The sequence below is a fragment of the Coffea arabica genome, chromosome 11e (assembly GCF_036785885.1).
Source record: "Coffea arabica cultivar ET-39 chromosome 11e, Coffea Arabica ET-39 HiFi, whole genome shotgun sequence".
Taxonomy (NCBI): Eukaryota; Viridiplantae; Streptophyta; class Magnoliopsida; order Gentianales; family Rubiaceae; genus Coffea; species Coffea arabica.
This window is the reverse complement of record NC_092331.1, coordinates 48445942-48518030: the sequence shown is the minus strand read 5'-3', so window position 1 is coordinate 48518030 and position 72089 is coordinate 48445942. Positions and strand designations below refer to the sequence as shown.

At 34.9% G+C, this 72089-nt stretch overlaps 3 protein-coding genes, 2 long non-coding RNA genes, 2 other non-coding genes and 1 pseudogene across 7 annotated transcripts in view; 4 read left to right on the top strand and 4 right to left on the bottom strand.

Moving 5' to 3' along the window:
* The window catches only part of LOC113718310 (disease resistance protein RPM1), a 3154-nt gene extending 967 nt beyond the window's left edge, over positions 1-2187 (top strand). Inside the window, exon 1 of the mRNA XM_027243224.2 lies at positions 1-2187. This exon is cut by the window's left edge and continues 967 nt beyond it. Coding sequence (XP_027099025.1) covers positions 1-2020 — 2020 coding nt within the window. The 3' untranslated portion in view covers positions 2021-2187.
* An 11028-nt stretch (positions 2188-13215) lies between these two features.
* On the top strand, positions 13216-14875 carry LOC113718311 (phenylcoumaran benzylic ether reductase POP1-like). The gene is made up of 5 exons (XM_027243225.2): positions 13216-13557; positions 13651-13785; positions 13897-14143; positions 14247-14450; positions 14572-14875. Exons 1-5 carry the CDS (start codon positions 13375-13377, stop codon positions 14742-14744), a joined length of 942 nt encoding a protein of 313 aa, XP_027099026.1. The 5' UTR covers positions 13216-13374; the 3' UTR covers positions 14745-14875.
* Positions 13648-19860, bottom strand: LOC113718315 (uncharacterized). The gene is made up of 3 exons (XR_003454594.2): positions 19568-19860; positions 16196-16324; positions 13648-15735 (listed from the first exon to the last, which is right to left on the bottom strand). It is a non-coding gene; the product is annotated as an uncharacterized lncRNA (long non-coding RNA).
* A 4272-nt stretch (positions 19861-24132) lies between these two features.
* Positions 24133-26746, bottom strand: LOC140020984 (uncharacterized). The gene is made up of 2 exons (XR_011824944.1): positions 26630-26746; positions 24133-24403 (listed from the first exon to the last, which is right to left on the bottom strand). It is a non-coding gene; the product is annotated as an uncharacterized lncRNA (long non-coding RNA).
* Positions 26747-35760: 9014 nt separating this feature from the next.
* On the top strand, positions 35761-36288 carry LOC113718356 (abscisic acid receptor PYL4-like). Its single transcript, XM_027243266.1, has one exon. The coding sequence runs from the start codon at positions 35761-35763 to the stop codon at positions 36286-36288; it is 528 nt and encodes a 175-aa protein (XP_027099067.1).
* Positions 36289-46641: 10353 nt separating this feature from the next.
* LOC140026280 (small nucleolar RNA R71) lies at positions 46642-46748 on the bottom strand. The gene has a single exon (XR_011830226.1). It is a non-coding gene; the product is annotated as a small nucleolar RNA R71 (small nucleolar RNA).
* Positions 46749-58313: 11565 nt separating this feature from the next.
* LOC140026281 (small nucleolar RNA R71) lies at positions 58314-58420 on the bottom strand. Its single transcript, XR_011830227.1, has one exon. It is a non-coding gene; the product is annotated as a small nucleolar RNA R71 (small nucleolar RNA).
* Positions 58421-58620: 200 nt separating this feature from the next.
* On the top strand, positions 58621-63129 carry LOC113693099 (uncharacterized; annotated as a pseudogene).
* The last annotated feature ends 8960 nt before the right edge of the window (positions 63130-72089 follow it).

Sequence of the window (72089 nt, the reverse complement as noted above, 5' to 3'; positions counted from 1 at the left end):
AGTGGAATCCATGGATGATATTATGCTGAGTGAATTTGTCAGAGACTTCCTCCGAGACAGAAGGTACATTCTTGTCCTTGATGATGTGTGGAGTATAGATGCCTGGGAAGCTATCAAATGTGTATTGCCTGACTGCAATACTGCTAGTCGTGTTGTATTGACAACACGAATAGCTGATGTAGCTTCTGCGCCCTGTTTAGGATCACTTGGCTTCATCTATAAGATGGAGCCTCTTTCTGATAAAGAGTCTTGGATTCTGTTTTGCAATAGAACATTTCAGAGCAATGACTGTCCTCCAAATCTAGAAGAAGTTGCTAAAAAAATACTGAAAAAATGTGAGGGCCTACCGCTTGCAATTGTTGCAATAGGTGGTGTTTTGGCTCTGAAGGACAAGGAAAAGACAGATGAATGGGAGATGATTCTTCATGGTTTTGGTGGCGAGGCAGATGGCAGTGGTAAGCTTGACAGAATCAAAAGGGTACTCTTACTTAGCTACAATGATTTGCCTCACTATCTTAAAAGCTGCCTATTATATCTAAGCATCTACCCTGAAGATTATCCAATTGATGTGGATGATATACTTTTGAAATGGATTGCACTTGGATTTGTAGAAGAGAAAGAAGGAATCACGTCCACTGATATTGCTATGAGTTATATGAAAGAACTCATCAACAGAAGCTTAATCCAAGTTAAATCCACATTGGCCAGTGGCAGATTGGATAAATGTGGTCTCCACGATTTTGTGCGTGAACTCATTGTTTCAAAATCCAAAGAGCAGGACTTCATGACTGTAGCCACCAAATATTACACAAGATGGCCTGAAAAAGTTCGACACCTAGCAATCCACAACTTCACTGATAATCCACAAGAATTTAGTAGCTTAAAGTGTCTTCGGTCTGTGGTAATATTTGGGTATGAAGATCCTCTCACAACAACATTTTTATCCAAGTTCTTAAGCGGTGGTCCTAAGTTGCTAAAGGTGTTGGATTTGGATGGAGCTGAATTGGACAGCATCCCAAAGCAAGTCTTCAAACTATTTCATCTCAAGTATCTTAATCTTGCAAGAACTGGAGTTAAAATTATTCCAAAATCTATTGGGAAGCTTCAAAACCTTGAAGCTATAAATCTGGTAGGAACCAATGTAACAGAGTTGCCGGTGGAAATTCTAAATCTAAGAAAACTCCGTTCTCTTCACTTAGGTGGAGTGGGTGATTATTCAAATGAGTATGCAGTTTGGGGCTGCAAATCTCCAGATGGAATTGGAAAGCTTGTTTGTTTGGAGGATTTGTTTGGTATAGAAGCAGACAGTGATAAAATAGTAAGGGAGATTGGAAAGCTAACGCAATTGCGACGATTAGCCATCACAAAGCTGAGAAGAGAAGGTGGAAAGGAGTTGCTGTCCTCCCTCTTGAGGCTGACCAACCTTCGAGAGTTGACCATCTCCTGTATAGAAGATGAGACCCTTGATCTCCAACATTCCGTCTTTCCAAAACATGAATTCCTCACACGTCTGAAATTGAAGGGGCGTTTAGAGAGAGTACCGCAATGGGTGACATCACTTCAATCCTTGAGAACCTTACAGTTGGACAATAGTAGGTTGAGAGAAGATGAGAATGTAATAGGCTCCCTCGGACGTTTGCCCAATCTGGTATCACTTAGTCTCTATCGTGCTTATGAAGGGGAGACATTATGTTTCAAGGTTGGAGCATTTCCAAAACTCCAGCGCTTAGAGCTTGTGCAATTAACAAGACTGAAATGGGTGAGAGTGGAAGAGGAATCAATGCCTAGTCTCAGAATTATGCGCTTAGGTGATTGCAAACTGATGCAGGAGTTGCCTTCGGGCATCCAAAACTTGACCAGGCTTGAATCTCTTGGGTTTTATGAAATGTCTGATGAGCTAGTGCATAAAGTACGGAATTTGGATAAACAAAGTGAAGATTATCAGACAATTTCTCATATCCCCCAAGTTTCTATTGGTCGCTGGATTGATGGTCGGTGGGAATGGACGTTCCTCCTCTAAGAGAAGAGAAGCTAAGAGACAACTCTTTGCAGCTTTCAACATTAATTGACATTCAGTTAACTCATCACTTCAACATTAATTAGTTCTCGTTTACTTTTTCCTTTCTACTGCTTATTACATTTGTATCAAATCATATCATGAAATAGCTACAAATCAATTCCTTGAAATAGTATGTGTTTATATATCGATTTAGATTTCCTTTTTATAGTTGGCCCCATCAAACTTGCTCTGGTTAAGTGAAACATAGATCAGAGCACCTGCTACAGAAAAGAGAAGGCAGTCTTCATTAAGTTAATTTGAAAGTGTATGAAGCAGTTAGTGAAATTAGTTTGTATGATTAGAGCACCTTTTGAAGGCCAGAGTCCAGACTTGAAGGTTCTTGTTGCATTTCTTTTCTTTTCTTTTCTTTTTTTCTCTAAATTCTCAGTCTGTATGCATAACTTTCTCAAACGAAATTTGGTTCTTGATCTTAGAAATGCATGCCTGAAAAATATAATATTATTATTGAAGTAGTTTCTCAATTTTGAATTTACAAATGAAAAAATTAGCAGAAAATAAGGGATGCAAGATCTTTATCTGATTTTACCCCAAAGGAGCTACCTTAACAGGGTTGAGAACACGCCGTTAATGCTGGGATCGATGTTTTCCAAAATTGAATTTGAATCCTCCCTCAATTTTGGAAGTGAATAACTCTTAAGAAACTCTTTGTGATTTTCAATAGGAGCTACCTTAATCTGGCCATTATCACAACACAGAAACTTGACAGGGTTGCAAAGAACACAGTTTGGAACATGTTTTTCATTTCATGCGATTCAGATACCACAGGCCATGTAAAGTAAATCTGATGGAAGAGTTACCTTTGGGTTCACTCTACAATATATCTATTGAGCAAATGATCCCAAACTTCAATGGGTTGTCCAGAACCAAAGGTAATTTGGGCGGGATGGATTCTTAGGGGTCCAATCTTTCGAGTTTTTGTAACAAATAATTTTATTTTTCCTGAGTAAAGTGTAAACACATTTTTGAATTATATGTTTAATGTACATGAACTTCCATGGTACCTCATGTTTTCCCCTACTTTTAACATCTTAAATCCATATGTTTTTCCTTGAGAGTCTTGAAACCAGAATCTCTTATTTGTACTCCCTTTTTTTTTACCATCCAATCCATCCCTCTCCCTTCTTCTAGTAACCAAAGATTGTATCACTGTTTGATAAAATGTAATTGCTCTAAAATTATGTTACTAATTATGCGCAAATTAATATCAGAGGTTTTGCAAGTATTTTCAAGAGTTTTTTGCCAAATAGTTGTGATTTGTGTTAAAAAAATTCTATCATTATTTGTTATTCCAATTTTCTCCTTGCATAATGAAGTATTATATTGCCATCTCATACTCCATACCATCCATGCTGACATAACTGCTACTTCTAAGTTCCGTACTTATCCACTACTACTATATATATCCAAGTCTTCCCGCTAACTTCAATAAAAAAAATCCCAATACTCTATTATCAATTCTTTTGCTCTAACTAGTTTGTTATTTTATATCTTTTTCATTATTTACTTTTTCCTAAAATATACACACACATAGAGTGTGTGTCTCACCCAGTGATTCTAATAATTACACAAACAAGCATGAACTAGACGAATTTTCTACTTGTGAGGCCCGTTATCCAACATTTACATGGGTTACCATTTTATCTATTTATCTACAGAAAATTTTTTTTTTTTTAAAAAAAGAAGGACAAAATGATTACCTGAGGAGTTTTGACACAGAGCTTAGGGCCCGTGAAGTTGAGTGTTGTACAGGACGTGACGGATTTCAGTGAAATGGAGCCCAAAATTCATAGGCCGGGAAGTCCAGAATATTTTCCGCATCATTTGTTGGTGGTTTATTCTGCAAATCATGTCAAGTCCATTGCTGCCATTCCCTAATGAGCAATGACTTCCAACCCAATTGAGGATTTTTTTTTTTTTTTTTTTTTGTATTCATGTTCAATTGGGAGGTAAAAGGTAATTTTAATAGAGTCCACCTATAAAAGACGGGTTTAAATCACAACATTTTTAAATGATTGATACAAATATAAGAGTTTGTAAATCAAAGACATTATGCAATTCTTTAATTTGGAACACAACCTGATCTTTTTTTTTTTTTTACGCAACACAATGTGAACTTAATTATTCTCTCACATTAAATACTCATTCTCCATTTCCTCAAAATTGCCACAAAATTTGTACACTATAGATTCAAAAAATTTTATAGAAACAAAATAAACTAACTCAAAAGCGACAAAAATATGTGGTAAATACCTTGTATTTCTATTTGTCACAAGGATAAAGTGAATAAAAAAGGAAAAAAATTTTGAAACCTCTTCTAAGATTCACCTAGTGCCCTCTAAATTCAACAATTATGCTGACCACTCTTGTATTTATTGTTTTGGTAATACAATCTTTGAAAAGACACAAATTTCACATAAAAAATTTGAAATTACCATTCTTTTTTTTTAAAAAAAAAAGTTGTCTTATATTATTCTCTCTGCCACCAAAATTCACGAACACTACCATTTTTCTACCTCCACAACCACCACCAAGGTTGCCTCTATTACCACTATCACAGGGCAACAACCAGAGCCCAGAGGGAAAATAAAAGTCATAGAAAATTCTCTAGTACTCCTTTCTTTCTGCCACTGGGGCCATCGCTCACAATTCCATCCGCATTACTACTATCATAATACAAAGGCACATGTTGAAAGACAAAAATAAAAAACATATAGAGATGCTCAAAAAAATCACATCTCTTTCCATACTATGGTCTTTACATGCACTTCTATATTGATTGCCTTCGATAAAATTCATATCCAAATCAAATATTAAAATATGTTTTTCTATTTTGGCAATTGTTTTGAGATATCAAGGAAACTTTTCCAATAAGTTTTTCTAATTTTTTTCTTTTCTTTCCCTCTTTTAAGAATAGCTAGTTAGTAAATACTCATGTTATACCCCATATATTTGCTAATTTTTGTCATCTTTCTTTAAAAAATATTTACATTAATAGTGTACAAAACTTAATTCATTATTCGACAAACTTTTTTTTTGGTGCCAAATTATTTGATTTGTCATCAATATACAGAACTGGTGAAAATTTGGAAATTGGTAGGACTAAATATGCCTTCAGGGAAACTTTAAAGACGAAAATTGTCCAAACCCCAAAACATTTGTTATTCCCATTTGACAAATTTTCAATTGGTTTGGTGATTTTCTATCAAACATTTTATATTAATTTAAATTACAAAAAAGAGGGTGGAAGTTCTACGGTAGCGTAAATCAGTAAATCAACCAACTGATAGTGAGTGAGCATTTCCATTAATTGAATCTCGAATATGTCTCCAAGGATTTTTTTTCCCACAAAACATACAGATTTTCCCACGGCAGTATGGGGACTTTAATTGACGACCTAACTTATTATTCAATACATTAACAAAAATCATTCAAGACAGTTAACCTGACAACGATCCCTATCTCAAGTCGTCGATGGACTGGTTCATACTGATAAGTCTGATGAAAAACAAAATATATACATCGCTCGAGAGCAAGAGCCGGGATCCTCTGTCCAATATTTTGTGTCCAGGCTTAGGCGGTCAATTTTCCATGAAGACTTTTAGGTAGCCATCTTTATCAGCAATTTCTACTAACATTTAAATGAACCACCCATCTGGGATTCTGGGGTAGCTTTATCAAATATCCGGTGCCAAATAACATCCAATTGGGCATCTTCTTGGTACTTATTCATCTGTACTACAGCTGTCCTTATTCAGTTCTATTCAAGTCTCCAGCCAATTCCCATTTGGCAGTAGTAATCAATCTTATAATTATTTAGATCTTTACTGGCATATTGTACATGAAAAAATGTTAAAATTTATTAGCAAAGTCATAAATTTTGTTTGAAAAAGTAGCAACTTTTGTCAAAAAAAAAGAAGGGAAGTTTTGTTCGAAAAATAGAAAGGCTTTTGTTAATGATATACGAAATTTTACTAAAAAAGTGGTAAGATTTGTTAATGAAGTCATAAGTTTTCTTGAGAAATCGTATGTTTTATATAAAAAAATGCTAAGTTTTGGGAAAAAATGGTAATTTTTGCTGAAAAATCTAGTAAGATTTAATATTTAAATAGCAAGTTACAATAACTAATAAAAGTTATTTGTTTTGTGCAAATTTACTATCACAATTTGATTGCCATTCTCACGACAATCTCAAGATTGTCATTCCATGCCAAATTTCTCCTCTGCCGCTGGTTTTATTTAGCCTCCTCATAGCTATAATTTTTAGAGACAATTAATTGGAACAACACAAAATGGAATTCTAAATTACTCAGGAATGTATTGTTAGATTGTCTATGAGAGATACCTTTTTTTTTCCCAACTTAGCAAACCAAAATTTTCATCTATGTCATTCTAAGCATAACAGGATATTTATTCTTATTTAGAAAGTACACCTGCTCCAAATTTGTCTGAATTATGATCAACTAAAATTAGCTATTTGATTTATGAAATCAAAGTATAATGAATAAATAATAACATTACAAGTAAAAAAAAAAAAAGCAAATTTCAGGGAATTAAAGGATGATAAACCAAAATTGATGGAATGACATTGCACGAACTATTGTTTGATTGAGTAAGGTGTCCTCATGGCTTCTACTTTTTAATCCTCCTAACAATTATTGCTACATTTTAATTGTCATCGATGATTTTTCTTAGTGATTTTGTGAAATATAAGGGTTGAAAAAAATTCATTTTATTAAATGTGAAGGACTATCAGTCAGATTATGTGAAATATGATTTGACAATTTTTTCCCTCAAACATGATCACGTGCAGGGCACGTGGTGAATTACGAAAAAAAATTAGTTGGAAACTTAGGTAGGGACAAAATTTAACTGATATAAATTTATAAAAGACGTAAAATTACTTTTTTAGAATGAGAGACGGAAAAAATCATTTTACAAAAATGTGAGTAACGATTTCAACGATTTTCCCTATCAATTATATTAATTGCATTGTCCGGATTCGTTGTATCCAAATGCCTATGAGTACAGGCTTCTACCAGTATACAATGAATATATAAAAAGAAAAATAATGTTGTTCTTTTCATTTTTTTCCTAGCACATTGTAATGTTTCCTATATATATAAAAAGGAGTTTGTAAGTGATTTTTGAAAAATTTTCATCTGTTATCTTTAGAGATAATTTAGGTAGGAAAAAAATCAAATACAAGTGATTAAGCCAAACATGCAACATTATAATGTATAGTTGAGTTGGGTTTGACTATTGTGTTCTCCCATTTACAATTGGCTTATATTCCACGTGATTATCAAGCATTTAAGTGGTGTTTAAACCACTTACAAATGTAATTGCAATACTCTCCATCTTCTTTTATAATTGTTGGGTAACTTTTATAACTACAATAATAGAGGGTCTTAATGCTAAAGATGGTTGGTTCAGGAAGCACTAAATAATGAACAAGATTGATTTTGGTTCATATTTTCAATCCATTACAAGTATAATTGTAGTGCTCTTCAACTTGATAATAATTGAGGCTTTTAATATTGAAGAATGTTGCTTCAAGTGCATGTGCTCAATTTTTTGTTGTGGGTGTTTAGACAGGTATGCTCATTTACTTTCTTTTTTTCTGGAGTTTTGGATGTTTAGCTAATATAATAAAAACTGTGAGTTTTCTACTGCAATATTTTCTCAATAGCTATTGTGTGAATATGGAAATTTCATTATGGAATACTTGATACATACATATGAATATCCATAGGAAACTTTTTATATCTTCTAACTATATTTCCAAAATCCGATGTTCGTGGCTATAGGTGGTTAAACTGTGTCTAAAGATTATCTATTGACTACAATTTCATGACCAAGGTAGGATCTAAATTTAGCCTTATAGTTTAAGTATGTTAATTGTTGATTGAATATGGCTATGATTATGTTATAATGGTATAGGGACAAGGATAGTGATATTTTTGTTATTGTTATTATGGTATGGTGTGATTATCTACTACAATCCTATTTCTTTTACTTATAATTTTTTTTCCTTTATAAGTTTGTTGATTTGGCCAATTTACTTATAATTTCATGCACTTCAACTGATTCAATTAAACTAATTACCATGCAGTTCTAATTAAATCAATTATCACATAGGTCAAAACTCTCGTGCTTAGCGCGGCTTTCCCCCTAGTAGTACTAAGTTTATGCTCTTTTTTTTTTCTTTTCTTTTTTTTTTGTCTTAACGGCACATATTAACCTACTCCTACTCCTATGGAGCGGGAGAGAGGGGAATCTACTCTACGGGAAGGCTCAACTGAGCTGGGGGAACCTGACGGAGATTGAACCACCATCAGATCATACGAGTGCACCACACACCCATATGAATTTAGAACAAATCTCATATTGAGACACATTGATAGAAGACAAGGTTTGAACCCTTAACCTCCCACCCCACAATTAATGTAGTAGCCAACATTATGCTCTTTTTGTTCACTTCAACATTTTGTTCAACATCAGTGCTTACTTCAGGTTTGGTCATCACTGATTCGGGGACGAAATCCTACCGCTGAATGTCCCACATGAGTAGTTTCACTTCACAAGGACATTCAATTGACTTTGAGCACCTTTCTCTTTCGCAATTGCCAAGCACCCCAAGACATTGCGCATCTTGGCCAATAAGACTCCGTTAGTGCTATGATTTTTTGGGAAACCTCGTGAGAATGTTCAACTGTCTAATCTTCCGTTGATTGGTTCTTGAAGCATTTTAGAAATTTCAGAAGTCGATAGAGCATCAAAAGGAAACTATGGGTAGGATATTAATTTGAATTGGTTTTTTTTCTGGTAGGATATTAATATGGGTAGGTATACTTGAAGAAAGAAGGGATGTAATACGTGCAAATGATTTGAAGATGTTAGTTTGTTCCGGTTGTTTTCTCTTAGTCCTAGTTAGGAGGCATTTGTAGTACTAGGCATTGGACTCCGCGGCTATCGCGGGGTGCCCATATTATAGGGTTGTTGAGTGATGAGGAATATAAAATAAAGTAGAAAGAATAATAAATAGAGGGTTATTATTTTGTTGAATATTAGAGTAGTGATTGTAGATTAAGCAAATATGAGATAGTATATGTAAATGTAGAGCGATGTGAAATTGGTATTTATTGTATCTAGTGTAAGAGTGCTAACTGATGGTTTATTTATGAAGAAGATGTTTGTGCAAGAATAGATTATGAATAGGAAAGCAAAAAGCATGTGTTTTTTTTATATATACATCCTAATTTGAGAGTGTACTTAGGTTAATGTAAGATTTATTTAATAACATAGATTTAGAGTATTTTGTATCATAATAGAGTTGGAATAGTGGATAGAGAAGTGATAGATTGGATTGATTTATTTATAAATATATATAGTAAAATTGGTGTGATTTGTATTGTGTTTTTTAAAATTAATACGATCTACAGATTTGATGGATAGTATTGGTTTCAAAAAATTTTGTTTTTTTTTATTTTAATTTAGTGATAAGTAAATATTATTTAAATTAATGGAATATATATTAATTTTTTAAAGTTGATAGGATGGAAAATTAGGTGGAGAATTGCATTGAGAGTGTTATAATTTATTGTACTTTGGGTGTTGGTAGTTTATGTATTCTAGGATGATGATATTTTCATAATTTGGATAGCTAGGATGAGTAAGTGTGCATTGTTACAACAGAAAAGTCTATGGAAAGGATATAAAAGAATGGGAAGTTTGTTGAAAAATAAATGGATAATAGATATTTTTTGGCCAATTTTGATATAGTTTGGGTGTTGTGTGATGAGATAAATTAATAATTTGGAATAATTTGATACTATAGCTTGGTAAAATATGTGTTTATTCATTAAGTAGGTTTTTTTTCTATAAGTAAAGATGATATTGATTTAGTTATGAATAAATGTGATTGAAATAGATGAGAGCTGTATTTTTTTAATTAATAGAATCTGAATAAGTAAAGGATAATATTAATTTTGAGAGCTAATAGATTTTATATTAATAGGTTAGTACTAAATGGATATTATTGAAAGTAAGGTGATGCATATAAATTTTTTTTATAAGAAATGGAAATGATTGCACATGAAAATTATAGAGTTTAATCACTGTAATTTACAGTAGAATTTTTAAATATTTACTGTTTGATGTTTATGCAACTTATTTTATGGTACTCAATGTTGTAGTGAATTTTGTATTAATATATATATATATATATATAGGTATACGATATATTTTGTAATATGTGTGGATATATATATATATATATATGCGTGTGTATTTAGTATTTTATTTTAGGAGATATAATGGTTTAATTTTTTATTGTTTATATTTTTTGGGGTTTTGTTTGTTTGTTTGTTATATTTTTATTATTTATTTATTTATACACATGTATATATATATATATGTATATTTAATATTTTATTTGAGCTTGTAAGATTGTTTAATATTGTTTTATCGTGTCTATCTTTTCTAATTTTGTTTGTTTGTTATATTTGTGGTGTTACTATTTGTCTTGTGATTCATGTGTCAGTGCGATATTTGTTTTTTGAGTTGTATCATGTATATTTTGCTATATATATAGGAGTTCGGTTTTAAGTATTTGTATGTAAATTTCTAGTTGTTTGGTTATATTTTTTATAGTTTTAGAGAAAAGTTTGTCTTTTTTATTTTGGTTTTCAGTGCTATATTTTTAAATTTTGAAATATTATCAAAGTAACATTTTTGAAATAGAGGGAAATTATCTTGTATTTTTAAAAACAATTAGTTGTATAATGCAAGCTAATACAAAGTGGCACAATTGATTTATATTTATTAGATACACACAAAATTTTTGTCGACATATATATAATTTTCAGAAAATCAATATTTTTGTCGATATATATATTTTGCTGAAAATAAATATATATAAAAAGGCACACAATTAATCATCACTTTGTATTGACCACATTTATGTTATGTTACTCAATCTTAAAATGCAAAAGCTTTAAATTAATAATTTAGTAGTTAACAAATATTATCGAAGTAACATTTTTGAAATAGAGGAAAATTATCCTATATTTTTAAAAACAATTGGTCGTATTAGTGGAAGCTAATACAAAGTGGCACAATTGATTTATATTTATTAGATATGCACAAATTTTTTGTCAATATATATATTTTTCAGAAAATCATTATTTTTGTTGATATATATATTTTGGAGAAAATGAATATATATATATATATATATATATATATATATATATAGATAAAGGCACACAAATAGGATGCAATAATATATATAGATTTGTATAGCCCTAAAAATTCGTGCTGCATTAGGGAATGGAAGGTAGCAACTGGAACAAACAAAACCAAAGAAACAATAATTAAGTGAGATGACATCTAAAGACCACAAGGTACAAAATTGATAGGGAAATTACGAAGAGACCAGCACAAAAGAGGACAAAATCAACACCGAAATTACAAAATAACCGGCGTCCAAGGATAATTGAAGCAGCGGACAAAAGAGGACGTGGAAGGAGAATTGCACCAGCGGACAAAAGAGACAAAATCAACACCGAAATTACAAAATAACCGGCGAAAATCACTGTAGCAAGCCCTTCGGCGCTTTATGTAGTTAGAGATACTTATATAATACTCATTCTTACGTCTCATTCAAAAAACTCCATATTTCTTAGATTTCAAAAATATTTTGAAAAATGCTCATACTTTTCAATTAACTAGACGAAACACATAATAAATTTTTGTTATGTATTATACTTCGTGAATTATATTTCAATTTTTTTAAAAAAATTAAAATTTAATGATAATGGCATGTTCATGAGTTATATACAAAATAAGAACAACATATAATGTAACAATTGTAGATTTATACATATTTAAATAATATGATAACAACATTTTAATAAATTTAACATCTCATACATTAAAATAAGTTTAAGATTGGTATAGAAGTGGCATATTCTTTGAAAATTATACTAAATTTATCTATATTTTTAGTTCCATAATTTTCAAATATGTTCGTACTATACACATACAAATTTATATGAGTAATTTTGCCGAAGACGCCAAATTTTTAATTGTACTTTTGAAAATAAATCTTGTATAATAGGCATACATATACCTCGTATTATACCCATACCATATTTTACAATCTATGCTCTTAATGCTATAAGTAAAATACGTTGGAACTTAAATGAACAAATTGACTATATATCATCATTTGAGGATCTAGCTTTCAAAAATCACATTGTCCATAGGTTAGGGCATGCCCAAGGCTGGTCTAGTGCACACTGCACAGTGCCTTGTAAATATATTTTAACACGCCCTAAGGGTTTAGCACTAATTGAACAAGCTTACCAAATCGGATATTAAACAAATTAACTAGATTTTTAATTAGCGAAGCTCTACCATCTTTAATTATGTCCTTGGGATGAATATTTAAGGGTTGGAAGTTGGACTAATCCAAAATGCACAGAAGTTAGCTCAAAATACCACCTGCCCCAACAAACATTAATGAGCAAGAAATTCAAAAAAAAAAAAAAAAAAAAAAAAAGAGACCCTTAAAAATGAGAGATTTATGGCTAATTCCATCCTCATCCATAGATTGTGACAAAAAAAATTAATAAATCTCTTGATTGACTCCATTCCTTGACTAGTTTCTGAATTGTAGTGTCTAAGCAAACTGTGTCTATTACTTATATTAATTGTATTGTTTGGATTAAATGCCTATGAATACAGGCTTCTATCAGTATCGGTGCAAATGAAGAGATTCTAGCACATTGTTAACGTTTAGTACTAAGTTTATGCTCTTTTTGTTCACTTCAACATTTTGTTCAACATCAGCACTTACTTCAGGTTTGGTCATCACTAATTCAGGGACGAAATCCTACCACTAAATCTCCCGTATGAGTAGTTTCACAAGGACATTCAATTGACTTTGAGCACCTTTCTCTTTCGCAATTGCCAGGCACCCCTACACATTGCGCATCTTGGCCAATAAGACTCCGTTAGTGCTATGATTTTTTGGGAAACCTCGTGATAATGTTCAACTGTCTAACTTCCGTTGATTGGTTCTTGGAGCACTTTAGAAATTTCAGAAGCCAATAGAGCATCAAAAGGAAACTGCAGCGACAGCGTTGCTTGCCAGTTTCAATACTTTTTCCTCTATAAATTAACCGTGCACGAAGCTGCAGCCTATAGGCACATTTCTGCATCTGTTCAGCTCATCAATTTACGGTTTCCATCCAATTTTGCAGCAGTAGTCTACTATCCTAGAGTTGGAAATGGATGTCAAAAGCAAGATTTTGATCATTGGGGGCACTGGAAACATCGGGAAATATTTAGTGGAAGCGAGCGCAAAAGCAGGGCACCCAACGTTTGCACTGGTCCGAGAAAGCACAATTTCAGATCCTAAGAGGGCAGCCATCATCGAGAGTTTCAAGAGTTTGGGAGTCATATTTCTTCATGTGTGCTGTTATTTCTTTCTTCGTTGTCTAAATACTTTTTCAATTTTTTTTCAAGAAATTATAGAAACTGACATGTACGTATGGACTGAACAGGGAGATCTACACAATCATCAGCAGTTGGTAAATGCAATCAAACAAGTTGACATAGTGATCTCTGCAGTCGGGGGAGATTTGGTAGCTCATCAAGTCAAGATTATTGAAGCAATTAAAGAAGCTGGAAACATCAAAGTAAGCACAATACAGTGTTACAAATTCTTTCTTGATTTTTATTTTTTGCGTTTGTCACTTTGTGAGTTGTGACTTCCATATTCCTAAAGAAGGAGCTGTATTTGGTTTCAGAGATTTTTACCTTCTGAATTTGGGGTTGATGTGGATCGTGCGAACGCTGTTGAGCCTGCTGCTAGCTTAAACAGGACCAAGGTTGAGATCCGCAGAGCCATTGAGGCAGAAGGGACACCTTACACTTACTTAGTGTCTAACGGATTTGCTGGTTACTTGAATTATATCCTCAACAACTTTGGAGACTCTTTCTCTGCAAGTCCTCCCAGAGACAAAATTGTCATTCTTGGCGATGGAAATCCAAAAGGTATCCGAAAGGGGCTTGTCTGCTGCATATCTTGATTGGTTTAGTATCATCTTTTAGAGTTCATCGTTCTCAATTTTTTCTTCAATTTCATGTTTCGTTGCAGTTGTTTTCACCAAGGAAGAAGACATTGCTGCATACACCATCAAAGCAGCAGATGACCTAAGGACTCTGAACAAGAGTGTGTACATTACACCCCCTGCCAACACCTTGTCCTACAACGAAATAGTATCATTGTGGGAAAAGAAAATTGGCAAGACCCTCGAAAAGATCTACGTTCCAGGGGACGAAGTTCTTAAGAAAATTCAAGGTCATCTAACAATAAGAAAAAAGTGCACAAGTTGCTAATGTTTAATACAATAGCATCTACTATTATTAACACCTATTCCGCGTTCTAATCAAATTGCTTTCTTTTCTTGTATCTTTCGCAAAGGCTTCAATGCCATTAAAATTGCTCCTGTCTTTGGCATACACATTTTTCGTGAAGGGAGAAATAGCCAACTTTGAGATCAAGGCTTCTTTTGGCATGGAGGCAACGGAGCTCTATCCTGATGTTAAATACACCACACTTGATGAGTACCTCAGCCAGTTTGTATCAAATTAGCTTAGATACTTTCAGATTAGCTCTACCAGATTTTTGCAGCAGTTTCTTGTGTACTACTAGATTTTGTTCTTCTTCCAGATGAGGATTGTCATGAATGTGATTGAAATAAAATATGCCCTTAATTTGTATCCTGTCTTTTGTGTACTTGGGTTGAATTCTTCCAACTTGAAATCATCATCTGGTTGCCTCTGAGCATCCTTTCTTCATACTTACAACTACATAGTCGAGAAAGTTGGATAACGGTGCTAAATTCCGGACAATGTAAGACAAATCATATACTCCTCGTCTCCTTGGTCCTGGCCTAGGATCCGGAATTTCAGAAAATATTGAGATACACAGGCATAGTTCTGCTCATCTGATTGAGCTCTTTTGAGACCTGAGTTTTCAGGAAGTGGACCATTTCTTATCTAAACAGTTGCCTAAGGCCAAATTACTAAGACTTCTATACAAGAAGCTCATAGAAACAAATCTGTAGCTATTTTGATGAACTTCCGAATTTGAGTCAAAAGTCTTGTGCTTGTAGATTTGATCTTGATGTTTTTCCACCCTTGTTCAACAGCTTTCATGAGAGTGATGTTTCTCCACAGTCGCGATTTGATTTGGATTTCATTGTTTTCATTGTTTTTATATATGAAACATGTTTGGAGGTTGTAACCTATTTGTTTAGGAATTAAGATTTCATCACCAAAATAAAAAAGAATATGTCATTACTAAGCTATTAAAGTCATGATTAAGCTTGCCATCACCTAGAAAATGATATATAAAAAATAATTTGAGAGCATGTGTATTCGTTTTGTGCTGATTAAAACAACTAAAAATGAGTTTTGAACCCCGATCAAAAAAAAATTGCAAAAGGTGATCCTCATACATTCCCTGTGGTTAAGCACTTTTTAAGATACACTGTTTGTAGATACACATCCTCACGCTTATTCTTCTCATCTACCTCTGTTGGAGTAAATACTACAGCAAAAAACCATGCTCCTCTGGTATACTAAACAACAAAAAATAGTAAAGATGTTTAGTATATACAGTATGGTTGATTCGGAAGTCCTTTGGTACACTAAACAACAAATGATCAAACATCCGAGTTCATCAATTTCCCAAATGCCAACCATGAATATGTGCAATTTCAAAACTGAACTCAAAAAACCTTCCTCACCACGGACCACTGTATGTCACAGGGATGGAGCTATCATAAGGTATTTTCTTTACCCATTCCCTTTCTTTATAGTAACATATTTTTTTTAACTAAACTTGTTCTTATTATTTCATGCATATAAGTCATATTACCTATTCTTGCAGACAAATCTCCACCCTCTTCATTTTCTTTGTAGATTTACAGGTAGTTATATCTGTATATTTTTGAGGGATTTGCAGGTAGTTATACATTATAATTTGCATTATCGGTAGAAGCATGCGTATAAACTAAAATACCAGACTTAAACTATTACCAGGTTCTCCAAAGTCATCGGCGGCATCTTTCCTCTCCATACTGCTGCCAAGTTCCTCCTCTGTACTTACTGATATTCTCATCCCTTTAGCTGACATATTCGCATCCAAACACTCAAAGATCTGAAATACTGCAAAGAGTATTTAACCATATAACTGGTCGACATCTCACAGAACATAAATGTGACTTAACTTGAATTATTAACCTATTTAGCTTTACATACAGAACAAGACATGTAAGAAAATGTACTGCAGTTACCGGTGACAAGATACTAAGCTGATTTTTACACTTTACACCCTCTAGATGCAAGCAGGCTTTCCCATTGAGATAGTTCATATATATAAAATTGTACGAACCGATCAGATCAACCAAACCCCGAAAAAAAATATGATGGTGAAAAATATCATTCATGCTGATTCTGCACAAGTTCGGTTGCATAAGTATATAAAAGCCAAAGGCAATTGTCTTCAAGAACTGCATTTCACTTAACTGCAATTTCTCTGCTAAAAATCACATCAGACAATTACGTCAGAATTGCTCCCAAACTCGAGTATTCTGCCCCTAGACCGTTGTACAATCAATTTCTGATTTATCCTTGTGCTAATTGTCACTCTTTTGAACAAGATTTCATAAATTAATACAGCTATCAAGATGGAACCTAATTAGAAAAAAATTTCTAATCCAAGATGCATTCTTCTAAAATCAAAAGTGCTAAAAGTCAATCAGATTTTGTGCAAATCAATGGAAAAAAAAAACCATAAAGAATAACGACAGATCACCACCAGCTAGACCAGATGCCATTTCTGCGCCAGTTTTCATGAGAAAACTGTTTACCTAGAATAGCCATGCATAAAAAATTCACCAATGAATAACTTTAACTCCTTCATGGATGGCCTAACAAATCTAGGTGTCTGGGTACGTGTCCGGTGGAAGATGAAGAATGTACTGGGCTTCAGCCCCCAGGCACCAGAACATCTTATGGCAGGAACTTGAGGCAATGAACCCCAACATTTCAATTAAAAGCCCTTCCATCAAAGTCAATATATAAGCCCAGGGTCTCAAACAACGACCAAAGTGTCCTCCACTGTCAGTTTACCAAATACTCATAATACGTAAATACCTATAAGCTACTAAAGCACCATAAATTTTAATTCTACTGAAATATGTAGAACTTAAACTTTTAACAAATACCTCAAGATCCTAAAAAGGTTACCCATTCTTCAAAGTTGGTAAACTCAATATTCAGCCAAGTTCCCATGATTATGTAAATCTAATATTCCCTTAAACTCTTTATTGGTTACATCAGTCGTGAATAGAATGTCCTAAGAAAACATTCAGCACACACAGCTTTTATAAAAACTCCATTAAGTCAAAAGAATAGAATGTCGCAAGCACTAGATGCACACCTTCACATTCTCCAAGTTAGTTCACTCTTTGCCTCCCTTTTGCAACACATAAAGGTCCAAAAAATAAAAATGATACAGGCTTTGCAGAGGACTTCAAATATAACTGAAAACTCATTCATTTCATTCACATGGTAATAAGCCTCAGCAATGCTTGGCTTCTGGTGTAAATATATCCAAAAACAATTCCAAAAAGGCGTCTGCCACAAGTTTTTAAGCTAACTCTAAATCATCCACCTATTATTTGGTTCCTTATAGCCCTAGAATAGTGCAAAATCTCATGCTTATACAAGTTCCTTTAAGTATGAACAAAAGACAATTATCCAAAGCTGCTGCAATGAAGAATGCCTTTCTATTGTTGAAAGCAAAAATGATGCTTACATATCTACTACTCAAGACCTCGTGCTACATGACTCACAATCAGCCATATAATACATGCACAGAATATCTGATGTCTCAAATGCCTTACAAAATTGGACTCATGATTTTCTCCTCCAAGAATTATGATCACTTAAGACCATGTCATTCTCTAGAGAAATATAATCATACCCTTATTTATTTGCTTTTATATTTATAAATTTTTTTCTTACAGTAGAAAATATTGCATATCTTCTATCTATTGTTTTTGTTCTATTTTCAAAGCAAACAATGCAAAGCTTCTGTATTAGTAAGGTGAATTTGTTCTTAGCCGAAATGAGTTAACTTATGTACAAGCTTAAGCTAACTACGTATCCATAAGCCTCTTCAAATTTGAGGAAAATGGTAACTCTTTCATATATATACACTGGAAAGATATGGGTGACAAAGAACTTAACCAGTGTTGCATTTTGGATGAAGAATCATGTCAGTTACTCAAGAAGGCACTGCAGACTTAAATGGAGTCACTTGATTGAATCAAGAGACAAATGACAGAGTGAGCAACACAAGGTGAATAAGACATGTAAACAAGGAATAAACCATACTAATCTGTGACCTAACAATGCACTAATTACAGATAAATGGATGAAGCGGAAGATCAAAAGCAAAAAAGATTCCAGTTACTAGACTCAGATGTTAATAACCTATTGGCAGGATTATTGACATCTTATCCTTCTGTTTGTCTGCCAACTGAAATCTTAATCAAGTTTAGAACCCAAAAATCATAAACGTTTTTCCTAGACTAAGTTCAACAGATGGAAACTGTGTCGACTGCATTATTCTCTCAGTTTTCTCTCAAATGAAGGCTATTAGCATTACACTTCAGTTCCAAACACTTCTCAAGTTTAAAACAGTAAACAACTTTAGTTTGTTTGTTTTTCCCCCCTCCTTAATACCTAACACATTTGAACAACACAATATTTCTGTACCTACCTGCTGCATAGCTCCCCACTTCTCCAAACTTCATAAGTTTTATCTATTAGTCGCCATCCCATTCGCTGTTTACTTATGCTTGATAATTCAATATCTCTTTGTTTAGAAACCATTTCCATAACACTGCTGCTTTTCATCTTACACCAAAACATTTACAGCTGCAAACACATTATATAGGCAATTCAAGTCCACTACAGTCTTGTTCACTTACAAATATCCCAAGTTACCAAACTTGGCCAGAAATTAAGAATTCCACAAAACCAACTTCAATAAACCAATTCAACAGTCCTGATTCTTAAGTCAGCATGAATTTTCTTTATGTCTAAAATTTCCTTATTTTGACATTGAAAACTGGAAAGAACTAAAACCAGCAGAAGTTATTACCCTTTCAAGAATTGACCTGGCTTCTTTTGTTGCACTCTTTTCCCTCTCCGCATAACAAAGAAAGCATTTTTTTTTTCCAATCACCATATTGCCCATACTAACCCAAATAATGAAATTCAAATTTTTCAAAAACCCGGATGCAAATTCCATAAATAAATGCGAATGAAGTACGAAATAACAAAACAGAAAATTAAAAAAAAATAACTTTCTGCATAGGAGGGGAAGGGAGGCCTTACTGATGGGCAGGAGATAGGAAGCCGGAGTGGGAATGATTGAGGAGAGAAGAAGGGGCGTTGTTGTCAAAACGATGAATTCTGATCATTCACAGCAGAGTGCTGCTCTCAGGGCTTCAGCTACTCCTTGGTTTTTAGTTTCACTCTGACTACTTCTTCTGCTCCTCTTTGTGTTGTCCGAAGCATTTCAGCCATTTAAGTTCCAGTATTTATCTCCCCTCCTTCCCCGCCCCCCCCCCCGGGGGGCTTTCTTCTCATCCGGTGGCGGGGCCACCCCTTCAAATTTGGGTATAAACGAGTTTTTATACTACCCAGCTCTCTCCCACTTAAGCCCTGTTTGTTACGAGTTTTTTTAAAACTTTAACTGTATTAATCAAAAAAAAATTTTCAAAATTTTTAAACTATACACTTCAAAATATTCAAAAATTTATGCACTTTAAAATTTTTTTAAAAACTTCTACAGTAAATTACAATAAAATTTTAGATAAATACCCAAAAAACTCACTTGCTAAACAGGTTACTAAAAGCATACTACTGTTTAATTCTTAAATTTTTCAGTCCTTATAGCCAAACTCTAACCCTAGAATTATTCTAGATATTAGTGAAGGGATAATGCAGTTCCTTACTTAGCATTAGCATAACCGGGAATCTTCACAGTTTATTCTTGGCATGAAGCAATTTTATTTGTTTGGTTGAAGGTAGATTTTAAATCTTTAAAGGGCGCGCGCGCGCGGGGGGGGGAGATGGCGAATGAGTCAAATGACTTGACTCAACTCTAGTAAATTCTTTTTCTATTTTTCGTAGTGCACATCTGAATGCATCACACGTGTTTTTATTTATTTACAAGAGTTTGGATTAGTCAAATTTAAAATGATCACATCTCATTCTAATAAATGAAACATATGTTATTCATCTACATATGTATTGTGAAAAATGAAGAGAGATTTCATTAGAGAGGAGTACAAATGAGATATCTTGAATTCGAAACCTTCTACTTACACTTTTAAAAAAATTCTTAAAGTCACCCGACTGATAAGTTGCAATTTTTGTCATTAAATTTATGAATATTTTCTCCTTGATTTTAGTCAATATTGCATTAATGGATGGACTCTACTTATATTTAGTAATCGGTGATAATTGTAAAGATCTAGAGCAAAAAGAAATTAAAAATGTAATTTTTAATGGAACTTCTATGCAAATTAGTATGGACCGTCAAAGTTTAACCTTGCATGTTTGGGAAATTTGGGATTTGGCACATGATCTCCAATTTTAAATTGAGGTCGCAATAATCAAAACTTTTGACCGAATGATAGTCTTCTACTTTTATTAGGATACTAATTTATCTATCTTTTACCACATCTTGAAAAAGATTGGTTAATTTTATTAGGATGTAGACTTTGTTTCGGAGTAGTAGTTGTAGCAGAGACAGGGAACGATGCAACAAAACATCATCGTTGTCACTCTTTTCTTTCGTGAAAAAGCCAAATTAACGCGAGACTTTTGCTTTTCTTGTCAGAAGAAATAAGAAACAATGTTTTACTTTTCTTTTCCTGTGGATTTCATCACATATTTGAAGAATGGCCGTGGAAATTACTTCTACTATTTCCCGTGCGATTTCTTCGGTGGAGATGAACTAAGCTTTTCATTCTAATCAAGAAATAACGGAGGATTTGATTCAACTAAAATTATGAGAACAAATTGATTACATTTATTTCTTTTATTTAGTGGTATTTATATGTTCCCTGGTTTAATTTCTTGTGCCTATTATGTTATTTGAATATCAAGGGTCCGGTATTTGAATTAACCTAATAACCTAAAACTAATTAGTGCAGTTAAATCTGTAATTGTTTAATTGCTTTAAACTAGTGATAATTAACATGATTGGATTTATGTTAGAGGAACATATGGGTTATTTAAAATAACTCATAACTCTCATAGCATGTTATTTGGTTAGAACATGATTTCTCTAATTGTTAAAGCAATTGAAAAATAGAACTCTAAGGTTGTACTTAGGGTTATTTCTTGATTAGAGCAGTGGTTAATGGTCGTACTTTAATCACCAATACAGTAAGAAGAAGTTGATTGCCATCACTTATTTGACAGTTATAACTTGTTTATCAGTGAGTAAATGAAATTATTATTGCATCAGTGATAAATTGAGTGAACCATCTCTGAAGTCATTTCTTGGCTAGAGTTTGTTTATTATTGATTCAATTTCAATTGATTATAATTTAGTCCTTTTACCTGAGTTGTTTAATATTCCCAATTTTATAAAAATTCCCTGTACTCTGGGCTCTAGAAGAAATGAAGTTTTTCTAGTCCGTGTAGATTCGACCTTGCTCACCGCTATATACAAAATTTATATTTTACTCGAGTAAGTATTTATTATTATACAGGCTCGACACATGTCACGACGAAACTCCATTTCCGCAAATCCTGTCTCATGTCCTTGATCACTTTTAATATGTAAAACCATATGCATGGTCCTAATTCAAAATAGTAAGGTATAGCATAGAACAACTCAATGGAAAGCTTATGATTTACCCATTAAAACACTAGGAAATTTTGCAAAAAATTAAAATTAAAAAAAAAACAACAAAACTTTGAACTATATGTTACTAGCTTTACCAAAATTTTTTGGAGCAAGTTTTGTCTAGAAAATTTAGTGTCATTTAATTAATTCAAATGTGCAATTTTTTGTTACCAATGCGTCTAAACATGTTATTATCTGAATCCATTAATTTTAAGTGCTGAATTGGGTTACCAAACAAGGCCTAATGCTTAACAATTCAACAACTTAACTTAATGGAATTCAAACTTCAAACTTCAGTTTTCAAATTTTAATTTTATCAAACGCACCTCTCTTTTACCCAAATTCTACCAAACAAAATTTTTCTACGTATTACCACCCTCACAATTCACAAAGTCATTTTAATAATTGAATCTATTAACTAATGTCAGTCGGTTTGGACCGTTGTGTGATATCAAAGGTGAAAAAAAAACCACATGTGTGCACAAAAATAAAACAAAAAAAAAAGGTGTAGATTTTTCTTTTGGAAAAACGGAGAATTGTAGTTTTAGTCTCCATTTTTAGCATATGTGCTAAATTAGTTTCTAATGTTCCGAAAAAAAATAAATTTGGTTCTCAAAGCTTTTGGTAGTAGGTACATTCAACAATGACTAAGGTCAAAATCTAATTACTGTTATTTAACAATTTTGATTTTGTACTTTTGGACCATAATGTTTGAAATTTTAATCATTTCAGTCGCTTAAGTTTTCAATAGTGATATTGAGGGTGTTAGGATAAATAAGATGCGAATTACAAGGCAATTGTCTTAAATGGGTACTTGCATTTCTAATTAAACTTTTTTATTTTTTACTTCATTTATTCATGCCACTAATGTCTCATATACTTCTTCCCTTTGGTATAATTGGTCTCAAATTTGGTTTTATATATGTGATTATTGTTTTATACTATTAGCAATTAACTGATGATTAACCCATAATGACTAAAAGCACTTCATATTAGTATTTATGTTTGCTAGCTTTTATAATTACAATTCCTAACTATAACAATTCAAGGCCTATATGCACAGGTCATTAGCATGAATGATAATAAATTTTATATTAATACTAGAATTTTCCTTTTTTTATTTTATATATTATGTATATATTGTCATTTGATTGTAACTTATTAAGAAAAAAAGCTCTTTAGTTCAGCAACGTTATTATGTTGATATAAAGCGTTTTTATGAAATTTGATAGGAATTTAGGATGACATTTGTCATATCTTTAGTTCAATTCACACCTTTTTTTTTTTATTTTAAAACCCCTAACTATAACAAGAAACTTAAGAGACCATATTGATTGAAACTTCAAACATTAGGGACTAAAAATGTAAAGTTAAAATCAGAAAATTTAGAGACCATATTTGTTTTGCTGATACATTAGAGACCAGTTGTGTTTCTCCCTTTGGAAAATTTTGAGAAGTAATAATAGAAAGATTTAAAATTCTTAAAGACATAAGTTTTGGCAAATTCACATATTGCTAATATCTAATAAAACACACATAATCAAAATTACCAAATTAACCTATCCAAGTAAGCAAGCCCCCACTCTAATCATCTAATCCCCAAATTCCCTTTCTTACTCATTTTGAAAGGGAAATGAATTAGCACAAAAATATGAGGCAATCCTTCTAGGACTATTAGTAGGGCCGAGTCATTGTCAACTCGGTTTCGAGAAAAAGTCTAATGAGCCTGACCTTTGATTGAGTTGGATTAAAATTGGGTCTAAACATTAGTCCCGAATTAAATGTAAGTAGAGTTTGGATCTTATTAGGGTCAAACACGATATAGGCTAGACCCTTTAATATGCATCTATCTATATAATCATATATAATATATTCATATTTTGATATATATGTGGCGGCCCCACCTCCCCCTAAGGCGAACCAGAGGGTTCGGCGAGTCGCCTGCCCAACTCTCGCCGGGACTCACTCATTCAATCATCTAACATCATCAAATATAATTCGTAAATAAACTTTACTTCTCGCATAAGCCAAGTACTTAAACAAACCGTACCATTCAACTTACTCATCCAAAAGTACAATTTCAAGCATCAAAGAAAATGTCTAACTTAAAATACTTAAATTCAACTTAATTTACAATTTAAAATTCCTAATCCAGGGCACAGAAGCACCACAGGATTCACATTTTCCCAAATACACAAAAGTCATCCAAAAGATACTAAAGTTTTCCCTAAGTATATATACAAAAGTGGGCATTCAAAATATAACATTTCTTTTCTAGTTCTCCAAGACTTCATGCAACTCAGAACCTGTCAAGGAAAACAAATTGAAAGGGATGAGCCAATAGCTCAGTGGTGTCTCGAAACATGCAATTCACATAGGGCAATTTAACAAGTACAAATGGACAAGTAAGCAATTAATAATTTAGGAAATCGAAGTAACATGACAAGAAAAGGATACGGGGCTCTCAGGAGCCAAAGTCCATGCGCTTGATCAGGAAATTTTTTAGTAGTTGACACTCCGTCAACTTTCACTACCTAACCTCCATGTAGAATATTTCCTACTCTACTTGTCTCCTAGCAACGACTTCCCCCTTATTTTCGGGCCCGACTCCAACACGAATTTTGCAAGCACTTTTACCAAGACGGCAGAGAGGTACCTCCCACTCTAATAGAGCGTGGTACGTGCATCCGTTTGGTTTATTTAGTCGACGAGACCACGCTCCAATCGACATTGCAACACTTGTACTTGTGGTATTTCACGCAATCACATAGCATATAACATTTCATGATATCTCTAGCAAGTATTTTTAACAAGTAGTTCAACTAGCAGTTAAACACGATTCATGCAAGAGACACTCACCTCAAGTGAAGAGTCTAGAATTGTAAAACTTTGATCGAGATTGTGCTCTTCACCAACTCCTAAAATCATACAAATATTTCACATAAATTTCCACTTTTGAGTTGGCGAATTTAACTCGAGTCAACTAGCATTTAATTTCACTCAAAAATCCCAAACTAGTATTAATCGTTTTCTCAAAGTGAAATCCACAAATTTCGAGTGAAATTAAATTTTGAGGTTTCTTTAAAACCAAAAACTTGCTAAATTCGTCAAATATTTCAATAACCAAGTTCTAGAGTCATATAAGCAATTAACACCACTTTGGTGTCACTGGTTGAGAAAAATCATATTTACCCATTTAGAGGAATTTTCCCCTTCTAATTTTCCCCAAAAATATCTTGGGAAATTCCTTTAAGAGGAAATCATATAAACCAAGTAAAAATAGTCGTTGGAATTTCTATAAAATAGAAACTCCTTAAGTTTGCCAAATTCCATTGACCAACTTGGTTCAAGGATTTTCATGAAGGCAAAAACTTGAGTTTTCAAGAAAATTTCCAAATTTGGCATATTTCTCGAAATAGGACATTTGGTCTAATAAAATTCAAGGTTATTAACTCGAAGTGGACCTAGTAACAAAGGTTAATGCTAGAAAATATTTTCGGGACAAATTTAGTCCACATTTAACCAAAACGAAATCCAAACGTCAAAAATCATTTCTAATTTCAAACAAAATTTCTGTTTTGGGTAGCCTCGTGAAGAATAAAATTTTGGTCCACTTTTTGGACGTAAACTCTACTAGATTTTTGTCCCAAATAGAGCTATACACACCCCTTAACTAAACACAAGTCAAATTGGGTTCATGTTAACGTGAAAATCATTTAACATGTCTCATGCAAAGCTGGAAAAATTTCCAAGTGCATTTGGTACAAGAAGTCCATTTTCTCTTCAATTTGTCCAAAACTTTTCAACTACCCAAAAGCTACATTTTTCCCCAAACAATACTACACATATTGGTAAACATGTATACAGCCCAAATAGTTCACAAATTTGTCGAAATCAACCCCCAAAAATTCGACCAAAATCTGGAAATTTCCAGAATTTTTCGGACAGCTCAAGGGCATTTTTCCCTTTGATTTTTCAATGAAATTTCCCACTGCACCAAAGCTGCATTTTCACCAAAACTGCTCTACACATATAGGTGAACATATACACGATTTAAATAGCTCAATAACTTCACAAAATCTAACTCAAAATTTCGGGTAAAAATGGAAGAAAAACAGGCCTGCTGGTTCGGTTTAGCAGAGCAGAATTTTCTCCTCTTTTTGCTCAACCATCTTCAACTTATAACTCATATTTTAAGTCCATAACAATCACAACTAATTAGTCTAACCTCCCAACAAGCAATCCAGTTCATTACCTAAGCAAAAATTGCAAAACAATAACCGGTAACAAAGCTGGAAAATTGATCCCTCATCCAGCCAGCACCCCATTTTCATTCTTAAAATTTCCCAAACATTTACCCACCACAAAACACACATATAAACACATAAAACACCTCTAACTTCATCAATCATTAGCTTAGAGGATCAGCAACCCAACATGTTTCACCAAGACAAGCTAAAACTTCAAGAACCAAAAGCTGCAACAAATCTGAAATTTTGGCTAAGGGGGTGAAGCGGAAGTTTTAGGATTACCTTTGGTGGTTGTTTACTAGCTAAATGAAGTGCCTAGTTCCCCAAGTTCGCTCCTAGAATCACTGAGGTCAGTCGGCACCCCTTGCACTCTGTTTTTCTCTCGGTCTGACCACCCACAGCAGCAACCCAGCAGCAAACGTTAAGGTGAAGAGAAGCTTGGGTCAGGGGTTTTTTGAGTCAGCTTGGAAGGTTCTGTGGTTGGAGGAAAGAAAAATGGCAGCTGGTTTCTCCTTCTCCCCTGGTCCGACGCAACGCCGACAGTAGCAGCAGCGATCTTCCTCCTCCTTGCTTGGTCGAGACAGCAGCCAAGAATGGAGGTGGAAGCTGGAAATGGAAGCTTGAAGATTGGGGTGTGAATGGCTGAGGATGGAAGGCTGTTAGAAGCTTGGAATGGCAGCGGTCTCTGCTTCTTCTTGCACCAGAGGAACGAGCTTGAAGAGAAGAGAAACGGCTGGTAGTTGGTGATAAGATGGGTTGAAAATGAAGGTAAGCTAGAGGTATAGGTTTGAAGACTTTTTGGGCATGCCATTAATGGTGACAATTTTGAATTTGAATCGCGTTTAAGCGCGAAAATTTTATCTACTGGTAGGAATTCCCCATTTAACACATCCTCAGCTTAGTTGTACATTTTTATAACCTCTACATATCCTACATTTCAACTTAGGGCTACATTGCGCGTCAGTGCGCAAAAATTTACCCTAATGCTTAGTCGAACGCGAACCGTCAAATAAATTTTTAAAAATTCATGTAAATTAAAATATAACATTTATATAAGTGAAAACATCATTAATAATATAAATACACATTTTTAAATATAAATTCATATTATTTAATAATTCTCAAAGCTTAAATAATATTTATTTTAATTTTCAGAAATTAATGAAATTTTGAGACCCTCACAATATATATATAATTATATATCTAAATATATAATACTAATACTTATGAGTTATTTGTCAAAATATATATAAGGAATATTAAATATATAAAATAATTTCAAAAGAATTAGAAGGACAAATCTTAGTATGAGCAAATTGAGGACCTTTGAAGATGTATTGACTGTTGATAATGTTTTATTACTATTTTTCATGTATATTGAATTAATTGGATATATGATTGTTGAAAAATTCTTGGTTTTATATACTTTTTATTGAACTGTTACTGGTTCCTATATAGTTTTAATTCTGTGGTTCTGTGGATATTAAATTAGTTTAAAACTTAAAAATTATAGTAATTATATTAAGGAAATTAAGGAGTTTTAAGTGAGCTTGAGTTAGTCAGAATTAAACTTATAATCCGAATATTTTGTGAGTTAAGCATGAGTTTCATATTTATCACTTCAAATCTCATAATTCGAAATCCAAAAGTGGTACTAACTATATGAGCCGAATCTGAGTTTGTTAAATCTCACTTCAGATGGCTCAATTGACAGGCCTAAATCCTTCCGTTTTTTATTTAAATGAAATTAAATTTAAACCTATAGTTTAGTACTCGTATTCTTTTGTACCCAAACTGCCTTTTGACCTTTGAAATAAATTACCGAAAATACTACAAGTTACCTTCACCTTGATTAGAATTATGTCAAGTAATCATGAGAGTCAAGTCACATAATCGATTTTGTTGTCTAGGTTCTATTTTTCTTTTTTATTTTTTTATTCTAACTGCAAAAAAGGTTCCTAATCGCAATACTACTATGATTGATCATGGAAGTATATTGTTTGGATTGCATTTTCTGGAAGGGTATATTGTAACACCTTTTTAGATGTGATTTATATGAAGTAAAAAGATCATTGAAAAAATGTATCAAGGGAATATTTCCAAAATATATGAGATTTTTGTCCAGAGAATGGCAATCCCAAAAAGCCAGTATATTGGCATACTACTACAAATTGACTTCTTTTCTACAAATATATTATTTTTATAACTTAAACTATCCCAAAAATAGATCTCTAATCAAAATATTGAATTGTTATGTTCAAACTTGTAACATATATGCTTGTAATAAAACAAGAAAAAAATGAAAAAGTTCAATATTTAAAAGTAGGGTAAAATATAAAAAACTCCCCAGTCGTTAAGCTAACCTACAGAAAAGTCCCTTATGATTTCAAATCATAAATTTTGACCTCTCATGGTTTGAACTAATTTGAGATAGTAATGGAAATCGTCAAAACTAGCGGAGGTAGATGATAGGTGCCGAACCTGTGCAATAATAAATACCTACTCAAGAAAATTACAAATTTTGTATATAGCGGTGAGTAGGGTTGAATCCACAGGGACTGGGAATAATTCGTTTCTTCTAGAGTTCAGAGTATGGGGGGTTTTTGATGGGAGGAAAATAAAAATAAAAATAAAACAAACAAAATTCAAAACTAACTCACAAAGCACAATTTACTAAAAATAGCAATTAATAAAAGTTCTACCCAAAAGATCAACTGCTCAGGCACGGTCCAATTAAATGCTCATCGATGCAAAGATATTTCATCCATTTATCACTAGGTTGGTTATAGCTATCAACAAGCTCTGACAGCCAATTTTTCCTTACCTTTTCGACAGCCAAGGTACGACCGTTGACTGCTTCTTTAACCAGAAAGCAACCCTAGGTACGACCATAGGAATTTAATTATCCAGTTGCATTAAAACTAGAAAAATCCAACCCTAATCAATAAACACGCTAAGAGGGTTTATTTAAATTAGATCCTGCGCTTCCCCAACATAAAGCCAATTATGGTGGTTGTCACTAATTATCAACTAAACGAACAATTACAGATTCAATTTAGTTAATGAGACAGTAGGCTATTAAATTAAATTAAATACCCGGCCGTTGATATTCAATTAATAAAATACCCATGAACAATTAATTCAGGAAACGCACGAATAGCAACAAATTGAAAAAAGTAATGAAAGTTTGATTAGATCTCACAGATGTTATGGACCGTGCCTTCGCGTTAACCTTTGGGTAGAGGAGAAATTTAGTCGCTCCTCATCGTATCAATTTTGCGTGGGTTGGTTGATTTCATCCGCACAATCATCAGCGAAATTGGAACGATGGAGTAATGACGAAAGAAAGAAAAGAAAACGTCTTCCTTGTCTCTGCGTTAATGTTCGTACTGAAACCGAAGTACAATGTAAAAGCCAACGAAAATTGTACAGAGCCAAAGTCAAAGCAAAAGAGTCAAAAACGTGAACGCCAAAAAGCAAGAGAAGAGTCTACAACGTCTGACGGCTAGGGAAAAAGAAAACTAAAGCTATCTAATTCCTAATACGTGAATCTGGCTTTCTTTTGCCTTTTGTAACCGCCGCTAGCCAAAGCAATTAGGAGCAGGACTTGTTTATGGGTTTTAATCCCACGCATCTGGTCCACGTGGTCTTGGATCCTTAATTGGTTCTCCTGCTGTTACCAAGCTTGAGGGTCCGGCTTTTGGGTATCCTTCTAGAGTTTCTGGCGTGGGCACGTTATGAGATAGAGAGTCTTTTGAAAATTTGTTTCGCGAAAGCACTTTTCACACCAACCACCTACACTTTACACAAATATCAAATATGAGCAAAATATCAATTCTTAGCACCATGAAATGCCAAAATTAGGACAGAATAGTAGTGTAAAACGTGCTCAATAATTGCTTTATCAAATCCCCTCACACCTAAACAATGCTTGTCCTCAAGCATTCCAAACTCAGAAGTACAACCAAGAGAGCAGAGGGCATGCAGTACTCTACACTAACACAAGCGTCTCAGATCCCTGACAATGTCGCCAAAATTAGAACATACTGGACTGGTGGTAATCCGAAGAATATAAACAGTAATACTCGTCATCTTCACGAAAATGTATGAATACTAGGACGCTCAAATCAATATCAGGGAATGGCATTACCATAGGCTTGCACATTTATCACATCTCCACCACTCAAAGGTGAACTAAATACACAAATCAAAGGGACTTTAAGAGGGTTGTAATGGGGCTTAGGTAAAAGGTGGGACAAAAAGGTAAGGATAGGGTGTAATGTGTCAAGAGAATGTCCAATATCCACTAGATAACCACAACGCTTTACCTGGGAAATTTCACAAGTAAGGCATTTCCATTTGCTATTCCCACTGTGCCAGTGTCGATTTTTTTTTTTTTTTTTGCAAGCAAGCGGCTCGCAAGGCGTGGGCATGCCTTGTGAGCTAGAGTTTTCTGTTCACCAACTTGTGAGCCAGAGTCTGCTGTTCACCATCTTATTGACAATTTCTCCCCCTTTTTTTTTTCTTCTTTTCTTCTTCTCTTTTTTTTTTTTTAATTTTGGAGAGGATGTCTAGCAAGGCGTGGGCACGCCCTGGAAGACAGAGTCTTCTGCTCACCAGTTTTTTTTTTTTTTTTGCCGATTTCTCCCCTTTTTGTTCTAGATACACAGAAACGGCCCCACACAAATTCTACTCTAACAACACTTGCGACCCTAGATTTATTTGCCTTGCACAAACAATGAATTTCAGACATTCCTTAACGACACAAGGGTGAACAAGAAAGTCTAAAAAGGTTCTAGGTTATCAGACATAGCTAACAAACAAAGGAGGGATAAAAGCTCAAAATGGTTTACTATTGGGAGACAAAATGAAGGCATGGTTTGTAGAAAGTCAAAGAAGATTAAATTCTAAATGCCCTTATCATTTCAAATACATCCAGTTCAACAAAATGTGGTCTCGACATGTACAAATAGCAAGTTCTAGAATGCCGATACCATGCATGATACCCACTCAATCAAACAAAAATAGAGCAAACAAGAATAATGTGCTCATATAAGCTAGGCTCAAAAGATCCCAAAAGTTTCAAGAATAGGTCAAGTCCAGCGTATTCAACACTCAACAACACTGCCAAGGGAAAACAAAATGCATAGCTAGTATATTTACCCACATACCCATGCACTTTGATTGTGTCATTCATCACAGCAACATGCTCCAGCATTAACAAGCATAGAAATAAACAAAAAGCCGACTAACTACAATGTTTTCATTTTTTTTTCATTTTTTCCCATTTTTTTGTTTTTTCTTTTTTTTCTCTTTTTTTTAGAGTAACAAAGCAAAAAAGAATAATGGAAGCCACTCCCCCACACCTAAAATCTACATTGTCCTCAATGTAGAAAAGACAAATGAAGTATTAGGAGAAAGAAAAGAAACTTTCCTGACCACCGGGAAGGGAAAGCGAGACACTAAGGCGGAGGAGGGTGAGGCGGCTGCGTGCACAAGGTGGTGTGGTGGCGGCGGACGCAAGGTGGAGTGGCGGCGACGGACGCAACACGAATAGGAAGGAGAAGACGTCAATTCCAAAACTTCATTCCTTAGGTGTGACGACCTAGCGTGGGCATGTCTAACTGCTAGCTTCCTGCCACAAAATAACAACCCACTAAATGACACTAACACTTAACAAAAACTTCAAAAATATAAGAAAACTAAAACAAAAGAAGCCTTGGGTTGCCTCCCAAGCAGCGCCTTTTTTTAATGTCTTTGGCTAGACATCGTTATATTTATTCACGGAGGATAGAATCGTGTAGTTCGTTTTAGTGCTTCATCTTTTATGTAATCCTGATAGCCCTCGTAAATAGAGTAATTCTTGAGTCCACGAGCTACGATCTTCCATGGATTAGTAGATGGCGCCAAACAAACAAGTGATGACTTTAAATCTTCACTCACTCCTCCATCACGAGCACTTATTGGTTCGAGATATTTTGCCATCGTAACTCTTAATTTATTCCTGTCATGAAATTTAAAATCTTCTGGTATAATAAAATCAATTTCACTAACAGGAATTGAAGAATAAGAGTTAGAAAAATATTGATTAAGGAATGGAGGAGATGTCACCGCATTTGGAGATTGTTCACTAGATTCATTCATTTGAACAATTTGATATTGGGGTCTCATGTCTTGTACTTCAACTTTCTTTTCAACTGCATCTTTAGATCCTTCTTCTTGAGATCCTCGCAGTACCATGTCATTTGTCAGGATAATTGCACTCTCATCTTTCTCATGGTCGATAATAGTCGGTGAGGGCAATTCTTCATAAACTGGAGAAATCAATTTGCTCATTTTAGATGCCCATTCGCGCCTTCCTTCTTTCATCTCTTTATTCATCCTTTATGTCTCCTGTTGAAGTTGATGTACCTCCTGTTGAATTTGATGTGTTAGTAGCTATTAATTCAACTATTTCTTCAAGAGACATACCTGACATGGATCACGGTTCTTGAGACTCTAGCTGTTGAAAATCTATTGGCCTTTGTTGATAATTAAAATTGGAATCATCCCACCATTCTTGCTCATACCCGTTTGAATAAGGGTCATACCACGTTTGATATTGAGGTGAAAAATCTCCAAAAGTATCTATTGGAGCACCTAGACCATCTTGAAATGCAGGGCATCTGTCGATTGAATGATTTGAGGCAAAATAAGTTCCACAATTTGCAGCAGCCCATTGATCATTAGAAAAAGCACAAACCTCATAACCCTTTCTAGAAATAAAATCCAGTCTATCACCAAAATACGGAATGTTAGCAGCCATAAACTATATATATATAAAAAAATATAAGAGAAAAAATAAAAAAAAAAGAAAAAAATGAATTCAAAAAGAAACAAATTAATCACGCGGGTGACCCGGGTTCGTTCCCCGACAACTGCGCCAAAAATTGACAGGTGCCGAACCTGTGCAATAATAAATACCTACTCAAGAAAATTACAAATTTTGTATATAGCGGTGAGTAGGGTCGAATCCACAGGGATTGGGAATAATTCGTTTCTTATAGAGTTCAGAGTATGGGGGGTTTTTGATGGGAGGAAAATAAAAATAAAAATAAAACAAACAAAATTCAAAACTAACTCACAAAGCACAATTTACTAAAAATAGCAATTAATAAAAGTTCTACCCAAAAGATCAACTGCTCAGGCACGGCCCAATTAAATGCTCATCGATGCAAAGATATTTCATCCATTTATCACTAGGTTGGTTATAGCTATCAACAAGCTCTGACAGCCAATTTTTCCTTACCTTTTCGACAGCCAAGGTACGACCGTTGACTGCTTCTCTAACCAGAAAATAACCCTAGGTATGACCATAGGAATTTAATTATCCAGTTGCATTAAAACTAGAAAAACCCAACTCTAATCAATAAACACGCTAAGAGGGTTTATTTAAATTAGATCCTGCGCTTCCCCAACATAAAGCCAATTATGGTGGTTGTCACTAATTATCAACTAAACGAACAACTACAGATTCAATTTAGTTAATGAGACAGTAGGCTATTAAATTAAATTAAATACCCGGCCGTTGATATTCAATTAATAAAATACCCATGAACAATTAATTCAGGAAACGCACGAATAGCAACAAATTGGAAAAAGTAATGACAGTTTGATTAGATCTCACAGATGCTATGGACCGCGCCTTCGCGTTAACCTTTGGGTAGAGGAGAAACCTAGCCGCTCCTCATCGTATCAATTTTGCGTGGGTTGGTTGATTTCATCCGCACAATCATCAGCGAAATTGGAACGATGGAGTAATGACGAAAGAAAGAAAAGAAAACGTCTTCCTTGTCTCTGTGTTAATGTTCGTACTGAAGCCGAAGTACAACGCAAAAGCCAACAAAAATTGTACAGAGCCAAAGCCAAAGCAAAAGAGTCAAAAACGTGAAAGCCAAAAAGCAAGAGAAGAGTCTACAACGTCTGACGTTCTAGGGAAAAAGAAAACTAAAGCTATCTAATTCCTAATACGTGAATCTGGCTTTCTTTTGCCTTTTGTAGCCGCCGCCAGCCAAAGCAATTAGGAGCGGGACTTGTTTATGGGTTTTAATCCCACGCATCTGGTCCACGTGGTCCTGGGTCCTTAATTGGTTCTCCTGCTGTTACCAAGCTTGAAGGTCCGGCTTTTGGGTATCCTTCTAGAGTTTCTGGCGTGGGCACGCCATGAGATAGAGAGTCTTCTGAAAATTTGTCTCGCGAGAGCACTTTTCACACCAACCACCTACACTTTACACAAATATCAAATATGAGCAAAATATCAATTCTTAGCACCATGAAATGCCAAAATTAGGACAGAATAGTAGTGTAAAACGTGCTCAATAATTGCTTTATCAGTAGACGAAACGACACAATTACCCTAATGTATATAAGCAATAAAAGACTTTCTAACAACCATCCTATTAAGCAAACTCACGGAAAAGCTCCCTGTGATTAAACCAATCAGTGGAAAAAACCCCCCATGGTTACATGTAATTTTGATTTATTTATTTTGTGCATAGGAATAAGATAAGCTGTATTTGGAAGTTTCTAGTTATTTATTTATGTATAGAAATAAGATGAGTTTTATTTGAGAATTTTCATTTATTTATTTTATATATAGAAATAAAGATGAGTTATATTGGGAGTTTTTTTGAAAATTTTATGAGTTCTAAAGTGTTTAATAGGTATATCAACTAAAAATTCGAACTTAAAAAATTATTTTTCATGTCAAGCAACCTCAAACTCATTAATTCAAATGATTTTTGCCGATTTTCACATTAATTCAAACCATGAGATTTGGATTGTATGATTTGAAACTATAAGGGTATTTTTGTAGGTTTGATTAATCATGGTAAGGGAAGGGGAGGGGGGCTTTTCTATATTATAACTCTAGGAGTATAATATGAATATCAATTGAAAATTTATTTATTTCTAGTATAAATACTCGCAAAAGAAGCACGTGTATTTCAAACCCGTTAATTCAAACGATTTCCATCACTTTTTTAAATTAGTTCAAACCATAAGTTACCGGAGTGTATGCTTAGAAACTACAGGGGTTTTTTTGTATGTTCACTTAACCTTAAGGGGCTTTTCTATATTTTATCCAATTGTTAATGGTGTAATTCGATCAACCCAAATTTAGCAGAACGGATGGTTCGCCAGCCAGCCTGCCACTGCCACCTGATATCCAATCCTTTTCCACATAGGAAATCATAATCCTAATCCTTCCTTATTTTGGCAATAATCCTTCTCCTCTTAGGAATTGGAGCAATTTCTCCAACGCCTATAAAAACACAGTCACTATTCTTCTAACTTCCTCACAGAAGAGAAACTCCTTCATCGTTTTCATTGAAGAAATTGTTAAAAAATTTCCTCCCACGCCCCCTTCCACAACCATGGTTTTTCAGCTTCCCCCAACCGTTTCCAGCGACCACAACCCTGTTTTGCAGCCGAACGAATGTTCATCTACTTTGTTCCAAACTATCGCAGCTCCTGCCTTCGTCGTTTGGGCTCTGGTTTCCGACTTTGAAAATCCTCAACGCTACAAGCCGTTCGTGAGATCCTTCAGAATCATAGATGGCCAGGTGAACCAAGTCGGATGCTTACGCCGTGTGGATGTCACGTCAGGACTTCCAGCCTCCTATAGCATCGAGCGGCTGGAGATTCTTGATCATGATCAGCGCATCTTCGGGTTCAGCATTGTCAGCGGCGACCACCGGTTGTCGAACTATCGCTCGATCATGAGCCTACACCCCAATGGCGGCGATGAGACGGTGGTTGTGGAGACGTACGTGATTGATGCGGCCGAGGCCAACACGAAAGAAGAGATGTGTACCTTTGTGGATACGATCGTGAAACTGAACTTGAGGACCTTTTCCAGAGTTGCTGAGGATTTGGCGGGCAAAGCGCAACAACAGGTTTGAAAATTTCAATTTGTTTCGCTGGTTTTTTTGTTTATTAGCTAGGAAGAGAATTAGAAATTTCAAAAAACAATGAAAAAACAAAAAAGACAAAAAATAAAAAAAATAAAAAAAGATTTTGGTTTCCTCTTTTTTATCCCTTTTTTATTTGCTAAAAAAAATTGAAAAAAAATCAAAAAATCCAAAAAAGCAAAAAAGATTTTGGCTTCTTTTTTTTCGTTTACTTTTCTTTGGTAGGAAAAGATTTTTCAAAAAAAATTGAAAAATCAAAAAAGTGAAAAAATATTTTCGTTTCTTTTTTTTTTTATATGCAGCAAAGAACAAAAAAATTGAAAAAAAAAGACCAAAAAAAATCCAAAAAAGCACAAAACTATTTTGGCTTCTTTTTTTTTGTTTACTTTTCTTTGGTAGGAAAAGAATTTTAAAAAAAATTGAAAAATAAAAAAAGTGAAAAACGATTTTCGTTTCTTTTTTTCTTTTTTATTTGCAAGCAAAAAACAAAAAACATTGACAAAAACAAAAAAATCCAAAAAAGCCCAAAAATATTTTGGTTTCTTTTTTTTTGTTTACTTTTTTTAGTAGAAAAAGCATTTTTTAAAAAATTGAAAAATAAAAAAAATGAAAAAGATTTTCGTTTCTTTTTTTCTTTTTTATTTGCAAGCAAAAAACAAAAAACATTGACAAAAACAAAAAAAAATAAAAAAATCCATAAATCCAAAAAAGTACAAAAATATTTTGGTTTCTTTTTTCTTTTCTTTACTTTTTTTAGTAGAAAAAACATTTTAAAAAAAATATTTTGGTTTCTTTTTTCTTTTCTTTACTTTTTTTAGTAGAAAAAGCATTTTAAAAAATTTGAAAAATCAAAAAAGTGAAAAATATTTCCGTTTCTTTTTTTCTTTTTTATTTGCAAGCAAAGAACAAAAAACAAAATTTGAAAAATGATCATGGTTTCCTTTTTACTTTTTTATTTGCATGTAAAGAACGAAAAATTGAAAAAACAAAAAAATCCAAAAAACTAAAGGATTTTGGTTTCTTTATTCCTTTACTTTTTTATTAGTAGGGAATGAATTTTTTTTTAAAATGAAAAAAGGCATTGAATGTCTTTTTTTTCCCCAATAATAGAAAATTCGCTTAGCTCTACCTAACACATATCTTTCAACTATGCATGAGGTGTTATTGTTTTCAAAAGGAAAAAAAGGTAATGCATAATTTTAAATCTGCCGCTTTAATGTCTCATAAATACTCTACACGATCAATACTGAAATTTCTGTCCTTTTGTTAATTAAACAGCACTTGATTCTTTTTTGCCCTATTTAGCCTGCCTATAAACGCTATCTTCTTAACTTTTTAACTGTTTGTGAACATTTTAATAGCTACTGATGATCACTTGAGTTCCTATTAGTATGTCCAAGTGCGTTCCCTATAAATGTGCCTAAATAGCAGAGGTGAAAATGATAGGTACTTCCACGTTCAAGCATCAAAGTTAGCTATATTTGGGAATCTGTCTAAAGCTACTTCACACACCTTTGCACTTATAACAACTAGCCCTGTAATTGTGTTATAATGCGACGGTGTAGCTTTTGATGTGAACGAAATACTAATTGGCCTCTTTCCATTTCTGCCTTGGCTTAGAAACTGAAAGAAGTATGAGTTAAAACTTGAAGTCTGCGCCTAGTGATTGGAGTTGACATCTTAATATACTTAATAAGTTGGTGAGGCGATAAAGCAATCAGGGGCAGGTTAGTGCCATGTATCTGTTGTGGTTCCCTGTTCGGTTGTTGCAGAGTAAGCCAAGTCGGGAGTCTCGCTATACCAAATAATAAGTGAGGGTGCAGTTGTGGTTCCCATGCCAAACATCTCCTGAGTGAGCCAGTTGGAATCTCAGGAGACCTAAAACTGAATAAGTACAAAAAGAGCACAAAATAGCACCAAAAAAAAGGGTGCTTCTGAAAAAAATTGGGATTGCAATTGCCACAACAGGGACAGCTTTGCAGTCGAAAAACAAAATCTATTAACAAGCTGCAGCCAAGTCCTTGCACTCACACAGCGAGGGACAATGGGGGGAACCCCACCGCAACTATAGTGCAGACCAACCATTGTCGTTACCATTGTTAACGCCCTGGTTTTGGTGAGCAATCCTAGATCTCACTTGGACCTTCGACTTTTAGGTATATTGGGGTTTTAAACCAAAAAACTTGGTTTCGGATGGAAAGTTGAGACGAGTCTTTTGGACGTTTTTAACCCAACTCCTGTGACCACACCATCTTTTTTTAATATAATTGTCATATGGGCCAGTTAGTGCTGAATTCATATCAAATTGTTATGCTCGAACAAATTCCCTTTACTAGGTTAGATGACATTTCATCCCTCACATATGCTGAAGACTGGGAATTAACCAATTACTGCTATTTGATACAGCCTGCTCTACATGTTTTTGAGTAGGAGTACTCGTCAATTTTTCCTCGCATTCAATGGCATAGGGGGTATTCATTGTCCAAGGTGACTTGTCTATGATCGCGAAGAGATGGCTTATCATGCTTGGCACTTGAGACATGAAGTTTTTTAACTCCACCTGTGTTGACACAATACATCACACAGCCGGTCCCAAGTCCGGATGAAGGAGGAGGGATTTTTTTTTTATGCTTTAGAAGGCAGCTCTTAGCGTATGTTCTCAAAATCCTTCTGTGCAGATTATCTATGAAAGGTTGGTGAATGAGAGTTTTTTTGTTTCATTCTTCTTGGTAGTGCTGAATTTCTGGTCTTCATTTCATAGTTGATCTGGGTTTTAGCATCTATCCCGGATTATGATCCAATCACATTTCTTTCATTCTTTTACTTTGCTTTGTTTTACAACCGCACTTTACTTTTTCAGAGTTTGTATACTTGTTCACATAAATCTGTTATGTGTTAGAGCAGCTAATGAACTGCTTTTACTGTAAGTAATCAACATGCACTAGTACGTTTGGCATTGGAAATTGACAGGAACTTTTAAGCTGGTTCTCTTCTGTTCATTGAATCACCTGAATTGTGTTGGCATATGTTCTTAAGCTCACTCTCTGCTGTTGCAAAGGTAATGAACTTTGTTTTACCTCATGCTGATCTTTCATACATGTGTAGTTTATATCGGCAAAATATGATACGGAAAAAAGGTTACGCTACTGATACTTCAGACACAAGTTGTACTATTTGGTGTGGCCGAAGTCTGTAGAGTGGTTTTCATATCTTGAATTTCTTTCCCAAATTCGTGTGCTAGGTAGATTTGCAGCACCATTTTAGTTAGAATAGATGTTTAGGGCAAAGTGATGCTGATTACTTTTTAATTTTACAATTCTTGGTAGGGATAATTCTACGGGATCAGTCTAATGCAATTTTGTATTGTTACAGTTTAGTTAAATGATCAAGCTTTTATATAACTCGTGGGCTCACATATGGATTTGAAGTCCTGTGTAGCTTAGAAACTCTGTGAGTGGAAAGGATGTCTTTCAGGCAATGTGATTGATTAGAAACTCTGTTGGTGATAGCCTGCAGACGTGGTTACAACAGTTCAAATTTTCCTCAATGCAAACAGGGTATGTGATATAAGATCAAAACTCTCATTCAACTACTTGCAGAAGATTTATATGTTTCTAGGCATTGTTTCGGTGCTGGCCATGGCCGAATTCAAAGAGAGGAGTGTGATTCCTTAGAACTCTACCCAGATTCAGGAAAAGAAAATATGGTAAATCAGGTCTTAATGCTCATTGGTCTCAAGTACTGAAAAATGTTCACAGATATATATATATCTATATATACACATATATAGGCTCAAGCTTATGGGCCATTCCTTGACCAGTACATAAACTGATTATTGTATACCAAACCATATTGCAGATTGAAGGGGGCAAGACTTTGTTGTTCAAACCATCAGCTTGATCTACTAGCTAGTAGCTCATTTTCAAACCTGCACTGAGAGTTTTCATTTAGTCCAAAACTGAGCCCCTTTTTAGTACAAGTACACATAAATGTCATATGCCAATGTTCATATGCCCAAAAAAGTTGCAATATTGGGCAAAAAACTGACATTTTCCTGCTCGAATAGTCCCAAAAAAGTTCATATGCCAATGTCACAAATCTCATGCATAAAATGCAGGTTTTAAAAGAACTATTTGACCAAATAAACTATTTAAATACTTAGAACACTTGTAACAAACATAGGATTCATTACTCTAACAAAATGTTCAGTCTAGCTGCAATATTGGGCCAAACTATATATAAATATAACCAAACATTACGAGATTTTCCAATGACTACTTCTTTAATAACTTCTTGGAAGAAGAACAGTGAAACCAACAGATACTCCAAAGAGGAGGATGAGCAGGACAGTGAAGTTGACCATCAATGCTTCTTGCCCTCTTCCTAAGCCCGTGAAGGTGAATTTCTCAATCAAGCCGGTCACAACACTCAATATTGGCATGAAAAATATAACCATGCCAAGCAGGACATGCCATGATGCAAAATTTGCTCTAGTCGTGGAGTCTCTGGCTCAGAACCAAAAGGTAAAGAAGCCAAACAGCCACTGACAAAAAAAGTTCAGAATCTTCCATTATATTCTGGCTCTAGTTGTTTTAATAAACTCGTTCTTATTTTTTCAAGCATACAAGTCGCATTACCTGTTCTTACAGACAAATCCCCACCCCCTTCATTTTCTTTGTAGATTTGCAGGTCATCATACATGTTAATTTGCATTATCTGTATGAGCATGTGTATAAACTAAAATACCAGACTTAAACATGTTAATTTGCATTATCTGCAAGCAGGTTTCCCATTGAGATAGTTCAGAAAAATGAAATTGGATGAATCAATCAGATAATCTATAAACAAAAAAAAAGGATGGTGAAGAAATATCATGCATGCTGATTCTGCACAAGTTCAGTAGCATAAGTATATGAAAGCCATAGGTTACTGTCTTCAGGAATTACATTTCATTAAACTGCAATTTCTCTGCTAACAATCATATCAAACAATTATGTCAGAATTGCTCCCAAAATCGAGTATTCTGCCCCTAGACCATCTATTGTACAATCAATTTCTGATTATCCTTGTGCTAATTGTCATTTTTTAACCAAGATTTCATAAACTAATACAGCTATCAAGATAGAACCGGGTTAGCAAAAAAGTTGTAGAAAGAAGCATTCTTCTAAGATCAAAAGTGCTAAAAGTCAATCAAATTTTGTAAAAACTTAATGAAAAGAAAAAAGTAAGGAAAGACAATAGATCACCACCAGCAAGAAAACAGTTTACATAGAATAGCCAGCAAGAAAAGATTATCTATATTTGACACATAATTCTCTTATCTCCATAGGAGGATTCAGAGGGATTCTCATCTTTAGAAGTCAATAGTTCGATTGGTCGCAGATGTTTCTGTTCTCATGGAATTGTTCAGGTTTCAATCAGCAATCAGGATATAAAAGTCTTCTATACTTGCAACTGATGGAAGTAGACGAATACAGATAGTTATTGATGCATATGAAATAACATGAGATTTGGAGAATATGCAAGGTTGTCCATTGTAGGAGTGATGTATCAGATCTCTATGTTGGCAGTTTGAAAAGGAGAACTGGTACAAAATAGTATCCCCATGGATGCAACGGTTTCTAAATTTCTTCTTCCCTACTTCTGTTCTAATTTTCTGCACCAATTGTATCCTAGAGCCCTATTTAGTGCACAAATTCAGCAACTCGCTATTCCAACAACATAGAGCATGCTTCAAGCTTAAGACCCATGCCCAGATAACAAAGCACCTCCCCAGCTTTTCAAATCCATTAGAAGTACACTAAAATAGCTTCTGACGTACACAGGCTGCTGATCAGTAAAATTGTCCTGAACTCTTTTAACTAATCATTACTATATAAAAAGTATGAATGTTGGTATTGGGTAGTGCAAGTGTAAGCACTTTTTTATCTTAGTTTTTGTTATTCCTAAATTACCCTCATGTCTTTTAATTAGAATTATTGCATTTTAATGTGGCACTAATTAAAAGAAATAAAACACTCCAATTGATTACATTTTAATGGTATTGGTAATTATAATTAAAAATTTCTCATTAAAAACCATTTTCCTACCCTTGGACTCCATCTCCTATTATTATACGTATCAAAATTTCTTAATTGAAGCATGAAAAATTTGTCATTAGTCATTAGTTGAGATTATTAAAAAAATTCAATTTCAAAAAATAGATACTCTCTAGAAATGGAGAAACATACAATGACAAGAAAACCCTTATTCATCTGTATATCTTCACACAAATATCACAAGTAAATTTTACAATTATGCATTTTTACCAATATGAAGAATTTTTCATGTTGCATCCAATGAAATTTCAATATACAAAATATGATGACACATTTATAACTGAAATAACAGTATTAAACTAGAAAAAAGAAATCTAAAATAGCACCATACAAACCACTATTATCATTAATAACAACTGATCAAAACAAGAAAAACTGAAATAAAATTGAAAACTATTTATAAAATGACATAAAGTAAATAGCAAATGAATTAAAAAGCTAGAATACAATTCAAATAATACCAAAGATAACATCCAAATCGCTGATGTCCAGGGGAGGACAAACATTATTGTTATTGACAATAATATAGTAATGCTTCATTTGTATTGGTTTGAACAAACCAAATCCATCTATCAAGTCAGAAACCATCTCCAATAATAAAATAAGGATTATAATAAGAGTAAATATAAAATGAAAAATGATATAATGAAAATGATATCCAAATTGTTTTTGGTAATATCCAAAATACCCTTATTTTTCTAATGATTACATATATTTATTGTATTGCAATATTAGTGAATAATGGAAGCGATTATGAAATGAAAAGCTTTAAAATTAAGTAAATTTCATTTATGGTGAGAATTGTAATTAGACAGATTTAATGCACTCCAATAATTAATAATAATGATAGCGGTTATGGATTAAAAGTTGGCAATTAAAAACTAAAACACTGCAATATACAAAAAATTAATATTAAAATTATTAATTAGCCACAATTCTCATTCCAATTTCGTGATCATCAAAAAAACTAATATTAAAATAAAAAATATTGTCCTCATATGAAAAAAGTATACTTTTTGCTCTTGCTTCGCATTAGATTGTGCTAAAAACATGAATAAAAGAAAAGGAAAATAGAAAAACTCCAACTATCTCTATCTATAAAATTTCAATTGTTAGAATGTACAAGCCAAAAAAACTTTACGTGGTGGATCATTTATACTCCATTATTGACAAAAATAGAATTAACATAATACAAAGAATTCAAATTACATGTATGCTTATTTTTCTAACTTAATTACATTCTTCGTTTATAAAAAATTTTGATGATTGTGGCTAATATGCAATAGAGTCATGAATATATAATACTTTTGGTAAAACATGATATTATCAATATTTGATATGTTAGAGTTCAAGTTATAAATCAAAAAGTGTTTCGTTCATGATTTCAAATTCAATCCTAAGGGATATGTCAACTACATTGGAATGTTTTCTGTCTCTTTTCATTTAATAAAATTTTTAAAAGTAGCTAGCTTAAAAAAAATAACATAAAAATACTATATTACGATGTTGATGATCAAAATTTCATAAAAAATTTTTAGTATCTAAAAAATAATATATTTTAAGATATTACAATCACGTGCAAAGCACGTGAACTATTACTAGTAGTCTTAAAAGCAGCAAACTCATTCATACAAAATTTGAACACAAGCTTTTAACATTGAATGTTATTTGACAGTGGGGAAGATAGGTTGAACTCTTACTATCTCATTGGTGTATATTCAAGGACAGGAAAAGAAAATAACCACATGCAATGGAAGATGATAGTAAAAAGTCAGGAAGAAAGCCACATATGAGACATCACTTCCAAGACAAAGATGCATAAAAAATTCACCAATGAATAACTTAAATAACTCCTTCACGGATGGCCTAACAAACCTGGGTCTGTGGGTGTGTGTATGATAAGTGAATATTTAGCGGACATTTTGTACAAATTTGGCATGAATTTTTGGTATGTTTTGAGAAAATTAAAGCCATATTTGGACTCTTTTGGTGAGAATTGATTAAATATTGTTTAAAGGTTCAAAACTTGATAAATGAGTGGATTAATGCGTTAATTTGGTGAAATTGTGAAGGTTATTGATGTATGAAATTCATGCACAAGCTGAAAGAAATGTAAGGGTTATCTAGAGGACAAAGTACACAAGAAATTGGGAGCTGAAGTGTAGAAAATGGGAAGAAGTGAAAAACTGGAAAATTGCTCAACACGGATCCGAGCTCGGATCCGTGTGTACAAGAGAGATCCGAGACCTCGTCTGTACTTCTGGCGGAGTGTATCCGAGGTCAGGACGATCCGACCTCGGATCCATCATGGGAAGTCCTCGGATCCACTGATCCGAGCTCGGATCAATTTTCAACCCTCGGATCAGAGGCTCGGATCTGTCTCTCTTCTCAGCAAGTGGCACAGCCATTTTTCTTTATCTTTCTCACAACTTTTCCAGCTATTTTGAGGGCCAGAAATCGGTGGCACATGCTTCTGCAACAAAAGAGAAGACCAAATGAGTGTAGAAAAAAAAGAAACATCATATCTTTGACTTCTTTTTACAAAATCTGAGTGGAAGAAATTATGAAGGAAAAAGAATAAACTTTCTACCACCTTTTATGCAGAAACACAGAGGAGAAGCAGTGAGGAGATGTAGCTAGTTTTCCTTCTTGTAACAAGTTTTCTCTCTAGCTAAGAGTTCTTAGAGAAGCATTTGGAGTTTCACTTGTAACCATCTTGTACAAGAACATAGCAGGAATTGGAGAGCTTTACCTTCAATTGGCTAAGCTTTCTTTTACCTTTCTTATACTTGTACTTCATGATGTTTTGCATTAATAAACTTGTGAGTTTGATTGTTAAATCATTCATGAGTAGCTAATTTTCTTTATCTAGGGAGTAGATGAAACTTATGGCTAAATAATATGAATTGAAGGTGATGTACACTTGTTAGATCTTTTATTAACTTGTCTACTTGTGTAGCTGTGATTACTTGTTGTTGATTGATCCCCAATAGCTTGTTATTAGTTGTTATTGTTCAATGAGGATTGGTAATAACAATGGAAACACATGAGTAGAGCTTGAGTTGTATGTTCATGAAAATAGAGATACACAAAGGTGGATTATTTAGCATTTCATGAAATAAAACAGAGTAGTAGTAGTATTTCACCATGAAAATAGGGAAATCTATATTGCTCTAGGCCATTTCATCATGAAAATGAGACTTGGTAATTTTGGAAATGAATCTCTGGTTAAACAAGAATAATAGCAAGAAGTAAATCCATTAATTTGTGTTGTTTATTGCCATAAGTAGAATCTACATCCCTAGAATCTTCCTTAAGTGAAATTTCGCTATTTGCATTCAGCATTTGTTAAACTAGATTTGTAGATCAGGTTTGTAGATTACGGCATTATATTTTCTCTGCTCAAATTAATTGTAAGTCTAAATAATAGAGAAAACAAGGGCTTAGTAATTGTTTAAATTGCTCCTCGTGGGATCGACCCGATACACATCTTGTACTACAATTGCGACCTGTATACTTGCAGTCCAACGGGTGTAAATTCGGAATTAAACTTGCATTGATAGTAAAAATCCCGTCAAGTTTTTGGCGCCGTTGCCGGGGAGCGGCAATATTAGGGCCTAATCATCTCTATTAATTTAGATATTTTCATTATTTTTATTCAAGTTGTTGAATTAAAACTGTAAAATTTCTCTTGTTTTTATTTGTAGTGTATGCACCGGGCGTCTCGAGAAGTTGTACTTTTCGATCCAGAAATTGAGAGGACACTACATAGACAAAGGAGGAACACATTATAGCAAGAGGAACAGGGGATTTGGCAACCAATAAAGGAAATCTTAATATAGCTTCCATTTGAAGAAGAAATGGCAGAAAACGAAGCAAACAGGCGAGTTCTACGAGATTTTGCTGTACCGGGAACACAAGGATCTCAAACGAGCATAGCAAGGCCTTCGGTAATGCTAATAATTTTGAGATTAAACCATCACTTATCCAAATGGTTCAACAGTCTCAATTTGGAGGTAATGCAGTAGAAGATCCTAATACACACTTAGCTACATTCTTGGAAATTTGTGATACAATTAAAATGAATGGAGTTAGTGATGATGCTATAAGGCTAAGATTGTTCCCATTTTCATTGAGAGATAAGGCCAAACTTTGGCTACATTCTCATGCTCCTAATACTTTCACCGGATGGGATGATTTATCAAGAGCATTCTTGAATAAGTATTTTCCACCAGGTAAGACTGCTAAACTCAGAATGGATATCACTAGTTTTAGCCAATTGGAAGGTGAATCATTATATGAGGCATGGGAAAGGTTTAGAGATTTTCTTCGAAAATGTCCACATCATGGACTGCCAGAGTGGTTAATCATACAAACCTTCTATAATGGTTTAGTTTTTTCTACTAAAACTATGATCGATGCAGCTGCAGGTGGAGCTTTAATGGGTAAATCACCCCAAGAAGCTCATAATTTGATAGAAGAAATGGCAGCAAATAACTACCAATGGGCCAATGAGAGAGGTAATACAAGACGTCACGCAGGTATGATAGAAATGGACACTCTCAATATGCTGAGAGCTCAAATGAATAATGTGATGAAGTTGCTAAGTAGACAAGGTGGAGTTGGTCCAAGTTCATCTAATGCACATGTAGCGTGTTGTTCTATATGTGGAGGTGAACATGATACTAATGAGTGTGTTGATTCTGAGAAGGTACAATTCGTTAATAATTACAATCGTAATGCTCAAAATAACCCCTACTCGAATACTTACAATCCAGGGTGGAGAAATCATCCAAACTTTGGATGGAAGGACCAAGGAAATCAACCAAGGCCAACCAATCCAACGGGGTTCCAATCAAGGCAACCACAAGCTGAAACTAAACCGGGTTGGGAGATTGCAGTAGAAAAACTTGCTAAAGTTACCTCGGACAGATTTGAACGAGTAGAAGGGAGACTGGATCAACTCACTACAATGTACAGGAATGTAGAGGTCCAAATTGGTCAAATTGCTAGTTCTTTGAATAATCGAAATCAAGGAGAATTACCTAGCAAAACAGAGGTCAATCCTAAGGAGCATGTGAAAGCCATTACTCTTCGTAGTGGTAGACAATTAGAAGATCCTCCAGTGGTGGATGTTGAGAAAGATGAGAATGAAAAACAAGAAGAAAAGCAGAGGAACCAAGAGGCGATTGTGGAGGAAAATAGTTGGGAGAATCCAAGAGAAAAGCAACCATCATCTTCCACTACCATTCCAATACCTCCTGCGATTCCATTTCCACAAAGATTAAAGCAAAATAAGTTTGATAAAGAGTTTGAAAAATTTGTTAAACTGTTCAAACAATTGCACATTAACATTCCTTTTGCCGATGCTATTTTGCAGATTCCGTCTTATGCAAAATTTCTCAAGGAAATCATGACTAGAAAAAGAAAGTTGGAAGACTGTGAAACAATAGCATTAACGGAGGAATGTAGTGCAATTATTCAAAATAAGCTACCACCGAAGTTGAAGGATCCGGGGAGTTTTTCTATACCTTGCACCATAGGTAACATTGATTTTTCTAAGGCATTGTGTGATCTTGGTGCTAGTGTATCATTAATACCTCTAACGGTGGCTAGACATTTGGGTTTGAAGGAGCTTAAAAGCACTAATATTACTTTGCAACTAGCGGACAGATCTATCAGATATCCACTTGGAGTGTTGGAAAATGTTTTGATAAAAGTTCAGAAATTTATCATTCCAGTGGATTTTGTGGTATTAGATATGGAAGAAGATGTATCTATGCCAATTATTCTTGGTAGACCATTTCTAACTACTGCAGGTACTATTATTGATGTCAAAAATGGCAAGCTGAAGTTTCAAGTAGGTAAAGAAGAGGTAGAGTTTAATTTGCATGAAATAAAAAAATATCCTTCTTTTACCGATCATGCTTATTCTATTGGCACAATTGATAAACTAACTCAAGAGATGAGTCAAGTCAACTTTGACTTAGATCCTCTTGAGTATTGTTTAATGAGTGTAGGTAAGCAAGAATATGTTTGTGAAGAAATTGAAGAATTGGCCAAGTATTTGGATTTTCAAGCACCTTATAAAAGGGGTAATTTGTATGAAAGTCTTGGCCAAGGAAAAGGGTTTTCACAACCTTCAAAAATTGAACCTCCAAAGTTAGAACTCAAGCCACTTCCAACTCATCTAAGTATGAATTTCTTGGAGAAAATAGCACTTTACCTGTAATTGTTAGTGCTGACCTTGATGATGAGCAGTGTGCAAAGTTGTTAAGAGTTCTAAGAAGGCGTAAGAAAGCAATTGGATGGACAATTTCAGACATTAAAGGTATAAGTCCTTCTATATGTATGCATCGAATTTTATTGGAGAACGGTTGCAAACCAGTGGTGGAAACACAAAGAAGACTGAATCCAAACATGAAAGAGGTGGTAAGAAATGAAATTCTTAAGTGGCTTGACGCAGGTATAGTTTTTCCTATCTCCGATAGTGTTTGGATTAGTCCAATTCATATGGTACCAAAGAAAGGTGGAATGACTACAATCATGGGTAAAAATGATGAATTAATTCTATCTAGACTTGTGGTAGGATGGAGAGTGTGTATTGATTATCGTAAGTTAAATACGGTAACAAGAAAAGATCATTTTTCCTTACCATTTCTTGATCAATTATTGGAGCGAATAGCTGGATATGAATTTTACTGTTTTCTTGATGGTTTTTCAGGATATAATCAAATAGCTATAGCTCCAGAGGATCAAGAGAAGACCACATTTACATGTCCTTATGGCACTTTTGCCTTTAGAAGAATGCCATTCGGTTTATGCAATGCTCCTGCAACTTTTCAACGATGCATGATGGATATTTTTTCTGATTATATTGAGAAAATTATGGAGATATTTATGGATGATTTTTCTGTGTATGGTTCATCTTTTGATCATTGTCTTCATAATTTGGAATTGATTTTGCAGAGATGCGAGGAAACAAATCTTGTACTAAATTGGGAGAAATGCCATTTTATGGTAAAAGAATGAATTGTCTTAGGACACAAGATTTCCTCCATGGGAATTGAGGTGGATAAAGCCAAAATAGAAGTTATAGAAAAATTGCCACCTCCAAGCAATGTCAAGGGGATAAGGAGTTTTTTAGGACATGCTGGCTTTTATAGACGTTTTATTAAAGATTTTTCTAAAATAGTAAAGCCATTATGTGATTTATTATGTAAAGATACTCCTTTTCAATTTGATGACAATTGTTTGGTTGCATTTGAAAGGTTGAAGAAGGAATTGATTTCGGCCCCAATTATAACTTCACCCGATTGGTCACTACCATTTGAATTGATGTGTGATGCAAGTGACTATGCGGTTGGAGCAGTTTTGGGACAAAAGAAAGAATGACGATTGCACGTCATTTACTATGCTAGCAAGTTGCTAAATGAGGCACAACTCAATTATGCAACGACATAAAAAGAGCTATTGGCAGTGATATTTGCTTTAGATAAATTTAGATCTTATTTAGTAGGATCTAAAGTTATTATATATACGAACCATTCAGCTCTTAAATATTTGCTACATAAGAAGGATGCAAAACCTAGACTAATTCGGTGGATTCTTTTATTGCAGAAATTTGATGTGGAGATAAAAGACAAAAAGGGTTCGGAGAATCTAGTTGCAGATCATTTATCACGTTTGGAATATATTCCAATCAAAGATCAGGTTCCAATTCAAGAGAATTTTCCGGATAAGTTTGTCCTAACACTTAGAAATTCTCCATGGTATGCAGATTTTGCTAACTATTTGGTCAGTGGAGAGATTACAAAGGGGTTTAATTATCATCAAAAGAAGAAATTCTTACATGATGTCAAAAGTTACTTTTGGGAGGAACCATTGCTATATAAACATTGTGCCGATGGTATGATACGTAGATGTATTCCCGAAGATGAGGTACATAATGTTTTATATCATTGTCATAACCTTGAAACAGGTGGTCATTTCAGTACTTCCAAGACTGTGGCAAAGGTATGGCAATCAGGGTTTTATTGGGCAACTATGTACCGAGATGCTAGGGAATATGTTAAAAATTGTGATGCATGCCAAAGAACTGGAAATATATCTCGAAAAAATGAAATGCCCCTAATTACATTTTTGGAAGTTGAGTTATTTGATGTATGGGGTATTGATTTTATGGGACCATTTCCTAGTTCTTTTAATAATAAGTACATCTTAGTAGCAGTGGATTATGTTTCTAAATGGGTAGAAGCAATCGCTTCACCTACTAATGACTCTAAGATTGTACTTAGATTCCTTAAAAAGAATATTTTCAGTAGATTTGGTATACCCAAGGCCATAGTAAGTGATGAAGGGAAACATTTTTGTAACAAACAATTGGATTCCTTATTTTTTAAATATAGTTGTAGGCACAAGACATCACTTCCATATCATTCTCAAGCTAATGGGCAAGCAGAGCTAGCTAATAGAGAGATAAAGCTCATTTTGGAGAAAACTGTGAATAAATCACGCAAGGATTGGACTACAAAGTTAGATGATACACTATGGGCTTACCGAACGGCATTTAAGACACCCATAGGGATGTCGCCGTATCGTTTAGTCTATGGAAAAGCTTGTCACTTACCTGTAGAGATTGAGCACAAAGCTTATTGGACAATTAAATCTATTAACATGGATTTTAATCTTGCAGGTGAAAAGCGATTACTTGAGCTAAATGAATTGGAGGAACACCGACTACATGCATATGAAAATGCCAAAATTTATAAAGAAAAGATCAAATATTGGCATGACAAGCATATTATTCCTAAACAATTTCAGGTAGGACAAAATGTACTTCTGTTCAACTCACGCTTGAGGTTATTTCCAGGAAAATTGAAGTCAAGGTGGTCGGGACCATTTGAAGTTACTCAAGTATTTCCTTATGGAGCAGTGGAAATAAAAGGAGAAAATGGTGTTCCATTCAAAGTAAATGGCCAAAGATTGAAGCTCTATTTGGCCGGAGAAAAAGTTCCTAAAGGAGTAATTTACTCCTTAGGAAATGCAATGAAGAGTTAAAGAAGTTATAGGAGAGTCGAGCCAACGACTATAAACAAAAGCGCTTGTTGGGAGGCAACCCAATAATAATAGTGTATTTGTGTGTTTCTTACATTTTGGTGTAATTTAATTGACTAATTAGATATATTTCACTTGTTTGTAGGAGGTACGGGAGTTTTATCATCCATCTTGGAGGTGCACTTGAAGAACATGTGTGAAAAGGGAGTCTTTCTTACCAAATTTTATTTTAAGTGCTTAAAATCCCCATGCATATACATACATTGTGCATTTCAAGTATATTTAAGTGAGTTTTGGTGATATCATGGTTATAAAGGCTCATCGACTTATTTGATGTATATTTAATGTCCAAAAGTGCCATTTTAGTGTAAAAGTGCAAAAATGATCAAAGAACCTCACCCCTCGATTTTCAATGTAAATGTGTTTGTTGTGTTTTGAGAAGTTGGATATTGTGTTTATGGTATATTACATGTGCGTGGGAGGTTAGAATTGATAAAAAGTTTGTCCTATGTGTGATTTGGAATTGGTCGGAAAAGGGTTTGAAAAATTGCAGTTTCTGCAATTAGTGCAGAGAAAAAAGGATCCGAGCTCGGATCCTAAAATCCCAGACCAATCCGACCGCGGATCCAATGATCCGAGCTCGGATCCATTCTAACCCAGACAAATCTGAGGGGTCGTCTGTGTTTCTGTTGGGACTGATCCGAGCCATGTCGGATCCGAGGCCCTCTAGAAACGATCCGACCTCGGATATAGCAGAAACGAGGCTTCGTTTCTGCACTTTTCAAAATTCTTCTTCCCTCTTCTCACCGAAACCCTACCTCTTTCCTCCAATTTTCCATTTTAACCATCAAATCTCCAATCTTTCATCATAAACACCTCCACAACCCTTGTATGATCAGAAACCCTAAACTATTTGACCACGACACATCATCAAAAGAGGATTTTGATCTTCAAAAGGGTATTTTGGGCCGCACGGAAATTCTTTGATTCCTGAGTGAAATTGGACTTGTTTGTTCCTCATTCTTCATCATTATCATCCTCTATCATCTTCCCACACATTTGAGGTAACAATTTGCGAATTTCTTTGACATTTTATAATTTCTTATTCTACATATTTCTAGTTTTTGGGAATATTATGATAAATGCATATTTGTTGGAATTTCTTGATACAATTGTGCTACATTGTGCTTAAATAGATTGTTACAACTATCTTCATGCTTATTTTTGAGAAAACTGTGGATTTGGTGATATTTTTAAGAATTTTTCTCAATTTTTGGGCTTAAGCATTTTAGTGATTTATACTCTTGAATTTTGCTTTCATTGAATATATGAACTTGTTCCGAGGAGTATACATCACTGTTATACCAATTGAAAATGATATGCTATCATTAGAGCAATAGCCCATGGGGTAAAAGAGTGTGTTCCCAATTAAGTTAAGCACATTGAACCACTTTTACTTGAGTTAATTAGTATTTGTTTGGATGAATTGGAACTCATGTGTATGTAAATTGAGTGTTATGAGTGTTATGAATTGGATTGGAGATATTCTCAAGTGTTTGAGTGTTCATTCTTGCAAATGGATATAATTTTCAATTGTTTGCACTTAATATGCATGAAATGATTTCCTTATTGGTAATATCCTTTCTAAATGTGGGAATTGAATTTGAGAATTGTTAGGAAGTTATTTGTTTAAATTTGGGTACATTTTGGCAGGGAGTTTAACCCTTTTTCAAGGGGAAACTCTGCCGAAATTTTCTTAAATTCTCATTTCACATATGTGAGCAAGTTTCTATGATTTCTAATGAACGTTCATCTTATTTTTGTATAGGAACTATGACTCGCACAAGGAGGGCTCGCATTCGTACTCCTACTCCTTCCTCAAGTGAGGAACACACACCCTCTTTGCATGAGGAGTCACCTGAGGAAGAATCTCCATCGCCGGAGCCGCCACCTCGCTCTCGCCGGAAGATCGCGTCTACTAGCCGTGCCGAGCCACCTCCGGACTACGATACCACACGATTCACATCGCTTGAAAACCAACAGTGGTATGAAGCCGGACTGGACAAGGAGATCATAATAGAAAAGCATTTGGCACCGGAGGTGGACGCGTATTATCACATTTCTACAGCATTCAAGAGACTTGGATGGGAGAACATTCTTCAGTTGCCCAAACACTACTATCCCAATCTGGTCCGGGAGTTCTACGCTAATGTAGAAAACAAACAGAGCCACAGTGGCAACCTCATCATCTCATGGGTTCGAGGCAGGAGAGTGGCTCTCAATCGAGATACACTGAGACGCTTCGTCCAACTCAAAGACGCAGGTGAAGATGTCAAATTGACCAAGGAGTTCACGGCTCGAGACCCTTGGCAGGTGGGAGAGGCGGTTGGACGCCTAAAGGGCCAGTATCGAGAGAGAGGAACTGCGAAGAAGCTTACAGTTTACGCCGATTCCTTCGAGCATAGGTACCACTTGATTTTCTACCTCTTTGCCTTCAATGTGGTACCAAAAAGAAGTGAAAAACGGGAGCTCCGCAACAGTGATCTCTACTTCTTGGACAAGATGATGCATGGTGTGGGTGTGCAGTTGACCGGTATTCCTCTACCCAGCATTATCATCAGCTATATGCGGACCACAGCTCGCATGAGGGCCGGCGAGACTTGCTTCGGATTCCCTCGACTGCTATCCCTCGTTTTTGAGAAGCTCAAGGTTCCTCTTGGAACCAAGAGAGCGGTGGTAACTATGTCTGCCGAGGAGGTAAATGCTTCTATACTCAAGCTTTGGGTATTTCTACGGCTTTTGGAGCTGCTTTGATCCGGGACACAGGAGAAGTATCGACTTCCACTCAACCTCCGCCTCACACTGAACCACAAGCAGAAACTCAAGAGACGGAGGCACAGCAGACTCTTTCTCCTCCGGTTCCGCGACCACCTCCTCAACCGCGCTCCAAATGGCAAGAGCTCCTCAATGCCATGTGCTGTATGGAGACGCGAGTCGTCGAGCGCATTGACCAGACGGAGCGGATGATGACTGAGCGCCTCGACCGACATGATCGCCGTCTTCGTGCGATCGAGGATCATTTCCATATCCGACGGTCCCCTACTCCGACACCTCATCAGGAGGAGGACCATATTGGTACCTCACAGGGTCCTCATGGAGCCGAGGAGGCAGTAGACCCTCGTTCCGAGCAGCCATGATGCTCTTTAGCGGATTAGATCTTATATTTCTTTATTTTTCTTTTCTTTTGTTAAGACAAACTTTGTGATTTTAGTTTTCTTTTATTTGAATCATCTTGTGCTACTTATGGTGTTTGGTACCCTTGTTGTCTCATTTTGGGCAGAATTTGGATGATCGTGATGATTAAGGGTTTCAAATTGCATCACCACCTATTTGAGGGAAGTTTCAGTTCTTTTACCTTCCTCTACAACGAGGACATTGTAGATTTTAAGTGTGGGGGAGGGATTACTATATCTTATGGGTGATTGTGTCTTGAAATGCATGATTTTAGTTGTTTATGGCTTAAAAATGTTGGAATTATATTTGGAGATATTGTCATGAGGATAATTTTTGTGAAATTGAGGTTGTTGGCAGGGAATTTCATCCATTTTTATGGGGAAACTCTGTCAAAATTTTTTCTAAAATATTTTCCAATATTTCATTGCAATTCTTCCAATTAAATGGCCAAAATGTTAAAATTTTAAGTATCTAATTCTTCCATTGGATAAAATGATATGTGTATTTTGGAAAAGTTTAGTTCTTATTTGACTTGGAATGAATTATTATGCAATTAGGATTTTTTACATTTTTCAAAAGTATATTTGGATAAATAAGAAAAATTATGCTTAGAATTTTGCAAGATTAATGATATTTCTCATTTTTACTTAATTTTATAAGTAAGTGATTGATATAGTCAAAAACAAGGCCAAATTCTTCCTTTAATTATATTTAGAGGGAAAAAGAAATTGATTGTTGAAAAAAAAAATTATTATTATTATTAATTTTCTACTCCAATGATTCACATACTGAGTAACCGGGGGTTGGCATTTACAAATGTCGACATTCGCGTAAAAAGGTATTGGAATTAAGAGTATGCTTAGCAATTTAAATAAGTGAAATGTTGAGTAACCGGGAATTTCCACCTAAAAGTGTTGATTTTCGCGTAAAAAGACGTTTTCACTATTTAAATAAGATGAAATGTGAGTAAATCCCTCTAAATTGTTAAGTTTTGGGATGAGGAAGGCCATAAAATTGACTATGTGATTTACTTATTTGTGGAATTATGATAGAATGAGAGAATTGATTTGAATTTGTTGAAATTAAGGCATAATTATTTTTATTTAATTGAATATTATGAGTATTTAGTGTAATCTGAGAAATGGCATAATGATTGGTTTCTAGGTTTTTGAGGAATTAAATTTGACAAAAATACGTATATTGATTTATTTATTAAATCATTGAAGTTTTGTGTAAAATTGCTTGAGGACAAGCAATGATTCAAGTGTGGGGGAATTTGATAAGTGAATATTTAGCGTACATTTTGTACAAATTTGGCATGAATTTTTGGTATGTTTTGAGAAAATTAAAGCCATATTTGGACTCTTTTGGTGATAATTGCTTAAATATTGTTTAAAGGTTCAAAACTTGATAAATGAGTGGATTAATGCGTTAATTTGGTGAAATTGTGAAGGTTATTGATGTATGAAATTCATGCACAAGCTGAAAGAAATGTAAGGGTTATCCAGAGGATAAAGTACACAAGAAATTGGGAGCTGAAATGTAGAAAATGGGAAGAAGTGAAAAACTGGAAAATTGCTCAACACGGATCCGAGCTCGGATCCGTGTGTACAAGAGAGATCCGAGACCTCGTCTGTACTTCTGGCGGAGTGTATCCAAGGTCAGGACGATCCGACCTCGGATCCATCATGGGAAGTTCGCGGATCCACTGATCCGAGCTCGGATCAATTTTCAACCCTCGGATCAGAGGCTCGGATCTGTCTCTCTCCTCAGCAAGTGGCACAGCCGTTTTTCTTTATCTTTCTCACAACTTTTCCAGCTATTTTGAGGGCCAGAAATCGGTGGCACATGCTTCTGCAACAAAAGAGAAGACCAAATGAGTGTAGAAAAAAAAGAAACATCATATCTTTGACTTCTTTTTACAAAATCTGAGTGGAAGAAATTATGAAGGAAAAAGAATAAACTTTCTACCACCTTTTATGCAGAAACACAGAGGAGAAGCAGGGAGGAGATGTAGCTAGTTTTCCTTCTTGTAACAAGTTTTCTCTCTAGCTAAGAGTTCTTAGAGAAGCATTTGGAGTTTCACTTGTAACCATCTTGTACAAGAACATAGCAGGAATTGGAGAGCTTTACCTTCAATTGGCTAAGCTTTCTTTTACCTTTCTTATACTTGTACTTCATGATGTTTTGCATTAATAAACTTGTGAGTTTGATTGTTAAATCATTCATGAGTAGCTAATTTTCTTTATCTAGGGAGTAGATGAAACTTATGGCTAAATAATATGAATTGAAGGTGATGTACACTTGTTAGATCTTTTATTAACTTGTCTACTTGTGTAGCTGTGATTACTTGTTGTTGATTGATCCCCAATAGCTTGTTATTAGTTGTTATTGTTCAATGAGGATTGGTAATAACAATGGAAACACATGAGTAGAGCTTGAGTTGTATGTTCATGAAAATAGAGATACACAAAGGTGGATTATTTAGCATTTCATGAAATAAAACAGAGTAGTAGTAGTATTTCACCATGAAAATAGGGAAATCTATATTGCTCTAGGCCATTTCATCATGAAAATGAGACTTGGTAATTTTGGAAATGAATCTCTGGTTAAACAAGAATAATAGCAAGAAGTAAATCCATTAATTTGTGTTGTTTATTGCCATAAGTAGAATCTACATCCCTAGAATCTTCCTTAAGTGAAATTTCGCTATTTGCATTCAGCATTTGTTAAACTAGATTTGTAGATCAGGTTTGTAGATTACGGCATTATATTTTCTCTGCTCAAATTAATTGTAAGTCTAAATAATAGAGAAAACAAGGGCTTAGTAATTGTTTAAATTGCTCTTCGTGGGATCGACCCGATACACATCTTGTACTACAATTGCGACCTGTATACTTGCAGTCCAACGGGTGTAAATTCGGAATTAAACTTGCATTGATAGTAAAAATCCCGTCAAGTTTTTGGCGCCGTTGCCGGGGAGCGGCAATATTAGGGCCTAATCATCTCTATTAATTTAGATATTTTCATTATTTTTATTCAAGTTGTTGAATTAAAACTGTAAAATTTCTCTTGTTTTTATTTGTAGTGTATGCACCGGGCGTCTCGAGAAGTTGTACTTTTCGATCCAGAAATTGAGAGGACACTACATAGACAAAGGAGGAACACATTATAGCAAGAGGAACAGGGGATTTGGCAACCAATAAAGGAAATCTTAATATAGCTTCCATTTGAAGAAGAAATGGCAGAAAACGAAGCAAACAGGCGAGTTCTACGAGATTTTGCTGTACCGGGAACACAAGGATCTCAAACGAGCATAGCAAGGCCTTCGGTAATGCTAATAATTTAGAGATTAAACCATCACTTATCCAAATGGTTCAACAGTCTCAATTTGGAGGTAATGCAGTAGAAGATCCTAATACACACTTAGCTACATTCTTGAAAATTTGTGATACAATTAAAATGAATGGAGTTAGTGATGATGCTATAAGGCTAAGATTGTTCCCATTTTCATTGAGAGATAAGGCCAAACTTTGGCTACATTCTCATGCTCCTAATACTTTCACCGGATGGGATGATTTATCAAGAGCATTCTTGAATAAGTATTTTCCACCAGGTAAGACTGCTAAACTCAGAATGGATATCACTAGTTTTAGCCAATTGGAAGGTGAATCATTATATGAGGCATGGGAAAGGTTTAGAGATTTGCTTCGAAAATGTCCACATCATGGACTGCCAGAGTGGTTAATCATACAAACCTTTCTATAATGGTTTAGTTTTTTCTACTAAAACTATGATCGATGCAGCTGCAGGTGGAGCTTTAATGGGTAAATCACCCCAAGAAGCTCATAATTTGATAGAAGAAATGGCAGCAAATAACTACCAATGGGCCAATGAGAGAGGTAATACAAGACGTCACGCAGGTATGATAGAAATGGACACTCTCAATATGCTGAGAGCTCAAATGAATAATGTGATGAAGTTGCTAAGTAGACTAGGTGGAGTTGGTCCAAGTTCATCTAATGCACATGTAGCGTGTTGTTCTATATGTGGAGGTGAACATGATACTAATGAGTGTGTTGATTCTGAGAAGGTACAATTCGTTAATAATTACAATCGTAATGCTCAAAATAACCCCTACTCGAATACTTACAATCCAGGGTGGAGAAATCATCCAAACTTTGGATGGAAGGACCAAGGAAATCAACCAAGGCCAACCAATCCAACGGGGTTCCAATCAAGGCAACCACAAGCTGAAACTAAACCGGGTTGGGAGATTGCAGTAGAAAAACTTGCTAAAGTTACCTCGGACAGATTTGAACGAGTAGAAGGGAGACTGGATCAACTCACTACAATGTACAGGAATGTAGAGGTCCAAATTGGTCAAATTGCTAGTTCTTTGAATAATCGAAATCAAGGAGAATTACCTAGCAAAACAGAGGTCAATCCTAAGGAGCATGTGAAAGCCATTACTCTTCGTAGTGGTAGACAATTAGAAGATCCTCCAGTGGTGGATGTTGAGAAAGATGAGAATGAAAAACAAGAAGAAAAGCAGAGGAACCAAGAGGCGATTGTGGAGGAAAATAGTTGGGAGAATCCAAGAGAAAAGCAACCATCATCTTCCACTACCATTCCAATACCTCCTGCGATTCCATTTCCACAAAGATTAAAGCAAAATAAGTTTGATAAAGAGTTTGAAAAATTTGTTAAACTGTTCAAACAATTGCACATTAATATTCCTTTTGCCGATGCTATTTTGCAGATTCCGTCTTATGCAAAATTTCTCAAGGAAATCATGACTAGAAAAAGAAAGTTGGAAGACTGTGAAACAATAGCATTAACGGAGGAATGTAGTGCAATTATTCAAAATAAGCTACCACCGAAGTTGAAGGATCCGGGGAGTTTTTCTATACCTTGCACCATAGGTAACATTGATTTTTCTAAGGCATTGTGTGATCTTGGTGCTAGTGTATCATTAATACCTCTAACGGTGGCTAGACAATTGGGTTTGAAGGAGCTTAAAAGCACTAATATTACTTTGCAACTAGCGGACAGATCTATCAGATATCCACTTGGAGTGTTGGAAAATGTTTTGATAAAAGTTCAGAAATTTATCATTCCAGTGGATTTTGTGGTATTAGATATGGAAGAAGATGTATCTATGCCAATTATTCTTGGTAGACCATTTCTAACTACTGCAGGTACTATTATTGATGTCAAAAATGGCAAGCTGAAGTTTCAAGTAGGTAAAGAAGAGGTAGAGTTTAATTTGCATGAAATAAAAAAATATCCTTCTTTTACCGATCATGCTTATTCTATTGGCACAATTGATAAACTAACTCAAGAGATGAGTCAAGTCAACTTTGACTTAGATCCTCTTGAGTATTGTTTAATGAGTGTAGGTAAGCAAGAATATGTTTGTGAAGAAATTGAAGAATTGGCCAAGTATTTGGATTTTCAAGCACCTTATAAAAGGGGTAATTTGTATGAAAGTCTTGGCCAAGGAAAAGGGTTTTCACAACCTTCAAAAATTGAACCTCCAAAGTTAGAACTCAAGCCACTTCCAACTCATCTAAGGTATGAATTTCTTGGAGAAAATAGCACTTTACCTGTAATTGTTAGTGCTGACCTTGATGATGAGCAGTGTGCAAAGTTGTTAAGAGTTCTAAGAAGGCGTAAGAAAGCAATTGGATGGACAATTTCAGACATTAAAGGTATAAGTCCTTCTATATGTATGCATCGAATTTTATTGGAGAACGGTTGCAAACCAGTGGTGGAAACACAAAGAAGACTGAATCCAAACATGAAAGAGGTGGTAAGAAATGAAATTCTTAAGTGGCTTGACGCAGGTATAGTTTTTCCTATCTCCGATAGTGTTTGGATTAGTCCAATTCATATGGTACCAAAGAAAGGTGGAATGACTACAATCATGGGTAAAAATGATGAATTAATTCTATCTAGACTTGTGGTAGGATGGAGAGTGTGTATTGATTATCGTAAGTTAAATACGGTAACAAGAAAAGATCATTTTTCCTTACCATTTCTTGATCAATTATTGGAGCGAATAGCTGGATATGAATTTTACTGTTTTCTTGATGGTTTTTCAGGATATAATCAAATAGCTATAGCTCCAGAGGATCAAGAGAAGACCACATTTACATGTCCTTATGGCACTTTTGCCTTTAGAAGAATGCCATTCGGTTTATGCAATGCTCCTGCAACTTTTCAACGATGCATGATGGATATTTTTTCTGATTATATTGAGAAAATTATGGAGATATTTATGGATGATTTTTCTGTGTATGGTTCATCTTTTGATCATTGTCTTCATAATTTGGAATTGATTTTGCAGAGATGCGAGGAAACAAATCTTGTACTAAATTGGGAGAAATGCCATTTTATGGTAAAAGAATGAATTGTCTTAGGACACAAGATTTCCTCCATGGGAATTGAGGTGGATAAAGCCAAAATAGAAGTTATAGAAAAATTGCCACCTCCAAGCAATGTCAAGGGGATAAGGAGTTTTTTAGGACATGCTGGCTTTTATAGACGTTTTATTAAAGATTTTTCTAAAATAGTAAAGCCATTATGTGATTTATTATGTAAAGATACTCCTTTTCAATTTGATGACAATTGTTTGGTTGCATTTGAAAGGTTGAAGAAGGAATTGATTTCGGCCCCAATTATAACTTCACCCGATTGGTCACTACCATTTGAATTGATGTGTGATGCAAGTGACTATGCGGTTGGAGCAGTTTTGGGACAAAAGAAAGAATGACGATTGCACGTCATTTACTATGCTAGCAAGTTGCTAAATGAGGCACAACTCAATTATGCAACGACATAAAAAGAGCTATTGGCAGTGATATTTGCTTTAGATAAATTTAGATCTTATTTAGTAGGATCTAAAGTTATTATATATACGAACCATTCAGCTCTTAAATATTTGCTACATAAGAAGGATGCAAAACCTAGACTAATTCGGTGGATTCTTTTATTGCAGAAATTTGATGTGGAGATAAAAGACAAAAAGGGTTCGGAGAATCTAGTTGCAGATCATTTATCACGTTTGGAATATATTCCAATCAAAGATCAGGTTCCAATTCAAGAGAATTTTCCGGATAAGTTTGTCCTAACACTTAGAAATTCTCCATGGTATGCAGATTTTGCTAACTATTTGGTCAGTGGAGAGATTACAAAGGGGTTTAATTATCATCAAAAGAAGAAATTCTTACATGATGTCAAAAGTTACTTTTGGGAGGAACCATTGCTATATAAACATTGTGCCGATGGTATGATACGTAGATGTATTCCCGAAGATGAGGTACATAATGTTTTATATCATTGTCATAACCTTGAAACAGGTGGTCATTTCAGTACTTCCAAGACTGTGGCAAAGGTATGGCAATCAGGGTTTTATTGGGCAACTATGTACCGAGATGCTAGGGAATATGTTAAAAATTGTGATGCATGCCAAAGAACTGGAAATATATCTCGAAAAAATGAAATGCCCCTAATTACATTTTTGGAAGTTGAGTTATTTGATGTATGGGGTATTGATTTTATGGGACCATTTCCTAGTTCTTTTAATAATAAGTACATCTTAGTAGCAGTGGATTATGTTTCTAAATGGGTAGAAGCAATCGCTTCACCTACTAATGACTCTAAGATTGTACTTAGATTCCTTAAAAAGAATATTTTCAGTAGATTTGGTATACCCAAGGCCATAGTAAGTGATGAAGGGAAACATTTTTGTAACAAACAATTGGATTCCTTATTTTTTAAATATAGTTGTAGGCACAAGACATCACTTCCATATCATTCTCAAGCTAATGGGCAAGCAGAGCTAGCTAATAGAGAGATAAAGCTCATTTTGGAGAAAACTGTGAATAAATCACGCAAGGATTGGACTACAAAGTTAGATGATACACTATGGGCTTACCGAACGGCATTTAAGACACCCATAGGGATGTCGCCGTATCGTTTAGTCTATGGAAAAGCTTGTCACTTACCTGTAGAGATTGAGCACAAAGCTTATTGGACAATTAAATCTATTAACATGGATTTTAATCTTGCAGGTGAAAAGCGATTACTTGAGCTAAATGAATTGGAGGAACACCGACTACATGCATATGAAAATGCCAAAATTTATAAAGAAAAGATCAAATATTGGCATGACAAGCATATTATTCCTAAACAATTTCAGGTAGGACAAAATGTACTTCTGTTCAACTCACGCTTGAGGTTATTTCCAGGAAAATTGAAGTCAAGGTGGTCGGGACCATTTGAAGTTACTCAAGTATTTCCTTATGGAGCAGTGGAAATAAAAGGAGAAAATGGTGTTCCATTCAAAGTAAATGGCCAAAGATTGAAGCTCTATTTGGCCGGAGAAAAAGTTCCTAAAGGAGTAATTTACTCCTTAGGAAATGCAATGAAGAGTTAAAGAAGTTATAGGAGAGTCGAGCCAACGACTATAAACAAAAGCGCTTGTTGGGAGGCAACCCAATAATAATAGTGTATTTGTGTGTTTCTTACATTTTGGTGTAATTTAATTGACTAATTAGATATATTTCACTTGTTTGTAGGAGGTACGGGAGTTTTATCATCCATCTTGGAGGTGCACTTGAAGAACATGTGTGAAAAGGGAGTCTTTCTTACCAAATTTTATTTTAAGTGCTTAAAATCCACATGCATATACATACATTGTGCATTTCAAGTATATTTAAGTGAGTTTTGGTGATATCATGGTTATAAAGGCTCATCGACTTATTTGATGTATATTTAATGTCCAAAAGTGCCATTTTAGTGTAAAAGTGCAAAAATGATCAAAGAACCTCACCCCTCGATTTTCAATGTAAATGTGTTTGTTGTGTTTTGAGAAGTTGGATATTGTGTTTATGGTATATTACATGTGCGTGGGAGGTTAGAATTGATAAAAAGTTTGTCCTATGTGTGATTTGGAATTGGTCGGAAAAGGGTTTGAAAAATTGCAGTTTCTGCAATTAGTGCAGAGAAAAAAGGATCCGAGCTCGGATCCTAAAATCCCAGACCAATCCGACCGCGGATCCAATGATCCGAGCTCGGATCCATTCTAACCCAGACAAATCTGAGGGGTCGTCTGTGTTTCTGTTGGGACTGATCCGAGCCATGTCGGATCCGAGGCCCTCTAGAAACGATCCGACCTCGGATATAGCAGAAACGAGGCTTCGTTTCTGCACTTTTCAAAATTCTTCTTCCCTCTTCTCACCGAAACCCTACCTCTTTCCTCCAATTTTCCATTTTAACCATCAAATCTCCAATCTTTCATCATAAACACCTCCACAACCCTTGTATGATCAGAAACCCTAAACTATTTGACCACGACACATCATCAAAAGAGGATTTTGATCTTCAAAAGGGTATTTTGGGCCGCACGGAAATTCTTTGATTCCTGAGTGAAATTGGACTTGTTTGTTCCTCATTCTTCATCATTATCATCCTCTATCATCTTCCCACACATTTGAGGTAACAATTTGCGAATTTCTTTGACATTTTATAATTTCTTATTCTACATATTTCTAGTTTTTGGGAATATTATGATAAATGCATATTTGTTGGAATTTCTTGATACAATTGTGCTACATTGTGCTTAAATAGATTGTTACAACTATCTTCATGCTTATTTTTGAGAAAACTGTGGATTTGGTGATATTTTTAAGAATTTTTCTCAATTTTTGGGCTTAAGCATTTTAGTGATTTATACTCTTGAATTTTGCTTTCATTGAATATATGAACTTGTTCCGAGGAGTATACATCACTGTTATACCAATTGAAAATGATATGCTATCATTAGAGCAATAGCCCATGGGGTAAAAGAGTGTGTTCCCAATTAAGTTAAGCACATTGAACCACTTTTACTTGAGTTAATTAGTATTTGTTTGGATGAATTGGAACTCATGTGTATGTAAATTGAGTGTTATGAGTGTTATGAATTGGATTGGAGATATTCTCAAGTGTTTGAGTGTTCATTCTTGCAAATGGATATAATTTTCAATTGTTTGCACTTAATATGCATGAAATGATTTCCTTATTGGTAATATCCTTTCTAAATGTGGGAATTGAATTTGAGAATTGTTAGGAAGTTATTTGTTTAAATTTGGGTACATTTTGGCAGGGAGTTTAACCCTTTTTCAAGGGGAAACTCTGCCGAAATTTTCTTAAATTCTCATTTCACATATGTGAGCAAGTTTCTATGATTTCTAATGAACGTTCATCTTATTTTTGTATAGGAACTATGACTCGCACAAGGAGGGCTCGCATTCGTACTCCTACTCCTTCCTCAAGTGAGGAACACACACCCTCTTTGCATGAGGAGTCACCTGAGGAAGAATCTCCATCGCCGGAGCCGCCACCTCGCTCTCGCCGGAAGATCGCGTCTACTAGCCGTGCCGAGCCACCTCCGGACTACGATACCACACGATTCACATCGCTTGAAAACCAACAGTGGTATGAAGCCGGACTGGACAAGGAGATCATAATAGAAAAGCATTTGGCACCGGAGGTGGACGCGTATTATCACATTTCTACAGCATTCAAGAGACTTGGATGGGAGAACATTCTTCAGTTGCCCAAACACTACTATCCCAATCTGGTCCGGGAGTTCTACGCTAATGTAGAAAACAAACAGAGCCACAGTGGCAACCTCATCATCTCATGGGTTCGAGGCAGGAGAGTGGCTCTCAATCGAGATACACTGAGACGCTTCGTCCAACTCAAAGACGCAGGTGAAGATGTCAAATTGACCAAGGAGTTCACGGCTCGAGACCCTTGGCAGGTGGGAGAGGCGGTTGGACGCCTAAAGGGCCAGTATCGAGAGAGAGGAACTGCGAAGAAGCTTACAGTTTACGCCGATTCCTTCGAGCATAGGTACCACTTGATTTTCTACCTCTTTGCCTTCAATGTGGTACCAAAAAGAAGTGAAAAACGGGAGCTCCGCAACAGTGATCTCTACTTCTTGGACAAGATGATGCATGGTGTGGGTGTGCAGTTGACCGGTATTCCTCTACCCAGCATTATCATCAGCTATATGCGGACCACAGCTCGCATGAGGGCCGGCGAGACTTGCTTCGGATTCCCTCGACTGCTATCCCTCGTTTTTGAGAAGCTCAAGGTTCCTCTTGGAACCAAGAGAGCGGTGGTAACTATGTCTGCCGAGGAGGTAAATGCTTCTATACTCAAGCTTTGGGTATTTCTACGGCTTTTGGAGCTGCTTTGATCCGGGACACAGGAGAAGTATCGACTTCCACTCAACCTCCGCCTCACACTGAACCACAAGCAGAAACTCAAGAGACGGAGGCACAGCAGACTCTTTCTCCTCCGGTTCCGCGACCACCTCCTCAACCGCGCTCCAAATGGCAAGAGCTCCTCAATGCCATGTGCTGTATGGAGACGCGAGTCGTCGAGCGCATTGACCAGACGGAGCGGATGATGACTGAGCGCCTCGACCGACATGATCGCCGTCTTCGTGCGATCGAGGATCATTTCCATATCCGACGGTCCCCTACTCCGACACCTCATCAGGAGGAGGACCATATTGGTACCTCACAGGGTCCTCATGGAGCCGAGGAGGCAGTAGACCCTCGTTCCGAGCAGCCATGATGCTCTTTAGCGGATTAGATCTTATATTTCTTTATTTTTCTTTTCTTTTGTTAAGACAAACTTTGTGATTTTAGTTTTCTTTTATTTGAATCATCTTGTGCTACTTATGGTGTTTGGTACCCTTGTTGTCTCATTTTGGGCAGAATTTGGATGATCGTGATGATTAAGGGTTTCAAATTGCATCACCACCTATTTGAGGGAAGTTTCAGTTCTTTTACCTTCCTCTACAACGAGGACATTGTAGATTTTAAGTGTGGGGGAGGGATTACTATATCTTATGGGTGATTGTGTCTTGAAATGCATGATTTTAGTTGTTTATGGCTTAAAAATGTTGGAATTATATTTGGAGATATTGTCATGAGGATAATTTTTGTGAAATTGAGGTTGTTGGCAGGGAATTTCATCCATTTTTATGGGGAAACTCTGTCAAAATTTTTTCTAAAATATTTTCCAATATTTCATTGCAATTCTTCCAATTAAATGGCCAAAATGTTAAAATTTTAAGTATCTAATTCTTCCATTGGATAAAATGATATGTGTATTTTGGAAAAGTTTAGTTCTTATTTGACTTGGAATGAATTATTATGCAATTAGGATTTTTTACATTTTTCAAAAGTATATTTGGATAAATAAGAAAAATTATGCTTAGAATTTTGCAAGATTAATGATATTTCTCATTTTTACTTAATTTTATAAGTAAGTGATTGATATAGTCAAAAACAAGGCCAAATTCTTCCTTTAATTATATTTAGAGGGAAAAAGAAATTGATTGTTGAAAAAAAAAATTATTATTATTATTAATTTTCTACTCCAATGATTCACATACTGAGTAACCGGGGGTTGGCATTTACAAATGTCGACATTCGCGTAAAAAGGTATTGGAATTAAGAGTATGCTTAGCAATTTAAATAAGTGAAATGTTGAGTAACCGGGAATTTCCACCTAAAAGTGTTGATTTTCGCGTAAAAAGACGTTTTCACTATTTAAATAAGATGAAATGTGAGTAAATCCCTCTAAATTGTTAAGTTTTGGGATGAGGAAGGCCATAAAATTGACTATGTGATTTACTTATTTGTGGAATTATGATAGAATGAGAGAATTGATTTGAATTTGTTGAAATTAAGGCATAATTATTTTTATTTAATTGAATATTATGAGTATTTAGTGTAATCTGAGAAATGGCATAATGATTGGTTTCTAGGTTTTTGAGGAATTAAATTTGACAAAAATACGTATATTGATTTATTTATTAAATCATTGAAGTTTTGTGTAAAATTGCTTGAGGACAAGCAATGATTCAAGTGTGGGGGAATTTGATAAGTGAATATTTAGCGTACATTTTGTACAAATTTGGCATGAATTTTTGGTATGTTTTGAGAAAATTAAAGCCATATTTGGACTCTTTTGGTGATAATTGCTTAAATATTGTTTAAAGGTTCAAAACTTGATAAATGAGTGGATTAATGCGTTAATTTGGTGAAATTGTGAAGGTTATTGATGTATGAAATTCATGCACAAGCTGAAAGAAATGTAAGGGTTATCCAGAGGATAAAGTACACAAGAAATTGGGAGCTGAAATGTAGAAAATGGGAAGAAGTGAAAAACTGGAAAATTGCTCAACACGGATCCGAGCTCGGATCCGTGTGTACAAGAGAGATCCGAGACCTCGTCTGTACTTCTGGCGGAGTGTATCCAAGGTCAGGACGATCCGACCTCGGATCCATCATGGGAAGTTCGCGGATCCACTGATCCGAGCTCGGATCAATTTTCAACCCTCGGATCAGAGGCTCGGATCTGTCTCTCTCCTCAGCAAGTGGCACAGCCGTTTTTCTTTATCTTTCTCACAACTTTTCCAGCTATTTTGAGGGCCAGAAATCGGTGGCACATGCTTCTGCAACAAAAGAGAAGACCAAATGAGTGTAGAAAAAAAAGAAACATCATATCTTTGACTTCTTTTTACAAAATCTGAGTGGAAGAAATTATGAAGGAAAAAGAATAAACTTTCTACCACCTTTTATGCAGAAACACAGAGGAGAAGCAGGGAGGAGATGTAGCTAGTTTTCCTTCTTGTAACAAGTTTTCTCTCTAGCTAAGAGTTCTTAGAGAAGCATTTGGAGTTTCACTTGTAACCATCTTGTACAAGAACATAGCAGGAATTGGAGAGCTTTACCTTCAATTGGCTAAGCTTTCTTTTACCTTTCTTATACTTGTACTTCATGATGTTTTGCATTAATAAACTTGTGAGTTTGATTGTTAAATCATTCATGAGTAGCTAATTTTCTTTATCTAGGGAGTAGATGAAACTTATGGCTAAATAATATGAATTGAAGGTGATGTACACTTGTTAGATCTTTTATTAACTTGTCTACTTGTGTAGCTGTGATTACTTGTTGTTGATTGATCCCCAATAGCTTGTTATTAGTTGTTATTGTTCAATGAGGATTGGTAATAACAATGGAAACACATGAGTAGAGCTTGAGTTGTATGTTCATGAAAATAGAGATACACAAAGGTGGATTATTTAGCATTTCATGAAATAAAACAGAGTAGTAGTAGTATTTCACCATGAAAATAGGGAAATCTATATTGCTCTAGGCCATTTCATCATGAAAATGAGACTTGGTAATTTTGGAAATGAATCTCTGGTTAAACAAGAATAATAGCAAGAAGTAAATCCATTAATTTGTGTTGTTTATTGCCATAAGTGGAATCTACATCCCTAGAATCTTCCTTAAGTGAAATTTCGCTATTTGCATTCAGCATTTGTTAAACTAGATTTGTAGATCAGGTTTGTAGATTACGGCATTATATTTTCTCTGCTCAAATTAATTGTAAGTCTAAATAATAGAGAAAACAAGGGCTTAGTAATTGTTTAAATTGCTCCTCGTGGGATCGACCCGATACACATCTTGTACTACAATTGCGACCTGTATACTTGCAGTCCAACGGGTGTAAATTCGGAATTAAATTTGCATTGATAGTAAAAATCCCGTCAGTGTACAATACTACATGCAATATGTACCGGGCTTCAGCTCAGCCCTGGGGACCAGAATATCTTATGACATGAAATTGAGGTGATGAATCCCAACATTTCAATTAAAAGCCCTTCCATCAAAGTCAATGAACAAGCCTATGGTCTCAAACAACGGCCGAAGTGTCCACTGTCAGTTTACCTAATACCTATAACACGTAAAATACCCATAAGCTACTAAGGCACCATAAATTTCAAGTCTACTGAAATACGTAGAATTTAAATTTTTAATAAATACACGAGATCCTAAAAAGATTACCCATTCTTCAAAGTGGGTAAATTGGATCTTCAGCCAAGTTCCCAAGAATATTAAAATTTACTCTTCCCTTAAACTCTTCATTGGTTGCATCAGTCGTGAATATTGATGGCATTCATAAAAAAAGAATGGAACGCATAATGTATCAATATATCAACATCAGTTTGAAGCCCTATTTCAGCACACAGCTTTTATAAAAACTCCGTGAAGTCAAAAGAATAGAATGTTGCAAGCACCAGATGCACACCTCCCCATTCTCCAATTTGGTTCATCATTTGTCTTCCTTTTGCAACAAGAGCGGTCCAAGAAATAAAAATGATACAGGCATTGGAGAGGACTTCAAATATAACTGAAACTCATTCATTTCTGTCACATAGTGATAAGCCTTAACAACGCTTGGCTTCTGGTGTAAATATATCCAAAAACAATTGCAAACAAGTTGTCTGCCACAAGATTTTAAGCTAACTCTAAATTGTCCACTTATTATTTGGCCCCTAGAAGAGTGCAACATCTCATGCCTATATAAGTCCCTTTAGGTATGAATAAAAGACAATTATCCAAAGCTGATGCAATGAAGAATGCCTTTTAATGTTAAAAGCAAAACTGAAGCTTATATATCTATTTCTTGAGAACTCAAAATAGATGATTGGCAATCAGCTATATATTTCATGCATATAATATCTGATGTCTCAAATGCCTAACAAAATTGAACTAACGGTCTTCTCCTTCCAGAAATATGATCACTTAAGACCATGTCATTCTTTAGAGAAATATAACGATACACTTATTAAATTGCTTTTATATTTAAAATTTTTTTCTTATGCCAGAAAATATTGCATATCTTCTATCTATTGTTTCTGATTTATTTTCAAAGAAAACAATAACAGAGTGAATTTGTATTAGTAAGGTGAATTTGTGCCTAACCTGTATGAGTTATGTGCTCAAGCTTAAGCTAAGGTTACCATGTATCCATAAGCCTCTTCAAATTCAAGGAAATTGGTAACTCATATATATATACTGGAAAGCTGTGAGTGATAAATAATTTAACCAGTGATGCATTTTGGATGTCGAATCATGTCATTTACTCAAGAAGGCACAGCAGACTTAAGAAGTCACTCGATTGAACCAAGTGACAAATGACAGAGTGTAAGCAAAACAAGTTGAATAAGACTTGTAAACAAGGACTAAACCATACTAATCTGTGACCTAAAAATGCACCGGCTACAAATAAATGGATGAAGTGGAAGATCATATGGCAAAAAATTTGAAACCAGCTACTAGACTCATATGTTAATAACCTATTGGCAGGATAATTGACATCTTATCCTTCTGTTTGTCAGCAAATGGAAATCTTAATCAAGTTTAGAACCCAAAAATCATAAACATTTTTCCTAGACTAAGTTCAACAGATGGAAATAGTGTTAAATGCATAATTTTGCCATTATTCTCACAAATGAAGACCATTAGCATTACACTTCATTTCCAAAAATTTATCACGTTTAAAACAGTAAACAACTTTAGTTTGTTGTTCCCCCCCCCTCTCCAATACCTAATGCATCTGAACAACACAACATGCCTGTGCCTATCTTCTGCATAGCTCACCCAGTTCTCCAAACTTCCTCAGTTTTATCAATTAGTCGCCGTCCCATTCGCCGTTTACTTATGCTTAATCTTTCAAGCATCTCTTTCTTTAGAAACCAATTCCGTAACATTGCTACTCTTCATCTTAAACCAAAACAATTATAGTAGCAAACACATTATACCAGTAATTCAAGTCCGCTACAGTCTTATTCACTTCCAAATACCCAAAGTTCCCAACCTTGCCCAGAATTTAAGAATCCCATAAAACCAAGTTCACTAAACCAATTTAATTGTCCTGATTCTCAAGTCAGCATGAATTTTCTTTGTGTCTAAAATTTCCTTATTTTGACATTATTCCAGAGAACTGACAAGAGACAAAACCAGCAGAATTCATTACCTTTTCAAGAATTGACATGGCTTCTTTTGTTGCACTCTTCTCCCTCTCTACATAACAAAGGAAGCATTTTTATCAATCACCACACTGCCCAGACTATCCCAAACAATCAAATTAAAAATTTTCAAAAACCCAGATGCAAATTACATAAATAAATGCCAGAGAAGTACAAAAATAGCAAAAAAGAAAAAAAAAGTTTCTGGACAGAAGAGATGGGATGAGAGGCCTTACTGATGGGGCAAGTGATGAGGAATCCGGAGTAGGAATGACTGAGGAGAGAAGAGGGGCGTTGTAGTCAAAACGAGGAATGGTGATCACAGCAGAGTGCTGCACCCAGGTTTTCAGCTCCTCCTTGCTTCTTCTTCCAATTCTTTTGCTTTTTCTTCTGTTTTTTCTGTCACAAGTTTTTCCGCCATTCTTTTCTGAGTCTGGTGTTTCATTCCCAGTATTATTGAGTTAATGGATTGTAATTTGTATGGCAAATGATACTCGTATTTATATTTC

Excerpts from the sequence above, each read along its gene's own strand:
- LOC113718311 (XM_027243225.2), top strand. The coding sequence starts at position 13,375 with ATGGATGTCAAAAGCAAGATTTTGATCATTGGGGGCACTGGAAACATC. Across the intron at positions 13,786-13,896 it reads AAGAAGCTGGAAACATCAAA|AGATTTTTACCTTCTGAATT; the intron begins GTAAGCACAATA and ends ATTTGGTTTCAG. Across the intron at positions 14,144-14,246 it reads TGGCGATGGAAATCCAAAAG|TTGTTTTCACCAAGGAAGAA; the intron begins GTATCCGAAAGG and ends GTTTCGTTGCAG.
- LOC113718356 (XM_027243266.1), top strand. The coding sequence starts at position 35,761 with ATGGTTTTTCAGCTTCCCCCAACCGTTTCCAGCGACCACAACCCTGTT.